Here is a 58136-nt window from a genome sequence, read left to right as displayed (position 1 = left end):
TGCTGCTGTAACAAAATGCCTGACAGAAGCACTTAAGGACGGAATGGTTTATTTTGGGTCACACTCTAAAGGTCCAGTCCATCATGGTGGGAAAGGCATGGTGACAGGGACGTGAGGCAACTGGTCACATTGCTGTCCACATTTAGGGTGGGGGTTTTCACTTCAATTATCCTAACCTAAAATCCCCTCACAGATGTGACGTGCCCAGATGTTTGTCTCCAGGTGACTCTAGTCCCTGACTTGTTAGTGATCTGTGTTAGCCATCACACAGGGTGAAATATCAACTTGCATCCGGTCACTCGTGTGCACAATCAAGAAAGAGGCCTGAGGCCTGGTGGGCTTCTTCATGCTGATGAGTTGCCCCTCTGACCTGTTGACTGAGCCACCCAAAAGAGACAGGCTTTGGGTGTGGCCTGGGATTATATTCCATTGCAATAGGTCCAGGACATTGTGCAGGTGACTTGGAGACTTGGACCACCAGTTCCAGCAGATCCAATGGTACTTGGAGCGTTGGTGGCAGCTGCTGTTTGGAGCCTTGGGCAGGTGAATTTCCGGTTGCTGGGATGTGGGAGCAAGGCCCTGACTGCAGAGATGACTGCCCTCCTTTGAGTCCACTCTTGCTCTGCCGTTGGGTCTCGGTAGAAAAGTGAAGATCGTCTGTGGAATCAGCCACGAAGTTGCCATTCAACCTGAGTGGCTGCCCGGTGTTAGCTGAAAACCATTCCCTAAGCCTGGAGTACCCACCACACTTCCAAAAGATACACTGTAGTCTCAAATATTGGTCCCCCAAAGAGCAAAATCACTAAAATGTAAAGCTCCCCAAATCATAGCTCTTAAAGACTGTCTTCCTGAATACTGGAATCCATAGGGGGAGGACCTGATAGCTAAAATCTGGTTCCCTAATTGCTTCTTGATGGCGTCAATAAAGATGGTAGAAGCCAATTGCTGGGCAAAGGAATAGAGGTGGGATTTCCAGGTCCCAGGAGGAAGAGGAGGAGGAGGAGGAGGAGGAGGAAGAGAAGGAGAGAGAGAGAGAGAGAGAGAGAGACAGGAGAATCACATCCACCCTGTAGGCCTGGAGGCTATTAGAACGGGTGACAGTCTCCGCCATCACCACCGGAAGAATTCTGATAAGGGTAACTGTTGAGTTTAGGACAATAGATTCCACTCCCAGTGGTTGTGTTACCCGGCTGGTATTAAAATATTAAGGCTGTCTGGTGTTTTCCATCCTCAGTGACTCAGATGAGCAGGAGAAAGGGCACAGTGGCAGGTCAGTTGGTGGTGGTTGGCAGCTGGCGGAGCTAGCTGAGGAGGTGCTTGGTCAGTGCAGAGTGATCAAAGCTCCCGGTGGTGTTTATGAGAAAGGCATTTGCTAGCTGTGGGGGGCTGAGCGAGATGGCGGAGGGTGGACACTGATCCCAGAGTCTAGCCAGAGCAATCGTGTTTTTAAAATTACACCAACAGGAATCTTGAGAAAAAATCCCTTAATCTGCATCTGACAAGGGAGAAAAGGATTATGCAAGAGGGCTGAACTCCATTGTCAGGCAAACAGGATCTGATGAGAAGGGGAACCCTGCACAGCAACAAGGAAAGGCTGCCTTTGTCTGAGGAGGCCGAGTGACACTTGCGCAAGGGTGTTGCTGCTGGGTCACACACATTGCCTATCAGCTCAGTGACAGTCTGTATGTGGGAACAAGCGTCTGGACAGAGGGCATTTAGGAGCCTAAAGCTTAAACATGTGTACCCAAGATGGGACAGTTTAACAGGGACGTGTGTGTTGGTGAACGATGAACCACAGAAGAGCCTTAGAAAGAGCAGGACCAGGAAAGCGCGCATGTGAGCACCTTCAACAGACTCTCCATGTCCTGGGAAAAAAGTGATCACCACAGTACATCCAGGAAAGCCAGCCTGACCCTGGTCCCCTCCATGCGATTGCCCGGAATCTATCCCTGCAACCCGCTCTATCATATATTCAATTGTCTTTGTAGGTTTTTTTCTCCTTAAAATGTTTCCCCTCTTCCTGTAAGCAACCCGAGGTGACCCGGGAAGATGCTTTGTTGCTCTCTTGACTCAGAAGCCCCTACAAAATCAAAACATTCAAATCTCATGTTCACTTTAGGAATATATGGGAAACTACCCAGGCCATCAAGATTGTACATATCCAGAAAGCCACCAAGTACCTAAGGTGCCACTTTAAAGAAGCCACATGTGCCGTTCTGGCAGTATAACCGTGGGGTTGGTAGGTGCATCCAGGCCAAACAGTGAGGCTGGACAACAGGGTTAGTGGCCAAGAAGTGCTGAATTTTGGCTGCACGTGATTACACATACAGAGAATGATGCTGAACGGAAGGGCTTAGCTGGAGAGTCTCTAGTCACTGAATGTGTCACAAAGCACCAAAGATCCGAGGACAGACTCCCAGGGCTCACGGATGGATTAGCTCATGCGTGAACTCCCCCTGCCACACTGAGATGACCCTCACTGAAAAGGGACACATTTCTCCAAAAGCCAGAAGAGGAGGCTGCACAGAAGAAAGAGATACCAAGAAGGAACCGAAGAAATAAAGCCTTACGGTGCAGGAATAAATTCAGCATAAAACAACGATGACAGCGAAACTTCTCTTACTTTAATTTTTTCCCAATTTGGGGATTATTGTGTTCAGAGATTACGTCCTTGGGTATCATGGTTGGCACTGGCATTTGCCCAGCCTGCAGAAACACAGCTGTCCTAACTGCTGCTTGTGGGATGCCTTATCCCCCTCCCCCACCCCCAGTATGATGTTGCAGGAGATGGAGCTCCTGACCCAGGAACCCACCTCAAAGCCGAAGATGCAGTCAAGGCTCCTCCCACAGTCTCACTGCTTCTGCTGTGTTCCCCACTACCCTAGACCAGTTGGGTGTGGAGCAGCAACTTTCTTCTCACTTTGTAGCCTAGGTTGGCTCAAAGCTGCTGTGGTATGTGTTAACTCAGTGCAAGGCGGGTGGCTTGCTTGGCACGGATTTATCTTCCCGCAGTTCTGGAGGCCAGGGCTTTGGAGTCACTGTGTCTACCGGGCTTGCAACCTCCTGAAATTCCAAAGGGGGCATCCATCTTGCACCTCTGTTCCATCTCGAGCCTCTGTTGCATCTCTAATGCTGTTGGCCATCTGCAGCATGCTGGGTCAGCCTTCCATTACTGTGACAAAACACCTGAGGCGATCAACTGAAAAGGTTGACTTTGGCTCAGAGCCTCAAAGGTTTGGGGCCACCAACCTCTGGCTTCATTGCCTTGGGCTTGGTCATCGAAGTGGAAGCCAGTGATAGAAGGGCACTCACTTCACAGCAACCAAGAAGCAGAGGAAAGGGCAGCATCTCAATATTCCCTTCAAGGCCATGGTACCACACCCTAACTTCCTTCCACTTGGCCCCGCTCCCTGAAGTTTCCACCACTCTGCAGTAGCGCCGTGGGATGGGAACCAAGCAGGTTGACACAGGGGCTCCTGGGCACATTAAAGGCCTATGGATAACACTTGGCTTATAGATCCATCACCCCAACCTCTGCCCTCATGATCACAGGCCTCCTGCCATCTCCTCTGGCTCTGTATCTGTCAGTGGTTATCTTCTATGAATCTAGAATTAAGTCCCAGGCTAGCCTGCTCTAACTTTATCTTAGTCATATCTTCAGGTTCCCATCTCCCAACCAAGTTGAGAGTTCCAGTCTCACATCCCAAGTTTCTGGGTATGCCTGGGTCTTGAGGGATATTGTTCAACCCAATATTTGACATATAGTAGCAGAGGTGAGGGTAATTGTTTCTGAATACTTTCTTCTGTTTGTCTGTGGGTCTCTCTCTCTCTCTCTCTCTCTCTCTCTCTCTCTCTCTCTCCTCTCTCTGTATAACCTTCCTCTGCTCCCTCCCTGCTGACCAATTTCTCAGATCACCTACTCTGGGGTAGGTGACATGTTCAAGTGCCCTCAGACTACCCTGGGACAGGCCCCTGTGGTGGGAAGCTGAGATTTCTAGCCAGCAGTCATAGGGTGAGTTCAGAGGCAGGTCCACCCGGTCCAGTAAAGTCACCTGATGTCGAGCCTACAGCTTCAGGGTAGACCCATGTGACCAAGTTGTTCCCGCCTTCCAGATTCACAAAAAGCTGTTAATAAAGGCATGCTGTTTTCAGTTACTAACTTGGGGTGGGGATGGGGGACACCAATCGTCATGTAAGCCAGCACAGTCATGGGGACTGAGGTGTTCTGGCCTGAAGGTCTGACAACCAGGGGGAACTCTCTGATCCAAGCTAATGGCTCACTGTTTCTAGAATGAGCTAAAGATGGCCTCTCTCTCTTTTCCCGCCTCCTGCATAGTACAGAGAGTCTGCCTGTGTATGTCAGGCACAGGCCCCTCCTTTCACTGGCCTTTGTCTCCTCCTATTTTGGTTTTCCTGGCTTCCTCAATCACAGTCAACAGCTGTGAGTTGCTCTCCGCCATGCTGGCAGGCCTCCTTGAAGCTATGGAGGAAAAGTGCGACCCAGTCTTGCGAGTTATAAATGAGTCCATTAAGGGAGGTGGATTCACTAAAAGGCTGCCTTTGCTCCACCTGGTCCAAAGCCTCCCTCGTATGATCGATGACTCCATAGCCTGCAGACGGTCCTGAACCCCAGTGCATTCTTAATGCCTCAAAAGTTTCCAATTAAAGGCAAATGGCTCTTGGCAAAGTGCAAAGCATTTTTACTAACTAAAATAAATACCTGGGCAGGCTCCGTGGTTTATGACTTCTTCACACAGCTGAGAATAAGCAGCTAAGGAGCCAGGGGTGAGGGATCGTAGCAATGAGAGGCCCTGTCAAGCCTGTGAAAGGCACCCCAGATAATAGTGCTGGGGTGGTACCCCTGGGCCCCTGGGTGCCCAGGCTTGGAAGTCCTGCACATAGGAACTTCGGGTGATGCTGCTGGTGTTTGAGACAGGGTTTCCTGAAGCCCTGGCTGACCTGACTCTCTTTGTAGCTGAGAATCACTCTTGCCTCCAGCTCCCAGGTGGGTACCAACACTCCAGTTCTGTGAGTTGTTGGCGAAGCAAATCCAAGGCTTGTGCATGCTAGGTAAGCATCTCACCAACTGAGCTGGGGTCCCGGCCTACACACACACACACACACACACACACACACATACACACACACAGAGTTTTGAATCTTTCTAGGCATGGCTCAGGCAGGCAGAGGGTGATGAGTGGAGGTCTCATGGAGACTACCCTCAGCTTCTTGGCCTCCACTGTGTCCCTCCACAGCTGTGCTCTGAGGCTCTGAGGTACCGGCCTCACAGCTCTGGGGTAGAGGGGACTGGGCAGTGAAGGGGACTGACAGTTCTGGGAGCTCAAGGGTCAGGGGTTGCCATGGCTACCTTCTCCTGTGTAGGTAGTCTTTTCACTACATGGTCGATTTCAAAGGACCATTGAGCTAACCCAGGACCAAGGATTAAGCAAGGCCTCCCCAGGGACAAGAGGGAAATGTCCTGGGTAAGGGTCCAACCTGTCAGTTGGAAAGGGACAGTTTCTAGGGCAGCTGGCATTTCCAGGGTCAGTGATCCAAGGCCATTGCATATGGCTTCAGCTGAGGATGGGATTTGCTGTCCCTCCCTGCCAGGCTACCTTCCACGTGTACCCCACTCACTTAAGCAGCCGTGAGTCAAGACCACATACATCTGATTTGTAGAAAGGACCCACTTTCAAACTGGGACTTTGGACCACCACAGCTCAGAGTCTTTGAGAGAAGCAGAATGAGGATAGATTAGAAAGAAGAGGCTGGAGCAGACTGGGCACTGGGTCTTGAAGCAGCAGATCACTAAGATTCCCCCATTCTCAGCATCCCACTGCCTCACACGGGTCCCAGGTATGGCTGGCTAAGGCATGGCTGTCTATGAGCCATGCTCAAGGTTGGACCTTTAGACAAGCAGGACCTAGCACCAGAAGCCACAGGGCCCTTATGATGGCCCAGCTGCCCATCACAGTCCTGCATACATGCCTGGCAGTTTGAGGAGAGAGGTGGCCCATTCTATAGATGGCAGCTCAGTGTAGGACTATGAGGTCCCTGGCCTAGGCAGGAGCCACGCTGGAGATGAGACCAGTTCAGTTCAGCCTGTGCTAGGATGGCTGCTGGAACCTCCTTTGTCCTGGATATATTCATGGCATCCAGGCTTAGGGAACTCCTGTGAATGGGTAGAGGTGGTCTGTGGGGTCTCCAGGTAGCTGGTATCCTATCCCTGTATAAGAACCTAGAGGTTGATGTCACCTCCCCCAGTGAAAGGGCAGCTGTTGGTCACCTTCCATGGGGAGGGAACAAAGGCACTCACAGGAGTAGGCTGAGCCTCACCCTTCTTGGTTGTATCTCACTGCCTAGGTTGAGCCATCTTTTCTATCCCAATGGGGTCTGTCTGTCCCGCATCTCTTGTTGTTTGGTTGGAATTTGCTTCTGATTCTACCTTCTCCCCTCAGAGTCTGGCATTGAAGCTGGCCTTTCATGGTTGGAAATTTCCTTAATTTCCTGGTAGGCCCAGGACCTCACTTCAAGTTCAACATGCCCCTCAGACCCCAGCTCCACCTGTTGCTGTCTGCTCATGGCTATGTGTCTTAGTTAGGGTTTCAATTGCTGTAAGAAACAGAATGATCAAGGCAATTCTTATAAAGGACAGCATGTAATTGGGGCTGGCTCACAGGTTCTCAGTCCATTATCATCATGGCCTGAAGCATGGCAGCATCCAGGCAGTCATGGCTGTGGAGGAGCTGAGAGTTCTTGTTCCAAAGGCCAACAGGAGAAGACTATCTCCCACTTGACTGGGAGGAGGGTCTCAAAACCCACACCCATAGTGACACACTTCCTCCTATAAGGCCACACACACCTTCTAATAGCGCCACTCCCAGTCACCATAGTATTTTAGAACATATGGCCACAGGTGGTCCATATATCCATAAAAAATAAACAACAGTAAAAAACAAAACAAAACAAAAAAAAAAAAACTGGACACAGTGAAAGGCCGCTTTACATCACATAAGAAGGAGGTACACAGGATGTGGGTCTAAGCATATGGAACTTGTAATATGGAAAATGGGTGTGGTTGGTTGCCTCAGGTTCATGGTGGCTCTGGGTGCTTACTTCTTTTATGTTTCATACAACACATGTGTAACGTAAAAATCATGTGTATGAACCCTAATTGAGGAATCTACGGTTTCTTTTCCTTTCTGCCCGAGTCACCCTCAGATCATGCTGTCCCTGCCTTTATCCCAGGCTCTCCTTCTCCTTGTGGTCCTCCAACAGAATGGACAACATTGCTTATTGCTGGAGACCTGTTCATCCTGCCTTTGTGAGGGACCTAGTGCCTCAGATACACCCTCAGAAAGGACAACATTCACATGCTCAATGTGTCTCTGTCCCATCAGGTTATCCTGAGTGACTCCATTCTCTCTCTCATTCCCAATAAACCCAGAGACCGTTCCCTAAGACTCATGGTTAATAGTGAGGGTGGCTGACTCTGACCTCAGACCCTTCTCCTGGGTCCTCTAGCCTAGGTCTTCTGGAAACCCATCTTCTTTGTGGGGCGTGTCAGCCTCCCTAAGGATGGAATCCTGGGAAGACACTGTCCATCAAGGCCCCTGCTAGATCTGGGAGGAACCTGTGACTGGTCAGAAACACAGCTTTCTAGCTATGGGCACCTTACCACCACCCTCCATCTACAGAGTGCCATTTTCTCATCCTGGAGTGTTATGCAATGCACTGAGTTCCTGCAAGAAGTCACACTAAAGTCCTGGTCCATAGGACCTTGGGATGCTCTTCATTTGGAAACAGAACTACCACAGATGTGATGGGTTACAGTGATTCCATACCAGATCTGTATCCGAATTCAGCATGCAGGGTATCTTTATAAGAAGGACACAGACAGGCACAGGAGACCATGGTGACATGGCTTCAGAGACACGGACAAGCCAAGAAGATTCAAGGCTTGGCAGCCTCCACAGCAAAAGCAAGGAGGACTCCCCCCAGCACTTTCAGAAAGACTGTAGCCCAGCCAGCACCTTGGCATCAGCTTTCCAAACTCCCTAACTTTGGGACTATGATTAAACCACTAAGATTCGGGTCTTTTTGGACAGCCCCAGGAAATTCATCTCTCATTATCTTAATAAAAAATAAAGTTAAAGACCTCCAAGCCTACCCCCACCCAGAGGAACTCCAGAGGTTGTTTTCATGCAGAGCCTTAGCCCCCGTGGCACCAAGGGAAAACTTCTGGGCGTACACTAAAACATCCCTAGCCACTTAACAAGTGTGTCTCTGGTCTGGCTTTTCATATGAGAATTATCTGTCACAGACACAGAGCACGTTGTCACACAGAGATTGTCCTCGGTGGACACTGGAGCTATTCCCACCCCCTTCTCTCTCTTTTCTCTCTTCCCCCTCCCACTCTTGCTCCCCACTCTCATCCCCTGCTCTCACTCTCAAGTCTCCTCGACTCTTTAAAGCAATGAGAAAACCCAGACCTTTCTGATTGCAAATGTTTCTAAATGCCTGCGTATTAATGACTGGTTGAGTATGCACGCTGGCGAACGCAGGGCGATCCTTCTTGTCTTAAATGAGAAAAAGTCATAGGAAAAATGGGCTTTGTGTTGTCAAACATTACTCTGAGCAGACGCCCTCTGAGCGCCCGGCTCTGGGGGCTTCCTGAAGCCAATTGCATTCTTCCTGCGGTGTGTTTAACGTCAGCGCCCCGAGGAGCTTGGCTATGAAGAGCCCCGAAGGCCAAATATTTACACAGCCAACCCTCAAGCCTCATGGAAATGACCTCAGGAACATTGTTTTTAATTCATGAGATGTGGAGAGGAACGGGAGGCACGGCCTTTTCAACACTTGTTTCTGGGCCATGGATGCTCAGGAACCGGGTTCCTAGGCTGGGACACTGTGGGACCTCCCTGAATCCAACTTACTTACGGTGTAGGCTCATTGAGCCCCATTTCTCCTGTAAAACTCAGGTTAAAAACAACACAGGATCCCTGGGGTACGAGGAGAATAGGATGCTCTTGGGGTGGCAGCTGCTCTTCAGGTGATGATCTCAGCAGAGACCTATGCTGCTGGACCCAGGGCGTCTGGGTGGAGAAGCTTCCAACAGCTATCCAACCAGAAGACATATTGGTCGTCTCTTGTTCTCTTTCCTTCCTCCCTTCCTTCTTTCCCCTCCTCTTTTCCCTCCCTCTCTCCTTACTTCCTGTTTTGTTTGTTTGTTTGTTTTTTGTTTGTTTGTTTTTCGAGACAGGGTTTCTCTGTATAGCCCTGGTTGTCCTGGAACTCACTTTGTAGACCAGGCTGGCCTCGAACTCAGAAATCCCCCTGCCTCTGCCTCCCGAGTGCCTCTGCCTCCCGAGTGCTGTTTTATTTCAAGACAAGGCCTTGTGTTCAAATTCAAGGAAGACCTTGAACTTCTGGTGCTCCCAGGATTACAGGGTGTGCACCATCACACCAGGCTTACGCAGCGATAGGGATGGAACCCAGAATTGTATGCTCGCTAGGCAAATGCCCTGCCCCTGGAGATAGCTTCCCAGCCTCTGGTGCCTTGTCCCCTCTCTAATTTGGGAACTCCCCAGCTAAAGAGTGGTTCCCTTTGGCCAGCACCATGCCCTCACCTTTCCCACCTACCTTTTCTAGCATCCAGCCAGGGTTAGCCTACTGGCGCCAACACTAACTCTTGATGAGCCTGGGTCCCCAGAGCCTTGTCTGTGTCAGGTGTAACAAACCTTCCAAATTGATCCTCAGGGCACCCCTTTAGCCAGCAAGCCATCTCCCTCGTCCCCAGTCTGCGTCTCTCTGAGGAGCAAGTTCTACTGGTCCTTTGAGTTCTCCAGTAGGTTTAGGCTCTAGTAGCCTGTAGCAGACATTTTTTTAAATTGTAATTATGTGCCTGAGTGTACGGTTGTGAGGTGGGGGGTATACATGTACGAATATGGTGCCTGTGGAGGCCAAGAGAAGGTTTCAGATCTTCTGGAGCTGGGGTGACAAGAGGTTGTGAGCCACCTGATATAGGTGCTGAGATCTGAATACAGGTCCTTTGGAAGAACAGCAAGCACTCTTAACCACGGATCCATCTCTCCAGTGCCCACAGCAGACTCTGGATACATCTCCTCTATACCATGGCCTGCAGAGCTATCTTCCCTCCCTGCTCTCCCAATGGCCCCTCCATGCTGGACTGCTGTACCCACTTTAGAACTATAAATAATACGCCTTTTATTCCCCCTCTAACTCGAGTTTGGTCACACTGTTTTACTATAGCCACAGAAACGTAAAAGCAGGACTTTATATCAAGACGGAGGGTTGCTATTCATAACCCAGACCATGTGGCCTTTCTGCCTTTGGACTATTTTGTGGAAAACTTTGAAACTATGGGCTGGATTAGACGCTGCCAAGAGAAGCTTGCTGTTCTGTGCAAACTTAGAAGCCAGGGGTGTTGAAGCATGCATGGACCAAACTGTTTCAGCTCACGAGGTTTCAGAGGGAAGTAAGGACAGTCTTAGGACCTGGGCTAGGGGCTGTTTGTGTGTTAAGTCAGTTGAAACTCTGGCTTCATTATGATTGTGTCTCGAGAATATGTGTTAACAAGTCGCTGACTGAATTCTTTAGTGGAATGAATTTCAAGAAAGCAGAATGTTGAGTCTGTGGCACGGTTGCTACCGATTACTCTTATACTGGTTTACAATTTTAAAAGGCAATAAAGAGGGGGGGAGGAAACATAATTTTTTAAAAATGCAGTTCGGAGAAGAAAAGAGCACTAGGCAGTTTAGTGTGGCTGCCAAGACACGAGCCAAAAGAGGCTGTAATTGTGGATGGGCCACATCCAAACAGTCGAAGGGCTTACGGGTACAACAGAGTGACATTTCCCAAGTAAAGGAAAACATCCTGCCTGACACCTTTGGCTGGGATGCCAACTCTTCTCCTGTCCTTGGACTCAACCAGAAACACAAGCTCCCTCAAGGTTGCAAGCCTGCCAGTCTTGGTATAAGAACTGGGTTTTTGGCCTTTGGACTCAGCCTGGAACCAAACCATGGGCTTCACTGGCTCTAAGTATGTTGGCTTACAATAAAGATCTGGGGTCTGTCTGGCTTATATAACTTCATAGCCACACGAGCCTCCCCCTCCCATCTCTACCTTTTTTCACAAGGAAAGTGTGGATCGCTGTATACACGTGTATGTGCGGTTCAAATGGATGTTGGCTTGGTTTCTCTGAATTACTCTTACTAAGACAGATTGTGGGGTTGAGAAAATGTGTTGGGCTTTTGTTGCTGTGACGAAGTGTCTGCCACACAGCTCAGGGGAGGATTCTCTGGTTGGTTTTGCTCACTGGCTCACAGGTAAGGCAGAGCAAATTAGTTCATGTCATGAGGATGGTGGTGATGATGATGGTGGTGGTGGTAATCAGAGACAGACAGACAGACAGACAGACAGACTATGCCTTGTTAGAGGGTTTTCTGGTTTTCCTTTCCTTATTCCCTCTGTTCCCCTATCTATTGGGTAGTGCAATTTAGGGCAGGCCTTCCCTCTTAGTTAATCCTCTGGAAAATTTCTCAAAGACACGCTTAGGTGTTTTTCTAAATGCCTAGGCACTCTGGAATTTACTTTGGTAACCAGGAGCAGCCATTACAGGGTGGCTCTAGGAACAGGGTTTTAAAAACAGTTTACTGAATGGGTTCCTGGAGTCTCTGGAACGTTCTCTAATAGGATCCCATCTAAAGACATGCGCTCCTGCTTCCAGTAGTCAGTGAAGCTTTTGCCACAGGCGATTCTGTCACCACAATGTGGGGGATCCCTCAACCTTTAGGACAGTGAGAAGCTAAATGCCTGTTGCTGGAAGCACCCAGGCAGTGGGATTTGGGGATGGCACAGACAAATGCACATGGATTTGGGCACAGGGAAGTGCAGCGATACTACAATAAATATCTAAAAGTCTGAGTTGTCTGTGAAACCGGATCATAGCAAGAGGATGGGAAATTTTGAGGTGCACATGAGAAAAGTCTAGATTTTGGTGCAGGAATTGTTATTGGAAGGGGCATGTACTTAGAGGTGCTTCTGTGGGTATCTCAGATGGACACACGTACAGAACATTAGAGCTGGAAACAGTCTCTGTTGAAAGTGGCCAAGAGCCTGGCTAAATCACAGCCTAGTGTTATGGAAAGTGATGGATTTATTGCAGAGGATTTCAAAGGCACAACCTGCTTCTCCACACTGCTCATGAAGGTACAGGCTAGCCTCCTCACACCATCCATGCTGCAGGCTAGCCCTCTCATACTGCCCATGCTGCAGGCTAGCCTCCTCACACCATCCATGCTGCAAGCTAGCCCTCTCATACTGCCCACACTGGAGGCTAGCCTCCCCATACTGCCCATGCTGCAGGCTAGCCTCCTCATACTGCTCATGAAGGTGCAGGCTAGCCCTCTCACACTGCCCATGCTGTAGGCTAGCCTTCTTTCCCTACACATGATATAGGCTGGCCTCTTCTCGGTGCTGGTGAAGACACAACCTGGCCTTTTTACATCATGGCGAACTGTGAGAAGAAAAAAAGAAACCTTTGGTAAAAAAGAATGGAGCTTAGGAATTCATTACATTCATAACCTTGTTTGGGAAAAAAAAAGCTATGTGACTGGGGAGATGCTCTGTGGGTAAGGTACTTGCCAGGCAGGCATGAGGACCTGAGGTTTACCCCAGAACCCCTGTGAAAACCGAGCTTGGAGGTCCACATTTGGAGATAGGCATCTAGCGCCTTAGAGCTCACTGGTGAGCAGACCTAATCTATTTCCCAAATTCTAGGCCAGTGAGAAGCCCTATCTAAAAATCTGAAATGATACCCAAGACTGTCCTCTGTCTCACCCCTCATGTATATGCATATGTATATACATCAACACACACACACACATGCTTGTGTGTGGACAAAGAAAATAAAAGCTTTTTTCCCAGAGAATGCTAAAAGTGTTGGTGAGATTAGGGGTGGGATAATCAGTCATGCCAGCACATGCTAAGCACATGCCAGCACATGCTAAGCACATGCCAGCACGTGCTAAGCACATGCCAGCACATGCTAAGATGGAAATGGCTACATCCAAGGGGCTCTGCCAGTCAGGGCCAAAAGGCACGAGTGTCAGATGAATAAAGGAAGGCTCTGAAACCCTGGTGTCATGTACTATGGAGTACCAGAGCTTCTGGTTGTGACCATGCTTTATCCTTTAAGAAAATGAGAGAATGACCCAAAGGTGATTCAGAGAACGTTAACATTGCTACCACAGACCTGGGAAGCAGAGCTGTGTCCTTGCTTTCAAAGCATGGGGTGGGCCGTGTGGGTCAGGCCTCCCCATTCAATGCTTCAGAGGCTGGACCACCAAGAATATGAACACATGAGCCACACAGAGCGGTAGCTGGCCTACTTGAGTGGGGTGATATGGCTTCCTGAGTGACCACAGAAGGCACAAGACAGTGATTCAGTCCAGCCCAGGAGAGTTAGTCCCTTCCCTCAGGGTCTGAGAGAGCAAGCTTTGCTTGGCTTTGAACTTGCTTGAGACTGAGACTCAACAGTTCTTTAAAAATGTCACTTTTATTTTATCTCATTTATTACTATCATTATTATTATTAATGTATGTGTATGCATATGTGTATATATGTGTATGTATGTGTATATGTATGTGCAATATGTGTGTATGTGTATATGTGTATATGGATATGTGTGTCACATGAATGTGTATGTTGTATGCATGTTTGTGAGTGTGTGTATGTGTGTATGTATGTGTATATGTGTGTGTATGTATATATGTATGTATGTATGTATGTGTGTATGTGCATGTGTGTGAGTATGTATGTATGCTTATATATGTGTGTATGTGTGTGTGTGTATGTATGAGTGTATATGTGTGCATGTGTGGATGCAGACACGTGTGTCTGTGTGTATACAACTGACAGGATTTAGATCTTTTATGGTAGATTCCAGGGACAGAACTCAGGCTGTCAGGCTTGGTAGCAAGCACTGTTACACACGGAGTCATCTTGCCAAGACATGACCCCTCACCCCTTCTTCTTTCTCGAACTCCTTTTTGAATGAGCATGTCATGCTCTATGTGCCTGATATTTTGGAAGCACATAACTTGTTCTGGCTTGAGAAGTTCACAGGTAGGAGGAATTTTTGCTTCAAAATAAATACTTTGAGTATCACCCATATCTGATTTAGGTGATTTTTAGATGAGACTTTGACTTGAAACTGATGTTGGAGTTAGTTAGGAACATGGAGGCAGAGTGAAGTAGAATTGTTTTACCTTTTAGAAGGCTATGAACTTGAGGAGGTGGCTATAGGCAAAATATTACAGACTGAGTTGTGTCCCTCCTTCAGATTTATATGTTAAAGCTCTAAATCACAAAGACTGTGGAGAAGGCTGTTTGGAGAAGAAGGGAGTTAAGGCGGGCTAAGTGGGGACACATGAGTAGGCTGGAAGCTGGTAGAATTGGGGTCCTTTAAAGAACGGAAGAGATGGCCCAGTTAGGGAAGTTCTTGCTGTGCAAGCGAGGGACCTGAGGTTGTATCCCAGAACCACGTGAAAAGCCAAGTGTGGTTGCATGCACATGTAACTTCAGTGCTGGGGATGCGGAGGCAGGAGGATTCCTGGGACTTACTGGCCAGCTAACCAGGCAACATGGGTGAGCTCCTGGGTCATTGGAAGACCCTGCCTCCCTCCAAGAATAAGGCAGGGAAAAACCGGAAAGCTTCCTTGGGCAAGCACACCAGCACATAGAAGCACACACACACACACACACACACACACACACACACACACACCATGAAGAGGCAGACCAAGCTCCTCCAGTCCCATTCTGTATGCACGGAGACTTGTATATGAACACAGAGAAACAGAGGCCAGCAGGAATCTGGGAGGGGAGGCTTCTCAGACCACATCTCAGAAAGCAGATTTCTGTCGTTTGAGCCGTCCAGTCTCCGGTGTTTCGTCATGGCAACTCTAGCTGAAGAACAACAAAAGTATTGTCTGGAAAAAAAGAGAGATGCATAGATCAATGGAGCTGGAGCAGACAGCCCAGAAATAGACTCAAGCACAATTTAGTGAGATAATATATTTTCCAACATATGTTACTAAAACAGTTGTCATCATATATAGAGAGGAAAAAAATCCTAGACGTACATTTTAATTGAGATCAATTCAGAGCAAAGTCCAGGGACCCCAGAGGTAAAAAGCAAAAGCTACAAAACTTACCGAAGGGAACACAAAGTCCCCATAACCACAGGTTTGGTGATAAATTTAAACAGAAGAACACTGATAACACATCCCAAGGAGAAGTTCACGGGGCTGTGCAGCTCTGAGGTAGAGCTCCTGCCTGGGCTGGAGTCTGTGGAAGACGAGTGTCTACATAGAAAAATGCAGGGTTCAAGTTGACTTGTGGACCGGGTTGGACAGAGAAAGGAACCAATGAACTTGAAGACAGACTGGGAGCACTTCAAGCATCTACAAAGGACAGAGCAACTTAAGGGAGAAAGGGTTTATTTTTGTCTTGCTCAAGGTTTGAGGGGATGCAGCCCATCTGTAGGGAAGAATGGCCGTGGGGATGAGGCAGCGGCTTCTTACCTTTAGTCTGGGGTCAGGAAGCAGAGACAGCCGAATGCTGGTGTTCAACCTGCTTTCTTCTTATTCGTTCCAGAACCTCAGCCCATGAGATGGTTCTGCCCGCATTTAGGGAGAACCTTCCTCCCTCAATTAACCCAGTGTAGAAATTCTGTCATAGACATGTGCAGGAGATTGTCTCCTCAGTGATTCTAGGTCTTGCCAAGTTGACTGACAGTATTAAACACACACACACACACACACACACTCATGAAAGCATAAACAATAAAGCAAAAAGTAGTGTCCTATGAAGACAACCTGTGGGAAATTGGTCCACAATCAGCACGCCAGCACATGTTTAATGTGAGCAGGGAGCTTCTTGCAAAAGCCCCATGCCAGCACTCAGTTGTGATGCTGTCAGTGGCTGGTGCTGAAGCGTTGGTGTGTGAATCCTGCTGTGTTCATACACACAGTACACATACACATACATCTGCAGCTTACCTGCTCAGGAGGTTGAGGGGGACAAATGTGGGTTTATTCTGGGATCCCACCTGCAGCTTTGTGATGGAAGGTTTTATGTTAACTTGACACAAGCTATAGTCATCAGAGAGGAGGGAGCCTCATTTGAGAAAATGTCTCTATAGAATGGGCTGCAGACAAGCCTGAAGGGCATTTTCTTAATTAGTGATTCATGTGGGAGGGCCCAGCCCATTGGAAGTGGTGCTAGCTTGGGTCAGTGGTGCTGAGTGCTCTAAGAAAGCAAACTGATCAAGCCAGAGGGAGCAAACCAGCAAACAGTATTCTTTCCATGGCCTCAGCTCCTGCCTCCAGGTTCCTGCCCTGCTTGAGTTCCTGTCCTGACTTCCTCTAATGAACAGTGTAATGGAAGTGTAAACAAACAAACACCCTTTCCTCCCCAATTTGCTTTTGATCATGGTGTTTCATCTCAATAATAGAAACCCTAACTAAGACAAGCTTCAAGATCACTTCCTGGGGAGACCCCCTTCCTGATTACCCAGCCCTGGGCACCCTGGAGCTTCCTGTGGTCCTAAAAGATCATAGGCTATCTTAGTGTTTGTGTCTTTGCAGAGCTGATCCCTGAAGACCTGGCTGGGGATCTCTGAGGGCCATGCCTCAGCTAGTCCCAGAAAGTCCCCATTTTAGAAGAGAGCCCCGTGTTAGAAGAACTGGAACCTGCCAGGAGCTGTGGCAGTCCCTTGTGAACCAAACCAGCTGAGTCATTATGGAGACTTGTGGGGCTGGACAACCGAAGGGTCAGCAACAGCCACTTCCAGGTGACAAACTGAGATCATCTGGGAAGAGGGAATCTCCTGTTGAGAAATCACCTCTATGAGACTGGCCTGTGGGCATGGCTGGGGGAGGAGGGGCATCTTCTTAATTCCTAATTGATGCAGGAAAGCCCAGCCCACTATGGGCAGTGTCATCCTTAGGCAGGTGGGCCTGGACCCTATAACTAAAAGGAAGTAAACAAACCAGTAAGCTGTATTCCTCCATGGTCTCTGCTTTAGTTCCTCCTTGATGAAGTAACTTGTAAGGCAAATAAACCCTTTCTTCCCCCAAGGGGCTTTGAGGACAGTGGTGTTTTATTATAGCAACAGAAATTACAGTTAGTGAGCATCCGACAAACAGACTTTCTCTGGCCATCCAAGTTGTAAATGTTGACATACTCAGAACAAGTGTCTGAGGTCTAAGGTCAGGCCACATGAGTCAACTTCCTAGGACAGTACAGAGAGAATCCAGCTCCAGGGTGGATGTGGACACGGCAGATACCAGGCTATAGGAGACAGTTACATCAGCCTTGCAAGGACGTAAGGTGCAGAGGGGCGGTCCCTGTCACCAAAGCTGGTTTTGACACCCTGCCTGTGGCCAGCATTAGGTCCTTGACTTCATACACACCCATCACACCAGCACTACCTGGGACTGACACTGACTGTGGTGGGAGGTGGCCAGATCCCATTGATCTCCCCAGCACTGATCATCCACTTTGTACACAGTACACAGCAATGAAATGACAGTGGGTAGTTTTATTAGGGATGATGTATCAGCGTGGGGATTCTAGGTCCCAGGCCATACTGGGATGGCCTCAATTCCACATCTCACTGAAGCAGAGGCAGCTGCAGCCCCAGCCCCTGGGACAGAAATATGTAATATTCCATGGGAGTTGACTTTCAAGGCTTCTCTGGGGATTTAGAATTAGTGTATAGAAAACGCACACAGGTCAGGTGGTGGTAGCCCATGCCTTTAATCCCAGCACTCAGAGGCGGTGGATCTCTAAGTTTAAGGCCAGCCTGGTCTATGGAATGAGTTCTAGGACAGCCAGGGCTATCCAGAGAAACCCTGTTTTGAAGGAAAGGAAGGGAGGGAGGGAGGGAGGGAGGGAGGGAGGGAGGGAGGGAGGGAGGGAGGAAGGAAGGGAGGGAGGGAGGGAGGAAGGGAGGAAGGGAGGAAGGAAGGAAGGAAGGAAGGAAGGAAGGAAGGAAGGAAGGAAAGAAGGGAGAAAGGGAGGGAGACAGATAGAGAGAGAGAAAGGAAGGAAGGGAGGGAGGAAGGGAGGAAGGAAGGAAGGAAGACAGATAGAGAGAGAGAAAGAAAGGAAGGGAGGAAGGAAGGGAGGGAGGGAGGAAGGTAAGGAGACAGAGAGAGAGGAAGGGAGGAAGGAAGGAAGGAAAGAAGGAAAGAAGGAAGGAAGGAAGGGAGACAGAGAGAAAGGAAGGGAGGGAGGGAGAGAGAGGGGGGAAGGAAGGAAGGAAGGAAGGAAGGGAAAATGCACACAGTTGGTGCCACATAAGTGCTTGCCATCCTTCTAGCAATTATTACCTGTCTTCATTGAGAAGTGGGACAGGTCTGGACTCCCCTTCCCTCTCTTCATTCTGCCACCTGCCTTGCCCCCCATTTCTCACCAGGCTAGGTATCAGGTCCCAGGGCCACCTGCCCACAGGAGTATAAGTTCCCTTTGACCTGCTTTGCACCTCAGGAATGATCTTGCCTTCAGGCTGTCTCTGTGGTGAGCAGTCCAGACCAACCAGAGGCTTTCTAGTTCTCTGCCGCTATCCCACCCTAAGCCAAGCCTGTTGGGCAGAAGCTCAACCCACACCATCCACTGAACTCCAAAGAGGTACCATCGCTCTCGTTCTGTCCATAGTGACCAGCTGAGCCAGTGTGCTGGCCCAGCCCCTATGATGTGACCACAGCCTGTCCCTAAGACCCCTGAGTCTCCCAGCGGAGTGAATTCATGATGTCACCCAGACCTGCCAGACAGTTGCCGATGCATGAGGCTGGTGAGGTTTCAAACTGTCCCCTCTCCTCCATGTTCTCCCCCCAAGGCCCCCTCCCCCCACCGGTGGCCCTTTCCGCCTGTGGCCAGCACTGGTGGTTGTGTTTAAGTGAGTAATTTGGCCCCTGTTTAAGGAGAGGAAGTAATAATAGCGGCCATAATTGTCCAAATTACGGCTGCCCCTCTGAGTTTGACATTTGCCTAATGACGGCAGACGGAAACCTGACCTGAGGCCCAGGGCGGGTGGACAGTGATGACTGCTGGGAGTGTCCCCAAAGCCAGCCAAGCCTCTGCTGGCCATAGCCCTGGAGGATGAGCCTCTCAGCCCAGACATTTGCAAACCAGAGCCCAGAGAGGGAGCCACTGCCCAGGGTCTTAAGTGGGGCTAGAGACAAGCCACCTTACTATTTGGTAAGCTTTCAGCTTCAACCAGACTGTGCACTGTCCATTCCAAACTTGAAGTATAGACCCCCCAATCCTTCAGCACTGCTTTTGTTTGCCCCTGATGGTTGTTGGTACATGACATCTAGGTGATGTTGTGTTTATAAAAGAAATAAAGGAGAGGAGTGTGTTTGGTGGAGGTGTAGTCAGGTGTGGGGGAAGGGGGCACCTCCGAGGGCCCATGCTGAGGCATCCCTTCCCCCTGAGGGACCAGCCACAAGATAGTATAGAACAGAGTTTAATTGGGGCATGGGGAGGGGAGTTGAAAGGGTAGGAGGGAGAGAGAGAGAGAGAGAGAGAGAGAGAGAGAGAGAGAGAGAGAGAGGAGTAGAGAAGTAGAGGCTGGTCATGAGCGCATGGAGAGGGGGAGGAGGGAATGGAGAGGGAGGAAGGGACCAGAGGACAGATTGAGAGGACCAAGTCAAGAGAGGGAGAGAGGTGGGGGAGGGGGAAGGGGAGGGAGAGGGAGAGGCAAGCAGTTCCTTTTGTAGTGAGACAGGCACACCTTCCTGGCTGTTGCCAGGTAATTGTGGGGCGGAGCCTAGACAAAATGCTAACAAGTGAGAAGCTTGTAATACTGGCTGGCATCCAGGTGAGCTACTGACACCCAAATGGAAAGAGCATGCTTGTACCGGTATCTGTCTGCGTGAGAAGCACCTGCTGGGTCAGCATTCAGGTGAGATGACCACCGTACTGGTCTCCAGGCAAGAAGCACCTGCTGCTATACCAGAACCCATGTGAGGCAGCTGCTGTATTATATTAGTGTCCGGGTAAGAAGCTCCCCCTGTCCCAGAGTTCCAGTAAGATGCCTGCTCTATTGATACCCAAATGTGACACCTGCCCTGTGGAACCCAGGGCAGACACCTGCTGAATCCATATCTAGGTGAGATGCTGGCCAAGCCACACCCAGATTCTTGGCACCCAGCAGATCTATGTGGGCTCTACTCTCACTATCCTCAGTTGGCAGTGACTTTGCCATGGTGACATACAAGCCCTGACACACAACACTCCTGTCTGCAGGCTCAGTGGTAGGTGCTCAGTAGCTCCAGATCACAGGACTCCAGGATCATAGCTTCTAAAAGCTAGAGAGAACGGATCAGGCTATATGTCATGCCTGCCCACACATGCCTCGTGGCCTTATGGGAGCCCACTGCCACTACTATCTTCAAAGAGAGGATATCTCACCAAAGACTTCCCAAAAGAGCCTGAGATAACACTGTCTGGTCAGGTTGGCTGTGGCCACGCCTTCCACTCCATCTCAGAGAGCAGAGGTTTATGTAAACTTAGAGGCCTACAAGGGCTTCTGTAAGCTGGACAGACCCCAGTGGTGACCCGAGAAGCACTTCCCATCTTCCCCCAAGCTCAGGCCACCCACTCCTACATATTTGGGAAGTTACAGCTGTCCCCATGCACATGGGGCTGAAGCCACAGGTGTCACAGGAGTCCCTGGAAGCTCAGGTTCCCTGCTCGGGAGATTCCTAATACTGACTCTGGTCCAGAGGTTGATTACTGGGCATCAGACTCAGGTTGGTAAGAAACATGATAAGCATGTTTCTTCCACTCCTGGTGACTCAGCCAGTCTCCTCCTCCTCCTCCTCCTCCTCCCCTTCCTCTTCTCCCTCTTCCTCCTCCTCTCCCTCCTCCTCCTCCTCTCCCTCTTCCTCCTCATCTCCCTCCTCCTCCTCCTTCTCCTCCTCCTCCTCTTCTTCTTCCTCTTCCTCTTCTCCTTCACTTTCTTCTTCTTCTCCTTCCCCTTCCCCTCCTCCTCCTCCTCTTCCTCTTCTTCCTCCTTCTTCTCCTTCTCCCCCCACCTCTGTGTACGTGTGTGTGTGTGTCTGTGTGTACATAGAGATTGGAGGACAGTATGTCACTCTCAGGAACACTGTCCACTCCCTTTGATAAAGGGTCTCTGTTGGTTGGGGAGATGGCTCAGAGGTTAAGCGCATTGACTGCTCTTCCAGAGGTCCTGAGTTCATTTCCCAGCATCCACATGGTGGCTCACAACCATCTAGAATGAGATCTGGTGCTCTCTTCTGGCATGAAGGCATACATGCAGGCTGCAGGCGCAACACTGTATACATACTAAACAAACAAACAAACCTTGAGAGAGAAAGAGAAGCAGGATATCTCATTGGCTCAGGGATCACCAGTAAGGCTAGATTGGTGGGCCAATGAGCCCACAGAGCCTCCTGTCTCTACTTCCTAAGTGTTGGGACCACAAGTGCACACTACCATGCCTGGCTTTTCGCAAGGCCCTGGAGTTAAAAGTCCTCATGTTTGATCAGCAAGTACTTTGCCAATGAAGACATCTCCCCATCCCTCAGCCAGCCCCCATCCATCTGAGGATCTGGTGACTCTAAGCTCCATAGTGGCCCTGCACTGGTATTAGGTGCAGAGATGCTGACCATGTACTGGGACACTACAATCTCTGTTTCAGGTCTACCCTCTCTACTCTTGGCAGCTACAAGTGCTCCTGGCCACAGGGGAGGTGGAGGGATCACAAGGCTCCCCCGAGTCGCTTCAGTATCCACACCCCTGTTCATTCCTCCTGCCTCCTTGTACCTCAGGTTCTCCCTACAGGGCCGGGCGTGGAGTCCCCTGGGAGCCACTTGCCCCCACATCTGTGTATGTTTCTGATCCCCTGTTCAGAGGGGATACAGAGCTCTGGGGCCCAGAGATTGAGTGGAGATGGGTCAGAGTTCTGTGTGCCTACAGAGAGGCCACGGAGGCCCTGGGCATACAGAGGGTGTCCTTGCCACAGCCTGGCTGGCTGCCTCAGGTCCCATCCTAGCCAGACTTCCATGCTGGGTAGAAACTTACCACAGACCAGGAGGAAGGAGCCTTGAGGGGAGGAACTAGTGGGGTACTGAGCCTGTCCCAAGTTCCAGTCCTGGGAAGAAACTGACCCCACAGAGGTCAGGGGACCTTATAACAAGTAAGGCTCCTTAGTCTGAGCCCACAGTTCGGCCCCTGAGGGACTGGGGCCACCAAGAGCTGCATACCCTGGGAGCTGGACTTTCTCACTTGCAGAGTGTCCCCAGAACTGTATGTACCTCAGAGCACACTGGCAAGTCACCAAAGGTACCCACTGGCACCTCCAGGCTTTGCATGGGCTGGCTAGGGTGGGAAGGGACTCAGATAGCCTGCCCCAAACCCCTTTTAGCTTGGAACCTATTTAAAGCAGAGCCCCTCGGACACTGGTTAAAAACACATCCTTCCGGCCACGAGGCAGCTGGGGCCTCTGGAAGAACATAAAAACATCTAGCTGACACTTGGTCACCTTTATTATACACAGAGGCCCCTCATCTCCGGCCTCTTGAGAGGGCTCTCCAGCCAGGCTGCCGCCTGCCCTTGATCTGCACAGTACGGTAGGTGGGCCTCCCCCACCCATCCAAGGAGGGCCTTCCACTGCCTGCCTTAGGGGGTCCTGGCTCCAAGGGCCTCCAGTCAGGTCACATCTATCTCCAGGAATGGATGAGGAGTGGGTTGACCATGGTGGGGAGGGCCACTGTAAAATAGCCCATAGGGAAAGGATGGTCACACTGCTCTGTAAAGTATGACCCCAGCACTACCAACCTTCCAGAGAACACACAAAACTGTATCTATTCCAGGAGTGGAGGTGTGCCTGCCACAGCCTCATCCACGGCTGCATGTATGTTAACACATGTGTAGGAAGGTATGGAACCAAACTGCAGACTTATTTCTCTTGCCCTCCCTGTCTGCTGTGTGCATTCTGGAACAAACATGATTCTCGCCCATTCCCAGGCCCCCTGTGGTTTTCTTAGTTGAGATATGCCTTTAAGACAGAAGAGCTAGGAGCTGGGGAGGTGGCTCAGCTAAGTCACCTGCCATGCAAGTGTGAAGGCCAGAGTTTAAATTCCCCAGAACACACTTAAATGTTGGGCGGGCAAGGTGGTCTTGCCATGTGGAAACAGGGGATCCCAGAGCCAACTCTGGCTAGAAAGACCAGCCATAAGCGACCTCTGGGTTTATTTGAGAGATGCTGTCTCAATGGATTAGGTGAAAGAGTGATTACTCCCTACATCAGCCTCCGGTCTCCACGTAGGTGATTACATGTTCATGTAAAAACATGCATGCACATACATGCATACTACACACACACACACACATGAAACTAATGAGTCAGACGTGTGAGCTTCCTCCTGCATCTCTGTCAGTTGTAGCCACTGTGCTACATGGAAGCAGGCATTCCATGGTATTTCAGGAATGAACTCTGGGCGAAAACCGCCATCTTCTTTCTTCTCCTTCCTCTGGTCAGTCCTACTGAAGGTCACACTAGCTTCTGGAAACCACTGCCCTCTTCCTACCTCTGCATCAGGAGTGGGGCAACGAGTCCATGTCCCAAGCTTCCATGGCTGATATTCTAATGAGGAATTTCTGCAGGAAAACAAAACAAAACATTCATTTGTGAGAGAGGGATCTGTGAAGAAAATCATGCCACGGAGTAGGCTGTAGTTCTGAATCCAGTGGCCCCAGAAGTGATGTGGGTCAGAGACGTGGGATGGACTAGATCTTGAGTTCACATGGCACAGGGGTAAAGGGTACAGCCATCGTCCCCCATAAGAGTACAGGGTACAGCTTTGGTGCCCTAGGGCTGATTTTTCCACTCATGGGCCCAGAGAAGCTGCTGTGGTTCCAGACATCACATGCACACGGAACCGCAGCCTCTTTCTGGTGTCCTTGTAAAGGAGCTTATCTGCCTCTCCTACCTGAAAAGTGAGAAAGAGGAGCCATAGGGGACTAGCGGTGCGGAGAACTGGACAGGGTGCCATTCTGGACTGCTCGGGACCTGCAGTTTGCACCTGGAGGATCTCCAGGCAGCTCCCAAGTGGACATGACTCCTTTCTCCCAATGTACATCCCAGGACTGAACTCTGGAGATCACTTGGTCCCCTAAGCAGATGTGCTGAAGGTAAGAGGGAGCCCAGAGATATAGAGTGGCTGGCAGGATGGGAGGGTGCAGGGCCCCTGGGGTTTGAACCAGAAGGTGGCTGGGCATGGGAGGTGTCTTCCAAACATTCTGACACTTATAGTTATGATAGGAAAAGAGACACAATGCTTCAAATGGCAGAAGGATGCAAGCCCAGATCTTGGCATTAATTATGTGCTATGTCTTGAGAACTAATGATTCAGGTGGGGACCACATGGGTTCCAAGGACGGAACCTATTGCCAGCAGGCTTGAAAGCAACCCCTTTCACCCACTGTGCCATCTTGCCAGTCCTCACTCATCCTTCATCTGTTCATTCAAGGACTGATGGCTAGCGATGGCCGAGGTTCTTAGCATCCTCCAGCAAGCTCCCTCTGTCAAGGATACAGATACAGAAGATACAAGCAGATAACAGAATTGCTATGGAGCAGCAAATGCCAGCAAGCACAGAGGTTGGAGGCATGGAGGCTCCGGTGACTCTGATGCAGAGTTAGAAGTGTTGCTTTCAGGGGGACTGGGTTCAGCAGCCACAGCTAGTCCCAGGCAGAGGGTAGGGGGTGTTGGAGTGCCTCCTCCTAACTCTGTCCTCAGCTCTAGTGGAAAGGAGGCTATTCAGGTGGGGTGTATTTCTATCTCCTCTCCCTGTGAGCAGAAACATCCCTGGTGGTCCCCTGGCCTGGCTCCCTTTGTGGGGAGGGGTGCCCCCAGAATCAGGTGCACAGGGTGAGCACTTGCTTCCCTGGTCCTCCCCTCTCTAAGCCCTGTGTTTACAGGAGCAGCCCACAAATCACTGGCCAGTGCTAATGGACCCTGGCCAGTGAGCCTCTGACAGCCCCGGAGGCTTTTAGGAAAGGCCTTTTTGACTCCAGTGACCAGCAGTGACAGTGGGTGCACTCTCTCCCCATCCCCCTGCCTCAGCGCAGACACAAAGGAGGACTTGGAGGACAGGCACAGGTCTGGGAGATGCTTCCTGCTTTCTTGAACATTTTCAACAGGGCGAGACCCAGCAACACTGGCTTCCCCCACCACCTCAGCAGTCCTGAGGCCCAGGCCTGTGCTGTCTGCATGTCAGTCCAAGGGGCAGAGCTGCAGCACGATGTAGGGCCTGTGTGGTCTATTCTCTTCCTCTGGTCCCTTGAGTTCAGTGTTTCCAAAGGGGCAGCTCCGCTGAGCCTACCAGCCAGGCAGCACAGGTGTGTGCCCCACAAGAAATGCCTGTCTATTATGAGCCTTCCCCTTCTATACTCCAACCCAGGGCTTGAGAAGCGGAAGACCAAGGAGGCAGAGGCTCACCATGTACACAAGTACCAGTGATGTGGCTAAGTACCAATGGTGAGGGTGTAGCTAAGCCCAGGTTGGCTTCAGAACATGGAGACCAGGAGAGGTGAATTTCATCACATGGTGGGAAAGGGTTCCTGGAAGGACCAGGGTGGCAGGTGGCAGGCTCTGCCAATACCTCCAAGGGTTTGCATGATCCAAATATGTTCGCATGATGTAAAAGAGGTTACCATGTGGCCCACGCTAGCAACGCCACCTGCCCCACATCCCATCGCCTCCCCCAATTCCTCAGGAATCCATGTGAAGCTTGAAGTGGGGCATTTGTCACTCCAACCGTGGGCTATGTCACCTGGTTAAAAATAATGCTAGTGAAAGAGATATATCGCTTTCAGCCTTTTGAGTAATTTCTTTTTTTAAAAAGTGGTTACTTCTTTTATTGTCTACAAGTATATATTATATATGGAAGAAAAAAATACATTTGTTTACATGCAGCCTAGAGTAACCTCAAATTCCCTATGTAGCCAATAACCTTGAATTTCTGATCCTCCTGCATCTACCAGTCTTGTGCTGGGATTATAGATGTGTGCCACTATGGCTATCTGTTTTAGTTTTTGTGATGGGGGATGATAGAATTATTTGCCGACTTGATGAGGGTTTAGACGGAACTGGGAGAAAAGCCGCTAGAGGTTTATCTTGATTCTATTAATTGATGTGGGAAGATCCATACTAATTGTGGGTGGGGTCATTCTGTGGCCCTGTGATCCTAGACTATGTAGCATGGAGAAAGTGAGCTGGGCATGTATTTTTCTGCTTCTTGACCGTGGAGACCACTGGCCAGCTGCTTCAGGCTCCTGCTGTCCTACGGTGAATGGGGGTCCATGTACGTTGAGCTGTGAGCTGAGATTAAATCTGTCCTCCCTTAAGCTGCTTTTTAAAAAAAATTCCTTCCTTTTTATCTTCTGTATCTGGGTGTTTTGCTTGCATCTATGTCTTCGAACCATGCTCATGTGGTGCGGGCCTAGAAGAGGGCGTCGGATACCCAAGCACTGGAATTACAGTTGTAAGCGATCACGTGGGCGCGGGGGACTGACCTCTGTTCCTCCAGCAGAGCAGACCGTGCTCCTAAGTGCTGATCCATATTTCTAGCCTCCTTCAAGCTGCTTCTGTCTGCATATTTCATCACAGCAATAGGAAAAGAAACTAAGATGTAGGTTTCATTCTGTAGCTTAGGCTGGCCGGAACTCAGCAATCTTCCTGCCTCAGACTCCCGAATGCTGAGATGACAGATTTGAGCCACCATCCTAGCTTCCATACTGTTCTTATTTATTCATCTGGGCATGGATTGTTTTTGTCTGTGGGTTCTTGTGAACAATGTCATTGTAAACAATGTCATTGTGAACCTGCGTGTTCTTGGATGAAGACACACCTTCTAGTCTCTTGAGCACAGTCCTGGGATCGTTTCCTTCTCAGATAGTGATTCCCCTGTTAATGTTGGAGGGATTGCCAAAATACTTGCCACTGGCCTGCATTGTCATTCCCATTAACAACAAAGAAAGCTCTGAGTGGGGCTACTTGCACAAGCCAGAATTCCCGGATTCCTCTGGGACTGGGTGTATACGAGGTTTCGAGCATCTTACATGGGGGTTGGGAACCAAACTCAGATCCTCCGTGCAGTAGCATCAGGAGCTCCTAAGTGCTGAGCCATCTCTCCAGCCCCTGTTCCCATCCAGAGCATTGCTGCTCTAGAGAAACATCACTTAGGCCCCCTTGCCTGGTTTAAAACTGGGCTCTCATCATTACTGGCAAATTTTAAGAGTTCTTAGTCTGGTCTGGGCACGAGACCTTTATCAAACTTGTGATTTGTAAATATTTCCTCCATTCTCCAGGTCATATTTCTACATCCTCGACAGCATCCTTTGAAGCACGATGTTATTTTTTTTTTTCCCATTTGGATCCGGCCCACTCACCCATTTTCCTCATCTGTTTCTTCTGCATTTTGGTGGCGTATCTAAGAATCCATCATCAGATACAAGGCCGCAGAGACGTACTCCTATGACTCCCTAAGAGCTTGGCAGCTCCAGCGCCTCCTGCATTGTCTTTGATCCACTTGGAGTTAAGTTTGCACGCAATGGGTTTGTATATTGTTCTTGGAAATAAGTGCGCATGTTGCAGCCGAGTGAGCACCTTGAAATGCCACTTTGTGAGAGAGCACTGTTTCTAAGCCTCTGACTTCATCCATGAAGAGGAGAGATAGAGGAGCAGAGTAAGGCCAGTTACTTCCTCAAAGACGCAGCATGGTCCATCCTGAGTGGGACCATTGTGATCCCGGGACCATTATGCAGTCTGACATCTACCAGACAGAGGGCCGGCTCTCGTGGTTGGGGGATAGATAGGTAGACTGTTGGCGGAGGAGGCAAAACCAAGAGGTTCAAGCTGGTTCAAGCTGCTTTCCTCCTGGTCTGGCTTGGACCCTCCTTGTCCTCAGGGTCACAGTGCCCCATCTGTCAAGCGTGAGGCTGAGACAGAACCTGCAGCAGGCTTCAGGCTAAGATGCTAAGTGCTGCCCCAGTTAAGGTGACCATGCAATCTCCAAGTCTGTCAGAGACCCTGGTAGCCCGATGAGTGATGGCCCCAGGGGATTGACCAGCTGCCTGGGTGTCCCATAAACACAGCCTTAAAGTGGCTGGTGACACCCATCCATCTTGCCATTGGGCTGTGTCCTGGTGGCTTTCAAGGTGGCTCTCGTTGACACTAGCCTTGGCCCCTTCTGGGTGGTGAGATGAAGATGTAACAGGACTGTGGATGGATACAACCCAAAGCGGGTGTCCTAAGCATCTGGGAGAGTCGTGTGGAGGCAGTGTTGAGAAGCAAGGCACCCATCCTGAGCTCCACCCAACAGGCCTCTGCCCCTGAATCTGAAGCCACAGCCCATTGGGGTCTATCTCCCGATCACAGACAGGAAGGACACCAGCCCCAACCATGGCACGGCCTCCACAGGGGTACAATAGAGGGGTGGTAACTATGAGCAGCTAGGACTCTCAGAACTGAGATCCAGGGTGCTGTGTTTTCTTGTTCCCTAGGAACCCCCTAAACACAGCACACAGGTCTGATACCTCCTCATTTCCCCTCTTCTTCTTCCACCTCCCTCCTCCTCCTCTCCCCTCCTTCTCTCCCTCTCTCTTCCCTATCTATGGAAAGAAAAGATAGACAAAGGGAATGAGGGAGAGGGAGGGGGAAGGAGGGAGGGAGGGAAGGAGGATACACGTCTTAGTTCTAGCATATCACCCCATCATACATTTTGTGGGGCATGCTACAATTTTCTGGGTGATGAATCTACTTATCCTCTGTTTTTTGGCTTCACCTCTGATTGGAGACGGGGTCATTCTGTCCTTTGTGACCCTGGGGTGCCATGGCCCTTTGAGAAGTCTAAGGAGGCTCCGGGAGCTCTGCTGGAAACCAGGCTTTGGCAGCACAGAAAGCTCCATGTGCCCCCTGGTCTCAAGCCAGGCTTGGGCAGACCCTCAGCAGGCAGTAGCTAGGAGCAACTTACTGCAAGCCCCACCATTCCTCTAGCCACCACAATAGGCTCTCGTCTCGGCTGTAGGTAGAAGCATCTTGGTACCTTCACAGGGACCCAGCCCTTTCAGGAACCAGACCCTCATCTGCAGGTTAGGAGGCCAGAGGGATCTGATAACTCTCAGAAAGCAGTGGTGAGCATGCGTTTGGCCAAGAGCTTCAACCTGGTGCACCACGAACAGCTTTCTGTCTGCAGAATGGACTCTCTGGGCACTCTTGCTTTTCAGCCGACCACACCAGCGATGCTTCCTGGTAGGGCTGAGGACCATGGGACCTAAGCGGAAGGCGGAGGATCACAAGGGTAGAGCCTGCCTGGGCTACAGAGCACATTTGACTCAAACATGGACAATTCAGTGAGATGCTGGCTCAAAATAAAAGGGCTGTGGCTGCATCTCAGTGAGCATTTGCCAAGTATGCACAAGTGTGCCGAGGGCTCCATCCCCAGCTCTGAAACCAAACCCAGAAAACTTAAATAAATAAACTGTGTGTGTGTGTGTGTGTGTACATGTGCGCGAGAGACTTCAGCTGTCCAGCTATATTGCTCTCTGTGATATACTCTTGAAACATGGTCTCTTACAAAACCTGGAGGTAGGCTAGTTGTTAACGAGCCCCAGCCAGCCATCTTGTCTTGCTGGGGTTACAGGTACCTGTGGCTGTGTGAGTGCTAAGAATTGAACTCAGGTCCTCCTGTTTGCACAGCAAACTCTCTTAACCACTGAGCCACCCCGCAACCTCCCAACCCCTAGCTCCAAATCTTTCTTGCCTTATGTCTGAGACTGGCAGGGCCAGGACAGAAGAGTATGTCCATTCCATTTCCTTTGTCTCAGTCCCAAGGTTAAACCCACACCATCACCTTCCTACCCTGTCCCCATCTAGACTGAAGCAGAAAGAGAGAGGTCTCACACTTCTCTGGCTTCTGCACAGGTCTCTTCTTCTGAGCCCCAGCTTCCGCATCTGTAGCTGGGGTTCAGTGTCTTCCTGTTTGCAGAGTAGCTGGACGAGGCACCCTACCTCCCCCAGGTCTTGATGACATGTCCCCAAGGAATCTGCTGCCCCCCCCCACACACACACACACTTCACTGTGTGACCAGCAGACGTGAGGGAGGCGAAGCAAGATCGTTTTTCAAACAAAACGGTATCAGATGTGTGATTTGGTTTAAATACATATACCTATACATATTCCTGGCAACAGCTTGAGCTGTGCTCAACCCAGGTGGGGGAGGAGGTGGAAGGGAGGCCATTGCAGTGGCTTAAAACACCCCAGATAAGTGTTCGGTGATTAAGTGCCACCATTAGCTCTAATGGGCAATAATTGACGATGAGAAACAATTTTCTAGAGCACCACGGGCCTGGTGCCCCACACCCTGGCCCCAGCGGGGACAGCAGAGGGCTGATTAACTCCTGGGCTGGAGGAAATGTCGGAGGCACAAAAAGTTTCCAGATTCGACCGTAATTGGAAGAAGTGATTTCACTTTCCACAGCAGGCTGATGAGGGGCCACCCACCTGCTGGTGAGGGTGGGGCTCGTGACTGCTTCCTGCTTAGCAGGGAATGGAGTGACACCCACTGCTGTGCAGGAAGCAATGGGGTGGGAGTGGGGAGTGGAGATGGAGCCATACTGCTCACAGGTCCTTCTCTCTCGGTTTTCTCCTGAAGACTCTGGAGAAGATGCCCCTCACGAGCTAGCATAGAGAGCTCTCCATCCTGTCAGGAGACGGCTGCATCCTCACACTTCACAGCAGTCAAGAGCACATGGCTCCACTGTCTTCCCCTCTGCTTCTAGAAATGGCTCCTGGTTGTTCCCAATGGTGAGGCTGAATGCCCGTTTACCAGAGCCACTCCCCTTTGCCCCAATCCAAAGCATAAATAGTCCCTTCCCATCTGCCTTCGTGGCCATCTGCCTGCCCAGCATCTCTGAAATGCATCTTCTTGTCTCACATTCTGGCCATCCCTTTCTTACATCTGTTCCCTGCATCACAAAGTGTATGACTTCACAGTCTTTCCTACCTGGGTAAGGACAGGTGGGCATGAACACTATCTTATGGCTGTCACTGCCGGTAGGTGGTCGCCTGCAAACTGGGAGTCATAGCGAACCATTCTGCTGTGCCTCCTGGCCCTGTGAGAGATGGCACTGTAAATGTGTGCTGAGGGCTGGAGCGATGACTCAGCAATGAGGACCATCGACTGCTCTTGCAGAGGGCTCGAGTTCAGTTCCAGCACCCATGTTCCAAGCTTACAACTATCTGTAAACTGCAGCTTGAGGGGATCTGATGCCCACTCTGACTTCTGCCAGTACCTGCACACACACACACACACACACACACACATCACATCACACCACATCACACACACCACACATTTTAAAATATAAAATGATTTTAGCCAAAAGGCAAAGCAATACACAATTATTAATTAATTAATTAATTAATTAATTAAATGCAGACGGGCTAGAGACATGCTTGGTTGGTAGACTGCTTGCTGTACAAACAAACATAAGGACCTGAGTTTGAAATTTTAGAACCCAGGTGAAAAGCCAGGCAAGTGGCCTACTCCTGTAGTCTCAGCCTGGAGAGGTGAAGGCTGGAGGATCCCTGGGGCTCGCCCACCAAGTTGGTCTCGATGAATCAGTGAGCTGCAGGTTAAAGGAGAAACCTTGTCTCAAAGAAGAAGGTGGCATCAATACAGAGAGAGGGCACCTGAAGTCAGCCTCTGACCTCCACATGCAAGCACACAACCCCCACCACACACATAGCACACCTAGACATAGATGTATACCGAATCTCTCTGCCTCCCCCCCCCCCCACACACACACAGAATACCTCTCAAGTTTGACTTGATCCAGTTGAGCAAGAATAGCTAGCTCCTCCCTTGACACTAGTGATCTAACAGGGACCCAGGCAAGAGCCAACGTACCCTGGATGGATGGGTGGATGGGTAAATGAGGGGGAAAGGTCTGGAAGCCATGTGGGGCCCCAGGAAGGGGTGACTACGTGGCATCCTCCATTGACTTGGGACTGAAACCCCTACCAGGCACAGAGCTGATCGGCCACTGCCTTGTTTCTTGCAGCATTTTAGGGGTGGTGGTAGTGGTGGTGGTGGCGGTCTTCCCTGTGAGAAAGGCCCAGGATGGGTAGAAGCCTTTGTGTCAGCTCGAGCTGTCCGGCTGTGCTGCAGAGGTCAGAACCTTAGCTCCCATCCTGTAGTTGTGGATGCTCCCAGATGTCTTCACTGCTGCCCAGCTGTGTGAGGAAAGGCAGGCGGATGAGCTTCCCTGGGCCACGGCGCCCTCAGTCAGGAGACTCACGGTGGGTGTTAATAAACTCGGAGGGCTAGGCATGAAGATGAGCCAGGCTGGCTGTGGAGCCGCTGCCAGGATCCCTGTGTCAGGTGAGGCTCCGGGCACTTTTAAGGCTCCCTGACCTGTAGGCTGCTATCCACGATTTCCCTTCATGCACAACCCAATGGTGTGACTATTGACTCTGTCACTTTCAAAGCACACAGAATGTAAGGGCGGAGAGCTCAAAGAGCGCCACGGGCCCCACAGCACCAAGCCTGTGCTCTCTGAGGCTTCTGTCTCTCAGCTATTTGGTTACACACTGCCACAGCAATGACCAATGGCCGTCATCACAAGCGCTACGACACATTCCTCCTCCTAGGGAACGCGACACGCGGTGCAAAGACCACAGAGGCCATGGAGCCAAGTCAGCTCCATCATCCACCCGCAGCAAATGGAGTGTGTTTTGCGTCGCCGCCAGGCGGCGCTACAGAACCCGGGCCCTGCAGGTGAGGCTGGTGACCTGGCCGCTAGCACCTGCGGGGGAGGGGTGCGGCGCGGCAGGGACCCGGCCCCTTTGGGGCCCGCTGGGGTTTTCAGCAGCTCGTCCGCGAACATTTGCATGTAATTTGGGAGCGGGTCACATGTGGGAGTCATCAGGCGGAGGAAAGGCTCAATCAGGACCTAATCACTGTCTGTTTGGAGGGGTCTGGGCCCAAGTGAAAAATGAAAACGGGCCTATTTTGTTTGAGTGACAGCCATCAGCAGCCACCTTTGACCTCCCCACTCGAGGTCTGCCCGAGCTTAAAAGCCAATCATCGGGGCAGGGACCAGAGGGGGCACACTCCTCCCTCACCCCATCCACCCCTTCGGAGTTTTTAGTATTCATTCATTCATTCCTTCAACACTCTAGCCTGGAGCAGACGTGTGGGGGTGTCTTGAGCTGTCACTTGCCAGCAAGGCCACCTGGCAGGCGATTGTCAATGTTCCCACCTGTAGAATGGACGCAAGAGATGTGCCTGAAACAGCTGGCATTGATGAGCTGGAAGCTCGGAACTCAGAAGGGACCGGGGCGGGGGGCGAAGGGGGAGGTGGCAGGGCTAACGCTAATTGCCCAGGGACAGGGGCAGAGTGAGGTGAGTCTTCCCTCGGGACTTGGACTCCAAGTCGCTACCCAGACTCGTGGGGACACCGCTCTGCCTCCATGGAAATAAATCCCTCTTTCTTGACACCCCCAGAAGTGGGGCCTGGGCCAGGGGATGAGAAAGGAGGTTGAGCTAGGAGGCTGAGATGACAGTAGGACCAGGTGGCCTCGCACTGTGAGACAACAGGGTTCATCCCAGCGCCTAGGCACCTCCTAAAGTTCATCATTAGGGAGGCATGGGACCCTGGGCCTCCAAGACGAACCGCGAGGTGGCCCCGCTGGGCGCGAGCTCCGGGAGCCAGCCACTGCGGGACGCACGTGCCCCCGGGGCTCCTGGAGGGTCCCCTGCTCCCCAGGAGGCGCAGCTGAGCAGCTCAGCCCGCGGACTGGGGCGGGGCGGTGCATTAGCGCCCGGCCCCAGCGTGTTTATCTGGATGTGGAGCGGGGCCTCCAGGAAACCGTCTGGCAGGCCGGCCCTCGGCAAATGGATTGCCAATTAATCAGCATGTATTTATGAGAGCGTTTAAACCATTATTAATGTAGTGTAAATACGGAACCGCTGGCGGCCCCGGCAGGGCGCACAGGGGCCATCTGCTAGGCGGCCGCATTCCAGAGCCGCCCCCGTCCCGGGATGGTCCCCGCTTCCCGGTTCCCACCTCCCAGCCTGCGGTGCTGCCTCTCCTCGAAGCCCCCCCCCCCCCCCCCCCCCGAGAATTCCAAGGAAGATGAGCTTCAAGGAGCAACCTGCATCCGCCTGATCCCGCAGCCACGCAGAGAGGGCGGGTGATAACCTGGCTGGGTGTGTTCCTGTCTTGGGGACGCCGAACAGGTGTCGCCTGGACCCTGTCCTTTGGTCACACGTTAGCTCTATCCTTGGCCACCTGACTTCCTGCTCTATGCTGGGCTCAGTACAGGAACAGAAGGCTTTGGGTTCAGTACTGGGGACTCAGAGCTGTCCCCTCCCATCGTGCCAGGTTCCTTTCTGCTTTTCAAAAGTACAGGCCCACCTCAGCACACGTTGGGCCACCTTCCTCTTGGGTGCTTGCTGACTGGAGGTCACCAGCTCTCACCAGAGTTGGTCACATCCTTTCTTGGGGTCCCTTTGGAGTACTTTATTGTTTGCACCCATTTTACAAATGAGGCACAGTGACCCAGTGGCAGTCACTCTGGGGGTGTGTGGGGGGGGGGCTGGGTGTTGCTGCCCTCTTTAATATCCTTCTGACACTTCTCGAAAGCTCAGGACCATGCTACTTAGTAATTCGGTTTCAGGATCCATCCCCAGTTGGAACCACAAGTAGACGGGGGCTTCAAAGAAAAAGGTGGAAGCCATCTGTCTGCACATAGATAAAAAAGAAAAAGTTTGATTATTAAGTTAGCAACGAAGGGGAGAGATGACTCTTTTTCTAATTGCTCTTCCAGAGGACCAGAGTTCAGTTCCTAGCAGCCATGTCTCTGCCTCAAAAAACCTGAAACTCCAAGGGATAGGTTGCCCTCTTCCAGCCTTCTTGGGCGCTGGCAGGCACATGGCATGTGCCATGGAAAAAAGATAATCTTGTTTTTTAGAGAAAGCAGCAAGGGGTGAAGAGATGGCTGTCCCAAGCCAGGTAGAGAGCAGCTGACAAAAGTTCCCTTCTCGGGTCACTGCTCCTGCCACGACGATGCTAAGAGTTACCCTTTCTGTATTCGTTTCTTTACTTTTCAGCCCATGATGGCAGAAGATGTTTTCACCATCAATGTCTCTGGGAGGGGCCATTCAGTGTTGTTGACTGGCTAGCTGACTGTTAGGGAAATGTAGATTAAATGACTTCTTGGGTGCTGTTTTCCTATTTTCTCCCTTGCCTGCCCCCCTCGCCCCCAATCACTTGCATAGTTCATTTCAATCTTGCCTATGTCATAAGCCTGTCCCCACCTGCCACAGTGGGAACAGCAGACCTGCAAGGCAGGGACCAGTCCATGGTCACACCAGTGCTGGACTGCCGGGGACACTAGGCCTGTTCCCTGGCATTCAGGGAGAGGAGAAAACAAAGCTGTGGCATGTGCCCCTATTTCCTGGCCCGCCCCCGCCCCCCATTAGCCCAGCGAGGCTTGTTTATATTACGGCAGGAATAATTCCAGCCCTAATCAGAGGCCCTACGAGCTTTCAGCATTCTTTACCCAAGGACACTCTCCGATCCTATAATTTCCATCTCCCTAGACGCCCCTGATTGAAAGCAAACATTTTTATATTTGGAAAGGAAAAGGGCTGTGTGCTATTCATAGCCTAGTCGGGCTGTCCAGAGCTGGGCCCTGGGGGGCAGCAGACCAGGGCTCAGCTTTAAGGGTGGATGTTGGAAGACACAAGGTTCCCCCACCCCACCCCTGCCTGTGAGGATCCTACCGGGGCAGAGGGAACCCTTGCTCCTGAGTGACCACAGGGTTCTTAGTGTGCTGGGCAGCTGGGAGGCACTGAGTGTGGGTTATAGTAGGATCTCTGTCCTCCCTCCCCCCCTTCCTTGCCCAGGTGTGGTTGTTGAGGCCTGTAAGATGTCACCTGTGCTAATGGATCCCTGGAAACCTGCTTTGACACTGAGTCCAGAGTTTGCTGGTCAGGGACACTGACTGTCCCCTTGGATTCCCTTTTGTCCCGGAACCTGTTTCAGCCCTTTCTGATTTTCTCACCTGTCACTCCACAACTAGTCTGGATCCCTCATGAGTCCCAGGCTCGTCCTCTCCTCCTCTCCTCCTTTCCTCCTCCTCCCCTTCTCCCCTCCTCCTTCTCTCCTCCCCCTTTCGGTCCCTTTATTGGTGTATGTCAAAAGGAAGAGGACCCACATAAAAGGAAAAGGAAAGGGCTTTGTCCACAGCTGCTTGGACACTTTGGCGACAAGCCTTCGCAGAGAACGTTGTGGCTGAAACACTTGGCAGAATGAAGCTGCATAGCTCATGGCAGCCAGAAAGTCATAGAGAGGCGAAGACCCAGGGTACCAGCTCCCACTTCAAAGGCGTGTGGTGAGCTGCTAGATCCAGTCTTCTGCAGTTTCTTCTGCCGGCCTCCCCCCTTTTCTCCAAGATGAGGTCTTTAGCACAAATGACCTGTAGGGAAGGATGCGATTTAACCCATAAAGCCTGTGGGGTAGCACTCAATACTTCTATTTTATGGATGGAGAGACCAAGGTTTGGGGAGCCCAGAGAAAGGGACCATAGGACCATTCATGTTCCCAAACCCCGGGGTGTCCGGGTGTCCATGCTTAACACATAAAACTGGTAAGGGTAAACTGGGGCTGCCTGAGACAGGAGTTACAGCCTGGCTGCTAAGTGTTGAGGAGGTTTGTTTTGTGTGCGTGTGTGTGTGTTTGTGTGTGGTGTGTGTGTAGTGTGTGTATATGTGTGTGTGTATGTGTGTGTGTGGTGTGTGTGTGTAGTGTGTGTATATGTGTGTGTGCTGTGTGTATATATGTGTGTGTGTGTGGTGTGTGTATGGTATGGTGTGTGTATGTGCTGTGTGTATATATATATGTGTGTGTGTGGGGGGGTGTGTGCACAGGAGCGTGTATGTGCCCCCTGTGTATATATACAATGTGTGTCTGTGGGGTGTGTGTGTGTGATAGGGTGTGTGTGTGCCCTCTGTGTATATATATGTGTGTGTGTGTATATAGTGTGTGTATGTGTGTGTGTGGGGTGTGTGGGGTGTGTGTATGTGTGTGTGGGGTGTGTGTGTGTATATGTGTGTATATATATCTGTGTCTCCCGTGTGTGTGTGGTGTGTTGTGTATATGTGCTCTGTGTGTATATATGTGTGTGTGTCTCCGTGCTGTGTGTATATATGTGTGTGTGTGTGGTGTGTGTATATATATATGTGTGCTCTGTGTGTGTGTGCACGGTATGGTGTGTGTATGTGCTCTGTGTATATATGTGTGGTGTGTGTGTGTAGTGTGTGTATATGTGTGTGGTGTGTGTGTGTGTATATGTGTGTGGTGTGTGTGTGTGTATATGTGTGGTGTGTGTGTGTAGTGTGTGTGTATGTGTGTGTGTGGTGTGTGTATGTATATATGTGTGTGTGTGTATATGTGTATGTGTGGTGTGTGTGTGTATGTGTGTGTGGTGTGTGTGGTGTGTGTGTATGGTATGGTGTGTGTATGTGCTGTGTGTATATATATATGTGTGTGTGGTATGTGTATATATATATGTATGTGCTGTGTGTATATATATGTGTGTGTGTGTGTGTGTATGGATGTATGCACATGATTGTACATGTGCATATGGAGGCCACAGGTCAATGTCAGTGACTTCTGCAGGTTCTTTACCTTATTTTTTGAGACAGAGTCTCTTGCCAACCTGACTCAGCTAGGCAGGCTGTCCAGTGAGCTCCAGGGACGTTTTTGTCTCTGCCCCCTGTGTTTATATTATACAGTGTGTATAATACAGAGTGAGGAACCGTAGTATTTGTATTGCTAGAGTAACAGACTGCACCAGGATGCGTTTTACATTCAGATGCCATTTTAAAAGGTTTATTTGATTATTTATGTGTTTGTGCATATGCAGGAGAGCACCCAAGAAGCCAAAAGAGGGCATTGGATGCCCTGGTGCTGGAACTAAAGGCAGCTGTGAGCTGCCTTGTGAGGCTGCAGTGAACAGAATGTGATCTTTGGGAGAATAAAACATTTTCTTAACTACTGAGTACCTCTCCAGCCCCAAATATAAATTTTCTTTTAACAAAACCACACATGTACAGCATCCTTTTGCTTTACTGATGTATAATGTATGCACAATAAAAAACAGTGTGTGAAGTGTGGAAACTGGTAAGTTTTTATGCCAGCTCTGTTGGCTTGGGGGGGATGGCTCAGCGGGTAGTGTACCTGCTACTCAAGCATTAGATGTGAGTTCAGGTCCCTAGCACCCAGGTGACAGAAGCTGGGTGCAGTGGATGAGTCTTTAATCTTGTGCAGAGGGTGAGGGTAGGAGTGGCAGAGAGAGGGAGGAAGATAGATCCCTAGGGCTGAGTGGCTGAGTGGCTAGCTGGGCTAGTAGCAACAGCAAGCTCCAGGCACAGTGAGAGACCCTGTCTCAAAAAGCAGAGTGAAGAGCCATTAAGGAAGACACTTAACATTGACTCCCAGCCTCCACATGAGCACACATGAGTGACTGCACACACACACACACACAGACACACAGACACACAGACACACACACACAAACAGACACACACACACACACACACACACACACCACAACATGGAACTGCTGGATCCCTGATCATTTGTCTCAAGGCGTCCACCCTTTGAACATGAGGACATGAAACTGTTCACCTACAAATGTGCTGTGCCATCCTTAGAGCTACCCTGGGAGGTCTGCAGCACTTGGGTCACAGGTTGGATATGCCTGGATTGTAGTTCTTGGAGGAATTATCAAACCATTTTCTGCAATGCTGTGGCAGGCACTTCCTGCCACCAGGACTCTAGCTTCCCTATGCCCAACACTGCTCATTAGAGCCATCTAGTGAGCCTGAGGTACTCACACCCGCTCTGACTCACAGTCTTCTTAGAACTAAAATGTGTTATCGAACACACATTTTCATGTCTTATCAACCATTCCCGTATTCTCCTAGGGGAAGTGTATGTTCAGGTCGTTTCTCTATTACTAAACTGAATCTTTTTTTTTTTTTTTTAATTGAGATGTGGGAATTATATGAAGAAAACGCTGGATATTAAATCCTTATCAACTCTGACTTGCAGGTACCTTTGTCAGCTCTGGCTTGAATTTCTCTCTTCAGTTCTTTTTTGAATTTCTCGTTGTTTGCTTGAGACAAGATCTCATAGAGCCCAGGTTGGCATCAAACTCATTTCGTATTCAAAGCTGGCCTTGAACTCTTAATCCTCCTGCCCCCACCTCCCAAGTGTTAAGATTAGAGGCATCTGCCACCACTTCTAACCCTCACCTCTGGAAAAGCAACAGGTGCTCTTAGCTGCTGAGCCATCTCTCTATCCCAAATCAATTTTTAATGAACTTTGTGTGTGCCCGCGTGCATGCGTGCGTGTGCGTGCGTGTGTGTGTGTGTGTGTGTGTGTGTGTGTGTGTGTGTGATCAAGCACACCCTCATCCATTTGCACATGTGTAGCCCAGCATCAATTGTGAAGAAAAACATTTTTTCCTCTATTGCATTATCTCATTAATCTTGTCATAAAGCAGTTGACTGTAAGTCTGTCCAGGCAGCCTAATCGAGCTGGTGAGCTGCAGGTTCAGCGAGACCATCATCAACCTCTGGTTTACGCATGCGCACACACTATTCCTCTTCTAATTCCTGACTCTAGTCACTGTGACGTGTGCTGGAGCTCCCACACAGTGCCCATTTCCTCAGTTCCCACCCATGCCCTTTCTGTGCTAGTATAATCTAATGTATTACACTCTTGGGGCCAGTAAAAATTCCACACATATATGTTGTTTCCTATGTTTTCTCTTTAAACATATTAAGAGAAAAAATTCATGTGATTTATTATGGTTTTTTAAAAATATACTTGGATAATCTTAAATTTTAAAAGATTTTAATTTTGTGGGTGTGTGTGTGTGTTTCGCCTGCATGAGTCTCTGTACCATGTTTGTGGAGTGCCCAAGGAGACCAGAAGAGCTCAAGGGATCCCCTGGAACTGGAGCTACAGACAGTGTGTAACTCCTGTCCCATCAGGGCATCACCCTGGGTACACACAGTGACACTTGTGCATCCAGGGCTCTCTAGACTGTTTTTTTTTTAATCTCTCTACTAAGCCATCCTTCCTATTCACCTACCACTCCCCATCCTGCAGGCTCCGTTCATTATCAACTGATTGTTTTATTGTTTCTGACAATGCCCTGGAACTGAAATTTCTGAGCAGTCTTATCCCATTAAATTGGGAAAGGGATAAATTTTTGAGGCCAGTTTGTGAGTTTCGCTCTGTGCCCAGGGGAGGGATAGGGGGAGGGGGAGTTCTTCTATGCTATCCCTTTTCTTGGTTCTTTTGGGCAAACTGGAGGGCCTATGCATTGGCTTCTTTTTCTTAATTAAAAGGAAACTGCCTTTCAAAGCACATGTGGATTTAACCTTCTCCAAAGTCTCTCAAAAGATAGCTGTTTTTCTGTAGGGTGCCTGCCTGCTCCCTCCTCTCAGTGTATGTGTCTATGCATTTGTATGTGTGTGGGGTCAGTGGGTACGGTCCAGGTAGAGGCTGACCTCGGCTTTTCCTTAAATACTCTCTATTGTAAATATTGAGACACGGTCTCCTGCTGATCCTGGAGTCACTGTTCAGCTAGTCTGGCTAGCCCTCTTGCTTCAGGAATCCCTTATTTCTGCTTCCCACATTCTGTGCTTACAGGTGGACTGCCATACCCTCTCAGCTCTTACATGGGCTCTGCACATCCATGTTCTAGGCCTAAATCTTGCAAAGAGAGTGTTTTGTGCACTGAGCCCTCTCCCCAGCCCCAGTGTTCTCTTCTTAGGGTTTTTTTGACCCCTTCGAAAAAGTCTCTATGCAATGCATAGAGTCGAGTCTCTGGTCTTCATGTCTTTACATTTTGGGGTGCAGAGAGTCTTCCTCAGTCTGATTGTGGTCCCAGTATTCCTTCTTGGTACAGTGTCCTGGAGCAGAGCCTCTGTCCTATGGAGTTGGCAGAATACAGGAGCTACTGGACTCTCTCTCCCCTGGACTTATTAGAACATGCCCAACCTACTGGTAACCTGTTCTCACCAGTAAGGCACAGTTTGCCCGCACTGACCCAGAATGGAAAAAGAGAGACAATCCCTATTTGGACCATCATCTTGGTCTGTTTTATGTTGCTGTCCTAGGCTAGGTATTTTGCAAAGTAGGGTGGTTTGTTGGTTTTGTTGTTGTTGTTGTTTTGTTTTGTTTTGTTTTGGCTCATAGATCTAGAAGGTCAGGGGCATTTTCTCAGTTCTGGGGCCGGGACCCATGGCATTGTGAAATGGCAGAGTTTGTAAGAAAGGGAGGCAGAGGTCACAAGGAAAGACAGGACGCAAGAGACAGGAGGAAGGCAGCGGCGGCACTAGGCACTTATCAAAATGGCATTTAGACGTCCCACAAGAATAAGAATGTCCTGTTAAGAAATCACTAATCCCTCTTAAAGACCTAATCACTCCCCACTAAGCCCATCTCCTAAACCCTCTGCCGGCTCCAGGGGCGGGGGAGACCCTGCTTGAAGCTACTGGCTCTTGTCATTCTCACTACATCGCACTTGTATTATGCTTCCTTGAATAGAGCTCTCATCTAATGCATACCCTGAGGACAATTTCCAGAGACTTCTCATTGTCGAGATTTTAATAGCAGCTTCCAGCTTTGCTTTTTTTTTTCTTTCTTTCCCTCCTGGGAGTAGGTCTGCAAAGATCCTCACGTTGACATACCTCCCTACGTCTTATCAAAGGGTTGAATTGTTGAATTGTCTTCCGAGGTCTTTGTACCAACTGGCTACATTCCCTCCAGGACTGGCTTTTCCGCACCCCCCACAAGTTTTTCAGATGCTTCCATTTTAGCAGGGCCAATAAGGATACAGTATTGTGCTTTTCATTTGTGTGCCCCGGTGACTCAACGATAGTCGGTTGTCTCTTCATGTGCCTGTTCCCGTCTATTGGTATTCATTGGTGAAGGGCTTGTTCAAAACCTAGCCCATAAATTATACATGTGTTCATATTATGTTTAAATTATACATATGTTCATAGTTTGGTTTTTTTTTTTCATTTTGGGTGCACACATGCTATAGTGTGCATGTGAAAAACAGGCTAGCCCTTGAAGGAATTGGTTCTTATCTCCCACCACGTGTATCTCAGGGACTGAACTCAGTCAGGCTTGAGGACAAGCAAGCACTTTTGCCTGCCGAGCTATCTTTCCCGCCCATGCCCATTCTTAAAGTGAATTCCTCCACCCCTGAGTTTTGAGAGACGTCCTATAAATACGTTTCCCCTATCAGTGGCTTGTACTTACACTTTATTAAGACAGCTTGCTGCAAAGTAGAAGCTTCTACTCTTGTAGTTAAACTTACCCGTTTGTTAGGGTGTTGCTGGTACTTTAAGCACTGGAGCTGATTAAACAGTGCCCAAGTCAAAATCACAAGGTCTTTTTGTCTTGTCTAGAAGAAGACATATGTTTTACAGTTTTGGTTTCTTTTGGGGGTGGGGTGGCAGCGACATCACTGTGATATCCCCCTGAGCAGCTTAAATCCAAACAGAAAGTAATGGGTTTCAATCTTAACAGCTAAGCCACTACTACACCAACAGGCAAATGACTTCTGGGACTTGTATACTTAGTGCAGACTCTTCGATTGAGAAGGGTTATTGGTGACAGTTCTCTCCCAGCAACCCGTAAAGCACCTTATGATACTTCAAACACCACCAGTACAAAGAGCTTGGTCCCAGCCTGATTTCTCCATGTCCCGCAACTAGAATATGTGATCTCATCAGCCATAAAGACATACTGTCTAGTTGGGCTATGCAGCCAACAGTGGTTTCAATCACCTGTGTTGTATGTGGAAGTGGGTATAGGGCAGGAACTTCCTTGGCCAGCAATTTGTACTCTGAAGGCCACCTGTCACCTTCCCCACTAAGTGCAAATTGATCTTAGGATACAGCGTCTCAGAGAATTTTTTTAAAATTAGTTTGCAAAGTCCAATTCAGCACATAAATAATCCATCACTGGTATCAGCTATCCTGTCAGTAGAGTGATGTTGAATATAATAGCGTAATGGGGTGTGTCCCCCCATTTAGCCCTTCGTGATCCATAGTCATCTCTACAAGTCATCTGACCTCCTCGTGCTGACGCCCAGATATCTTGGAAAGGCCTTGGGCTGGGTGAGTGATCATGGTTTTACCTAATTCATGCAACTGTGTACAACTCTTCCTATAACAAAACTCATTTCATGTGGTAACTGATCCTGCAAGCCAAATACGTCAATGAGGCACAGGGGCTTCCCACAGTGTTACCCATTCTCCAGGGTAGGAGCCTGATCTGCATGGATGACGCTCAGAACCCAGTGACAGAGATGCCTAGGGTTCTGGGGATAATGAGGAGCAACAGGAAGTGTCCGTCATGCTGAAGTGGTGGGGAGGGCACACCTTTGCTCATGCATGAGGGGCCTGTGAGCATGTACATGTGTGTACATATAATGCTCCTGTTCTTGTGGATGTGCACATGTGTGTATGCAGGTAGGTGTGCATATTTACATGCGTGTGCGTGGAGACCACAGGTATCCTCAACTACTCTCTACCTTATTTTCTTAAAATTTTTTTATTAATTCTTTGATAATTTTATACAGTTTATTTTTATTACACTTGTTCCCCCTTGTCAGCTCTTTGCTGGCAGGTAGCTGCAAGGAGAGAAGCCTGGACCCACCGGGTCTCTATGGGGCTGAGTGGAATGGTGAGCATTGGTGACTGGAGAAGAGCCACACTGGGTGCGGAGTCTTGTTGAAGCAGGAATTCACTTTAATGTATCAGTCTCTCGATTTTATGGAGCAGATGATGAGGGGTATGGGATGATCTGGTGGGCCTATGAGATTATTCTGGGTCAGCAGTTGCTGGGCAGACAAGGGTTCAACCAGGTCACATAGGGCGTGCTGAGTCACTCCACAGTGGAAATGACCAGGACAGGTCACAAAACTTGAGCCTGGTTCAAGCTGTTTCTCCAGGCCCAGGATAGGGCCCAACATCCCTTCCTCCAACTCCTCCCAGATTCTTCTCTCCACCTCCATACCTACCCAATTTTGTATTCTCCCCTCTCTCTCATTTTTAATCCTTAGAGTTTTATGGACACAGTATTAAACTGGCTTCTAATGACATCACTTCACACATAGACTAGTGAAATTCTGAACCCTCGTTAGAGAGACTTCTTCTAGCAGTAGATAGTGATTGACACAGAGACCCATGACTGGTCAAAGTGCAGAGGTCGAGAGACTGTGGAATGCTTGCCTAAGTGGGACATCTACGTCACAGTCCCTTGAGTCCAATTTGTGCAGCTCAGACACTCTTGGGTGTGGGATATCCCCTAGACTATGGCTGACCTACCAGGGGTTACACTTGTAAGTAGAACTGACTCTCCCTCTCCCTGCCACTGTCACTGAGCAACACTTCTCAGCTGTGGGTGGCACTTTTGTCGGCTTGAGCTTATGCAGATCTCGTGTAAGCTATCGCAAGCATTGTAAGGAGTTGTGTGCATTTGCTCCGTTGGGTCCAGAAAACATGGTTCACATCAGAGTCATCTACCACCACTGGCTCTTATAACCATTCTGCCCCTGCTTCCATTATCGTCTCTGTCCCTTGATAGCAGGGGCTATGATAGAGAGGTCCCACGTACAGCTGATCACTCCACAATCTCTGCATGTTGACCTGTTGTGTATCTCGGTGTGAACCACCATCGACTATAGAAGGAAGCTTCTTTGCTGAGAGTTCAGTGGTACACTAATCGATGGGTATAGTGATAAGTCCTTAGGGGTCATTTTAATGCTATGTCTATTTAGCAGAATAATAGTAATAGGTTGTCCCCTAGGGCCTATGACCCCTCTAATTACAAGTCTTGGTCTGATAATAGTAAGGCAAGAGAAGGCTTTCCTCTTGTGGAGCAGACCATACAGTCAATCAGAAATTGGTTGGTTATGTCCATGACACCTGTACCACCATTGCACATATGCTGAGGGCATATTTTACCAGGCCAGTTATTATTGTGGCTTGCAGAATTCACAGCTGGGTATGATTGATAATTATTTTCCCCTCTCTGGTAGAGTGAATGAACAATGCAGTATGAAAGCCAAGCAAAAGAGATGAAGTTTCCAGGCCAGGGACAGCTTGATATCTCTGTGTTCTGTAACTCGGGTGTGTCATGTCTTCAGCAATAGGGTCCAAGTTCTGGAGGGTCACCAAGGAAATAGCCTATTATGTTCAGGGATCTATGGAACCCCACTAACCAACAACCACAAAAATCAATAACCCATTCCTAGAACTGAGCTTTTAATTTGCTAACCTGTTATGTCTATTATGGGCACTGTCATCCTATTGTAGGGTAATAACATTAAGCTTTTTGTATATGTATATGTAGATATATGTATTTTAGGAAATTTCTATACCAGTTTTATACAACTTTTTCAAAAGGTCTTTAGTGTTAGCTACCCCTCCCCATTTCTCCTCTTCTACCTTCCTCTCCCACTGACCAAATATCTCTATGCATTTATGTATCTATCTATGCATCTAACACACACACACACACACACACACACACACACACACACACACACACATATATATATGTATATATGTATGTATGTATATGTATATACACATATACACATATTTGAGACATGGTCTTACCACATAACTCTACCTGGCCAGGATCTCAATAGGTAGATGAGGTTAGCCTGGAACTTATAAATATCCACCCGCCTCTGCCTCCTGAGTGCTGGGTTTAAAGGCATTCACCACCATGTCCAGTTCTCTTCTTTGAGGCAAGACCTCTCCCTGAACCTGTAGCCCTGTTCTTAAAGGCTCCGGCCCTTTGTATGCCTCACCTGCATCCAACACCAGCTGCCCCAACTGGTCTCCATTGCGGTCCTGGGATCCACCCTCCCTGTCACTTAAAGGCTGTGCTTTGGGACTGTCATCTTACAGTCATTTAGAGCACTGGCTTTATCCACCCCTGTGATGTATTTCCGAGCCCCTGAGTGGAGGTCTATATTCTACCTTGCCCTCTTCCCTTTTTTTCTCCAGGATCCAGAGATTCCAAGCCGTCCCGCACATGCCTCCATCTCTACAGTCAGCCTTGAATCCTCAGGACTATCATCCCATGACTTAGGGACTCAGCCACAGCACTCAACACTGAAGTGATGGTCTTCAACTCTGCTCATTCACAGCAACCGACACCATTCACCAAGTGCGCCATTAAAACCAAGCAAGACTTTATAAACTTGGGCTTAATGTTAAGTCCATAAGAAAATCTCTGTAATTTCCTGCTGAGCAATGGGGTTGCTGTCTGGTTCCTACAAGCCATAATTTTAAGGGGAGAGAAATGTTCCCCACCACACGAATGATGGGAAGTCAGTAGTTACGGTTCTGGGCAGCTGTTAACACTGAGACACGGCATGGTGCAGACTCCCACCTACCTCAGCTAAATGGTATCTTTATGAGATCAGTGAGTTTTGGCCTCAGTGAAGGGTGGCAAAGATAAACGAATAAACAAATAAATAAACTTTCAAAGTCTAAGCATAATTGGCAAGCTGACCTTTGGAAAAATATTTTCTCACCCAGTTCCCAAGCTGAGGGAAAATGTGTACTTGGTGCAAAGAGGAGCACCCACTGAAGAATACCTGGGAGCACCTCGGGCAGGAAGATTACTTGCTGGGCTCTCAGGGAGTCCTAGAATTACAGGAAGGGCTGAAGATACACAGACCCTGAGATAGGAAGACCAGAGTAGTGCAGACATTCTGGGTCTCCTACTGGCAAAGGGCACTCAAGCAGACATAAGGGGCCAGGCCTGGCCTTGCAGAGCATACACTCTGAGAAATAGCCTCAAGAGACTGTATACCCCAGGCCATCTCTGCTTTCCACGAGGAACCCAAAAGGCCACTCTGAATGCCATTAGAGGCCAGAGGACTCAGCTGATAAACTTCTTGCTGCATCGGCGTGATAACCTGAGTTCATAGCGACCTTAAACATCCACAGAAACGGCGGCTACGGCAGTGTGAGTCTGTAACTCCAAAGCTGGCCAGGACTGGAGGATCCAGAGGGCTTGCTGAACACGCAGTGCAGCTGAGACGGTAAGCTTCAGGCTCAGCAAGAGACAGACCCTGTCCTAAAGCATCTTAAGGTGGAGGGTCTGTGAGATGGCTCAGCAGGCAAAGGTTGCCACCAAGCCTGATGACTTGAGTTTAGTCTCAGGGTCCTACAGGACCAAAGACTCCTACAAACGATACAGGAGATGAATCTGCTGTCTGTTGGGGTCCTGGCTCCCCTGGGGACTTGTCTCTCCAACCTTTCCAGGACCTTCAGTCTGTATGCTATAATGGGGCACAGCAGTGGCACCTTTGCGACTCTGGCTTTTGTGGTGCCTGGAACAAGAGAGAAGCGGCTGTATAGCAGGTTCCCGACTCTTTCTGCTCCCTCTTGGATCTCTGCCTCAGGCTTTCAAACTCTGAGAACCTGCCTGGTTGGCTGAGCTATTAATGAAGCAGCCTGGGGGCTGGGGGTTGGGGATTGGGGGTTGGAGGAACGGTGGTTGCCCACCTCATGATGAAAGTACTGTCATCACTTTGCATTCAGATGGGGAAACTGAGGCACACTAAGTCAAGTCAGATGCACGGGGTGTTCCTTCCAAGCTTAGGAAACTAAGGAGAGGGGCCCTTTGGTGGGTTTCTCACCTCGGTCCTTCTTAGAAAAGGAACAGTTACTAATTACAACTCACTAATTACTGCTCAGGCAATTTCCATAATCGTCTCAAAGGGGAGAAAAAAAAACCGTGATGAGCTAAGTCGTGAGCGAAAACAGCCCCAGAAAGCCAAGCCAACGGAGCATGTGACCACCCTCGGGAGCCCTGGAATGTCTGCATCAGCCTACCCCCTCCCCAGCCCACAGAAAGGGAAACTGAGGCCCACCAGGCTGGGTGTTAGACCTCACACACACACAGAAGGCCGGTGTGCGACCCAGAAGGCCGCGCTCCCCGTGAAGACCTTGGTACCCTCGAATCCATCAGGCCTTTCGCCCTGGAGAACCCTCCGGAGGCAGCGCACGCTTCCTTGAAGCTAATTGCCTTAGTTTGAGGTAATATTCGTCACAGAAACACCAGCAGTAACCTTTGGTCTTGGCAAATTCTCCCCTCAATCACATAACGTAAACAGCGATAAAGAGGGCTTTTTAAGGCTTTCTTCATAATACGTTACACATGCATTTGTTACCGAATCTGGGCTCTCCAAGCCCTGAAACCTGAGCTCAGTGGGGCGGTGAGCCGGCTGGGCCCCCGTGCTGGGGTCAGGGTCCCCCCAACCCGGACCACGCTGCCCCTCCCCCTCACGGGCCTGCTCTCTCTTTTCTCCCCCCCCCCTCCTTGCCCTGGCTCCTTTGTTTCTCTCTCTCTCTCTCTCTCTCTCTCTCTCTCTCTCTCTCTCTCTTTTACTCTCTGGACCTGTTTTTCTTCTCCTTTGTTACAGTTTCTGTCTCTGAGGTTGCTCTCCTGGTCCATTCCGACTGCCTCTCTGCCTCCCTACATACCACCCTTCAGTTCTCAGACACAGGCCAAGTAGGTACCCAATCCTGACTCTTTCCTTCTGCCCCAAGCTAGTTGGTATTTACTCTGCCCAGCCTGGAGTAAAACACTGGAGAATGAGCAAAGGCAGATACGGGGAAGAGAGGAAGTACCAGGTTCAGGAGGGATGGGAGAAATCATGGTGGGCTGCATAGCAGCAGTGTCTTAGGAGCAATGTTGGAGAAGAGCAATAGGAACTGGCCACATGAGAATGTGAGGCAAGGGTATGGATTCCAGGCTCGGCAGAGAGTCCATGCGAGAGCAGGATCAGGTAGCTGGGAAGAGTTGTTGGCCTGTGTGGGCAGACTCTCCAGGGCCTGGTGCTGGCGCTAGAAGCAAGACCTGGTACAGACACTTGCTGTGGGGGCAGATTTGTTAGTGGCTGTAGATGGAAGGGACTGACAAGTGGCTAGTCAAGCATCACCCCAGGGCCTGCAAAGCAGGTCCTTGTCCTGTCCACAAGGTTGCTTGTGAGCCTCTTGGGAATAACTTTCAAAGCCAGCCCAACTGTCCCGTGACTTGTGGGTGTGGCCTCGAGGCTTGAAGCTGGATGACCAGGAATGTTGACGGATGCTATGCAGTACCCTCCCTGGCAGGTAGGGGTCTCACTTCCTAAAGATACCTGGTGACTGGGGAAACTGAGGCAGCAAGGTTCAGTATGCAGGGCCAGGGACATACCTGCCCTCCTGGGCCCAGACAGGCCTGGTTCCAGAGAGACTCAGGAAAGTGACCGACTGAGTCCTGTCAGTAGCTCCTTGGGTATGAGTGATACTCAGACACACCATGGAGTGAACGGTATGAGCTGCTGAGCCAGTGGGAGACAGGGAGAGGCAGAGGGAGATGCTGTGGGAGATGGAGGTTGAGGCAGGGATTCGGGAGCATCTTCTGTATACTGTATACTCCAGATGAGCCACACAAGGCATAGACGGGGTGGATCGCAGAAGGCCCAGCTCACACAGGGCATAGAAGGGGTAGCTCGGGGAAGGCCTAGCTACCTGCAAAGCTTGCTTCCGGAGAACCAGCAGATCCTGCTGCCAACGTCCACCCTACTCCCAGGTCACAGAAAGATCCAATCCTTCCCCCTTCTTGCCCTTATCCAAGATAGTTTTCTGTCTCTCTGTCCAGTAATAAAAGCAACCTACCCTTCAGGAACAGAGCCTCAGTTTCACTCCAGGTCTTACCAGAGACTCTCCCTGGTCTCTCTCTCTTTGCAGAACTGTCCAGTGTCACCTTTCTGGGGTGTCCTATCCCATGACCCTGATGTTTCTAGTCATCTCCCACTCTTTTCCTGCACCTGAGTGGGCTCCCGACCTGGGCGTTGCCTGCCCAGCACTATCTCTGGGATACTGTGGGTGGGGGTGAGAGCCCCTGATTCCCAGGTAACCCCGTCATTCCTCAGACCCTTCTGGGACCTTCACACATGGAGGGTTGAGTGGTGGATTGTTAGGTTATGAGCAGGGATGACATACAGAAGCCAGCCTCTGTGGTAAGGCTAGCCACACTCAAGGACGAATACCCACAGGCTAATGGCTAGGTCAAGGCTACAGACCTCCGAATTTCTCCCATCTCGCTGGAATTTGAAGAGCAGGTCTCTCCTGCAGACTCTCTCCTGTACACTGGCCACACCTGGGACCCTCCCTTTACTGAGCCCGTGTGGCCTGGTACTGTTCTAATATTGAGAAAATTGAAAATTGAAGCAATTTATTGTAAAAGGCCATTTCCCTTCAGCAGTCACTTTGGTGAGACCAAGACAAAGCTGAAAGTGATTTGCTGGGGGGCCAGGCCCAGAAAGGGGCCACCTTTACACAGCTTCCCCAGTTCCTGGATCCCCACCCCCATACCAGCAAGGACTGCTGTTCCCCTCCTGTGGAGGCCATAGCCTCAGTGCATCTCCACCAACCTCTAGTCTCCAAACTCCTCCCTCCAATCCTGTATCTATCTCCCCTCTACATGTTGGGGTGGGGTTGAAGTGCATACCCCAAACACTCAGGCAAGTCAGAGATGGATGTTTGCAACAAATCTATCCACTGCCAATCTCTGCTGGCCCATGTGTACCCTTGGGCATCTGGATCCATTATCTTCTAGATATTGACTCCTCTGAGCAGGGGCCATCATTCTCCCAAAGATCCTTGGTTTCGTTCTGTAGGATGGCGATTAACTCACCCTAGGCAGTCCAGGAGAATCTGGAAGATGAAGGTGGCGGTTCCACATAGGTGAGCCACACGATGATGCATAGTGCAGATAAAGGTGACAGAAATAAATTGTGTTCATATATGCTTGTGCCATACATATGTATGTAGTGTGTAGGCATGTGCATTGTGTGTGTGTATACTGTGTGCACATGTATGAATGTACAGCCTGTGTAACTGCATCTGTGTGTCTGTTATGTATGCATCTAGGTTGTACATCTATGAATATGTATATGTACACATATACATATGTCAAAGGACATTTCCTACTTGTATGTAAGTAGGTATCGTGAGTGTACAGATGTGTATTATGTGTATGCTGTGTTTCTCTGTGCCTGTTATGTGGAGGGAATATATATATATATATATATATATATATATATATATATATATATGTATATATATACACACATACACACATATGTATATGTATGTATATACACACATATACATATGTGTGTATGTATATGTATATTTATCTGTACATTAATGAAGGCATATAAACATATGTGATATGTATAACTTGTATATATATATATATACATATATTATGTACATGGTCATATGATATGCAATATGTATATGTGTGTGAAAACTGACTGCCTGTGTGTATCATGGGAAGTATGTATTGTGTGACATACATGTGCTGTGTGTTGATATGCACATGTATATGTGAGTATGTATGTCTTGCATTTGTGTGTATGTGTGTGGGAGCAGGTTATGCTCATGTCTATGTATGTACAATGCTCCAGGTAAGGACAATGGCTAAGGCAAGATGAAAACCCTGCCCCAAACCTGTGAACCACTGTCACCATGGGGCATGAAGGTGACACAATGGCACCCATTTCCTGAGGCTTCCAGAAGGTTCTGCTATGCAAGGGCCCAGCACACACTTGTAGAGTAGCTACAAGGAGAACATCAGACACCTAGAACTCTTGGAACTTCCACTCATGAGCAACATTGTTCAAAGAAAGAATTCACAGGAATGAGAACTGGGCACTGCTAACTCTATCTAAGGCTGTTTGTGTCCCCTGTGTGGTCTGCAGGGACTCCTAGAGAGCCATGGGAACAAGACCACCTTTGCACAATAGTTCCTCCTCTATTACAGCCCTGGAAGTAGCCAGAGCTGATTGTGGGAGCCCTGTCTGCTGGAGTGGCTTGGGGCAAGGGGTACTGTGTCAGCCACAGGGCAGGCAGCAGGGCCCTTGTCCAGGTTTCTTATGCCCACTCCCACATCCCACTGCCCATTATCACCTACGTCTGGATAAAGGGGCATCTGGGCCTCAGACACCATGACACTCCCCACTGTGTGTGCTCCCTGCCCAGGAAGACAAGGTCAGAAGGAAGACACAGTTCAAGGTGACGAGGTCCAAGACTCATGGTCATGTCACAACTAAGTAAGGCTGAGAGGGTTAATCTTAAGAGATAGGAGGATAACAAAAATCTCATAGCTCACACACACACACACACACACACACACCTCACTCAAACACATATGTACACACACACATATAACACACCATATATATCATATAAGCACATATAACACTCATACACTGTCTTAGTGAAGGTTTTCATTGCTGTGAACAGACACCATGACCAAGGCAACTCTTAGAAAGGACAACACTTAATTGGGGCTGGCTTACAGGTTCTGAGATTCAGTCCTTTATCATCGTGGCAGGAAGGGTGGCAATGTACAGGCAGGCATGTGGTTGGAGGAGCTGAGAGATTTACATCTTGATCTGAAGGCTGCTAGGAGAAGCAGCTAGAGGGAAGGACTCAAAGTCCACCCCCACAGTGACACACTTCCTTCAACAAGGCCACACCTCCTAATAGTGCCACTCCCTGGGCCAAGCATATGCAAACCACTGCATATACCAATACTCCATAACATATATGTACTGCATACAACATGCACATCTACCGTGTATACACAGCACTTCCAACATGCATACACTTTTGGGCTCTCATCCTGTCTCAGGCCCACTGACTGGTCCTTAGCACACAACCCTGGGTTCATTGGCTGAGGGATGAATTGGAAAGTGGTTACTCACTGAGCTACTCCATTACTGAGCCCTGGTGTCTCTCACCCTCTGCTCCGACAGCTTTAGAAGCCAGCTCTCCTACCCACTTCTTTCCCAGGGGTGAACACAAACGCAGAGGCAGAGGTGGAGCTGCAGCAGGCGGCTGGGAAAGAGAGCTCCATCTGAAGCCTCACAAATGGTCTCCCTTGCTGTGCTTTCTAGGCTGGCCCCTGCGAAAGGTTCCACACCTGCCTCAGCACGCTGTTGCTGCAGACTTTAGGCTTTTAGAGATGGAATCTTACTAAGTAGCCCAGTATGGTCTCAAACTTGTAATTCCCCTGCCTCAGCTTCCCATGTGCTGAGAGTTTAGATCTATGCCAACATCCCTGGCTTCCTTGGCTGCTTTTACTTACCGCTCCCCTTAGAATCTGCTCCCCCAAGATACTCCCCTCAGACCCTGTCCCCCAATGCACTGGGATACTAGAACCCCAGAGCTCCATCCTTCCAGCAGGTATTCTGAGATGAGACCGTCTAATGAATCTCTTGTGGCCAACACTCAGCCATGTATGAGGTGCCTAAGTCACCCAATTCAGACATGTCTCAGTGGCCTTTATTGACCAAATACATAAAGGCACTTGACTATCATGTTCTAAAATAGAGCAGACCCAACAAATCCTACTAGCTCTACCTTCCAGTGCCAACTGTCACCACATTCTCAGGTGAGCTCTGCAGACCTGCTTGTTTCCTCTCTTTCCATCTGTCCGTCTGTCTGTCTGTCTGTCTGTCTGTCTGACTGTCTCAGCTATGTGTCACCATGCTTGGCTTTCACGCAGGTGCTAGGACTCAAGCTAGGTCCTCTCATTTGAGGGTCCTTGGCACAACATGATGGGAGCTGTCGATGCAAAGGATGGAGAATCTTCCAGAATACAGCAGGCTGTGTTGGTCCTTGCCTGTGACAGTCAGTCAGGAACACATCAGTCCTCACTTTGCATGAGCACATGGTATGTTCCATAGGAGCTTTGGTGAGTAACTGAGTAACCAGCTTCACATCTGTCAGGGGTTTCTTGGCTTTTTTGGTGCCTTCTCTTGAGTCACTTCTACACTGGCTCTGCTTGAGATCTGTGACTGTCCTTATATCTGTGTGACTCTGAAGTGAGTCAGGACTCTGCTGGCTATAAGGCTAAGTGCTGGGGTTCAGTAGGATGGCAGAAGCGAAGGGCTGTTTGCAGAGATGAGACTGCTGTGGCTTCTCAAGACAGGGACAAAGCTAGTGTGTCCTGGACAGGAGGCTGGAGAGAGGGGGCAGAGTGATGAGGACAGGGACAGGCACTGGGGTGCCCAGAGCTGCACCAGCAGGAGCTAGAGAGATGGCACTCGCCTCACAAGCTCGAGGGACAGAGTTCTGGCTCCAGAATTCACAGCTTGAAGGCTGTGGTGACAGACCTGTAATTCCAGTGCAGTAAAGGATCCCTGGAGCACGCTGGACAGCCAGCCAAGCCTACTTGACAAGTAGAGAGAGACAGCATTTCTGAAGATGAGACCCTAGGTTGTCCTCTGGCCGCCATGTGTACCCATATGCTCACATACAGGAACTTGCACATATATTAAAAGGAAAGAAACAGCAGCAACAGCAGAGGCCTTGTGGTGGCTTTGGGGACCCTCTTGTCCTGTGCTGGGCATGTCTTTGAGAGAAACACACACACACACACACACATATTAAAAAACAGAACCAAGGGGCTGGAGCGATGACTGGATCAGTAAAGTCCACGCTATGCAAGCATGAGGACCTAGCTTGAGTCCCAGCACCTGCGTGAAAGCCAAGCATGGTGACACATACCTCAGACAGACAGACAGACAGACAGACAGACAGACAGATGGGAGGAGAGGAGACAAGCAGGTCTACAGAGCTCACTGGACTAGCTAATTGGTGAACTCAGGTATGAGTAAGAGATCCTATCTCCAAAGGGCAAGGCTGTGGATGGAGCCTTGCATGGCATAGCACTGGTCTCACATGTCCAAGGCTCTAGATTTAAGTCCCAGCACCGAAAACAAAACACAAAACCTCAAGACAGCCAGATGGCACCATGCCTACAGTCCCACACTTGGGAGGCGTGGGTGGAAGGACCAGGAGCTTGAGGTCAGTCTGGGCTATCTCAAAAAACAAACAAACAAAAGTTGGTCTGGGTTAACAAACAAACAAAACCCAACCAACAAAAAAATAATGCAAACTGGATTGATGAGCTGAGTGTAACAACTAAAACCCTAACACCCTCAGAATAAAACATGAGTGTGAATATTTATGACCTTAGATTTAGCCACGGGTTTGTAGGTACGATACCAAAACGTGATCTGATAGAACGATAAAGAGCTAGTCTGAACTTCAGATTGAAGACTTTATACACTGAAGATAGTGAGTAGCAGCAGGGCACGGTGGCCCACACCTCCACACACATGCTTGGAGGCCCTCATAGCAGACATGGAGAGGCACAGCTCTGGGTACATCTGGAGAGGGTTCCCAGAGAGGATGAACTGAGGGAGGGAGACACGCCTTAGATGTGCGCAGCACATCCCATGGATCTGGGGCCTGGATGGAATAACAGGAGAAAAAGATGGAAACAAACTGAGCCTCCACACTCAGCAACCCCTTCTCTCTGCTTCCTACGATGGAAACAGCTTTCCTGTCTCACAGCATGGCTGCCCAGGCACACGGGACCAAATGGCTATGAACTGATTTCTTTGAAACTGTGACCCAAAGCAAATTCTTCTTCCCATAAGTTGTCTGTGTCGGGCATTTTGCTCACAATGGCAGAAGTAACAGAAGCATGGATATGCAGGAGAATCTTGAATTCGGACTGCATAGGGAGAACCTGCCCCAGCGTGGGGGGCGTGGCTAAGGGCAGGGGAGCGATTGCCTGCATAATGGGACAAAATAATTGCAAATCGCATATCTGATCAGGAGTCAGTATCCAGAATATTGAAGAACTCAAATAATTTAACAACAACACATACAATCAAATAAAGGGGCGAAGGATCTAAACAGGCATTTCTACACAAAAGACCAGCAAGCACAGGGGAAGATGCTATGGGGAACGTCCATCAAACCCATAGCGAGAGACACCTCAGACCCGCTAGGATGGCCATTGTAAAAGCAAAGAAGCAAAACAGAAAATAGCAAGGTCTGCAAGAATATGGAGAACTTCGAGCCTTCTTCGTTCATTAATACGGTAACATAAGCTGGTGCAGCCACTGTGGGAAACAGTTTAGAAACTCTTCAAAAACTAGACCATAGAACTAACTATATTCCAGGAAATCCCAAAGAACTAGGAAAGGACTCAGAGTGGCACTTACATGTTAATACTCAGTGCAGTCGTAAAATCTTTGAAAGGTGAGACCAGCGCTGGCATTGATGAACAGAAGAGTGGATAGATTCACTGCGATATGTATGAAACTGCGGCTCAGCCTTCAAAGGGAATGGGTGGCCATGCTGGTACATGGGTGAACTTCAAAAATGGCACACTCTGAGAGGCGGACCAGACACAAAGAGAAACCCATGATGTCCGTTCGTGGATTATCTACAAGTGATAGATTTGTAGATATAAAAGCTTAATGTGCAGCCTCTGGGTGCTGGATGGAAGAGGAGGGGGAGGGGGAGGGGGTTAATGTCTGATAGAGTGTCAGCTGGAGTAGGTGAACTTTCTGGAACTAGACAGTGGTCAAGACCATGTGGCCCTGCAAATATGACAAAAGATCCTAGAGCTGGAAGCAAATTTTGCCTTTTACACATACATGTCATAATTTGAAAATTAACTGGGTAAGGAATGTATTGTTGAAATACACACTAGAAATGAGTTAATTATATTATGTGAGTTCAACATAAACTATATATATATATATATAATTATGAATGAGGCATTGTATAAGCATATTTACAGCTCACTCTCTATATTCACAAACCCCACTTCGGAGATTCAACAAGTCTCAGGTCAAAAACAATTTCAATAAGATTATGTCTATATGGAATACTTGTTTTCCCTTACATTATTCTCTTCAAAAAAACAAAACAAAACAAAACACAGTATAATAAGGCTGTCTCGGGATAACAACTCTGGCCATGGGGTGCAGGTGATGTAGAACCTGCAGTGAGCCACTGCTGTGCAACAGACCACGCCAGAATCAGGACGGCACTCTGCATTACTCACATGCCGATAACCAGCTTGGTAGTTTGGTCTTGACTGAGCTGACTTGGGTATCAGAGAGACTTCTATCTTCTCAGCTCACTCACAAGTTCAGACGATGGTTGTGTGGATGCAGGCCAAGATGCGCTTAGCAGGCATGGCTTCCGACTGCTTTAAGCCACTTGATCTTAGGGACTGCATATGGACCACTCACCCCCCCAGGTAAGACCTTTCAGGATAATTAGGCCATGAGAGCCATGGAGGGTCTCATTACTATGTTAGTTTTCTCGCCACTGTGACAAAATAGCTGACCAAGCAACTTAAGGAGGGTTTCTTTTGGTTCACAATTTGAGGGTGTGGTCAATCATGAAGGCGGGGTATAAGGCGGCTGGTCGCATTGCATTTTCATCCAGCAAGCACAGAGAGGTGAATGTTAGTGTTCAGGTCACTCCTTCTTTTTCCTTTTTATTAAGTCTGGGCTCCAGCCTACATAACGATGCAGCACACTCAGGGCTCCAGCCTATGTAACGGTGCCGCCCACTCAGGGCTCCAGCCTACATAATGATGCAGCACACTCAGGGCTCCAGCCTATGTAATGGTGCCACCTACTCTGGACTCCAGCCTAATAGTACCGCACACACAGGATGGGTCTTCTCTCTTCAGTTAACATAATGTAGAAATTCGATCCTAGAAAGGCCCAGGATCTTGTCTCCTAGGTGAGTTCATATCCTGTCATATTGACAATTAATATTGAGCATCTCAGTATTTCTTTAAGGCTGGAAAGATGGTTCAGTGGGTAAAGGGTGCTTGCCAGCAAACCTGAGGACCTGAGTTTGATCCCTGGGACCCACATGATGCACTGAATCCCATTAGTTACCATCTGATCTCCACAAGTATGTCATCACGCGTGCAAGGGTGTGTGTTTGTGTGTGCGCGCACATTTATTAAAAAGGAGAGAAAAACTAAAATTCTA

General features: G+C 49.4%; 1 long non-coding RNA gene and 1 pseudogene across 1 annotated transcript; one reads left to right on the top strand and one right to left on the bottom strand.

Annotated features, from left to right (window-relative positions):
- Positions 2023 to 2545, top strand: Rpl17-ps6 (ribosomal protein L17, pseudogene 6; annotated as a pseudogene).
- On the bottom strand, positions 31549 to 57444 carry Gm36784. The gene is made up of 3 exons (XR_382338.2): positions 57188 to 57444; positions 32149 to 32360; positions 31549 to 31753 (listed from the first exon to the last, which is right to left on the bottom strand). It is a non-coding gene; the product is annotated as a predicted gene, 36784 (long non-coding RNA).
- Positions 57445 to 58136: the final 692 nt, after the last annotated feature.

This window comes from Mus musculus, chromosome 13, assembly GCF_000001635.26.
Source record: "Mus musculus strain C57BL/6J chromosome 13, GRCm38.p6 C57BL/6J".
In the NCBI taxonomy this organism is placed as follows: Eukaryota; Metazoa; Chordata; class Mammalia; order Rodentia; family Muridae; genus Mus; species Mus musculus.
The sequence above is the reverse complement of the archived record's forward strand: the minus strand, read 5'-3'. Positions and strand labels throughout refer to the sequence as shown.